This window comes from Peromyscus maniculatus, chromosome 11 (assembly GCF_049852395.1).
Source record: "Peromyscus maniculatus bairdii isolate BWxNUB_F1_BW_parent chromosome 11, HU_Pman_BW_mat_3.1, whole genome shotgun sequence".
Taxonomy (NCBI): Eukaryota; Metazoa; Chordata; class Mammalia; order Rodentia; family Cricetidae; genus Peromyscus; species Peromyscus maniculatus.
Genome location: NC_134862.1, coordinates 15,067,722 through 15,139,810, shown reverse-complemented (window position 1 = coordinate 15,139,810; position 72,089 = coordinate 15,067,722). Strand labels below are relative to the sequence as shown.

Sequence of the window (72,089 nt, the reverse complement as noted above, 5' to 3'; positions counted from 1 at the left end):
AATGATAATTTACTGTTTCTCATTAAGATTTTGGAAATAAATCTTGGCAATGTTTACCTACAGTAGACGAACTAGCTTAGAATAAATTAGATTATAAACAAATCATTGACCTATGAACACATGACAGTTTGCAGAGCAGGGCTCATTTTGTAGTGGACCCATGAGTGACTTGCCAGTGCACTGTTGACAGCCTTATCGTGGGAGAAGTGCCAGAGGGACTGCAGAACTGTTTTATGATCTGCAGTCCATGGTTTGCCTCCAAGATGTCCCCGTGGCTGCACAGCAATTAATTTGCTGTTCTACATAATAATTAAAGTATTTTAAATGTTCAACCATATGTAAGCACATCTGTGAAAAAGCCTTTTTATGGATGCCTGCTGTTTTTTCTCTACTAGTTTTCTTGTACCAGAGAAAATGATGCGCCACCTTGCTCGTTTGACCCAAGTTGAATGCCTTGTTCTCTGTCATTAGCTCAGACAATTAGGGACCATTGCTAACTCAGTTCATTTAGCATATAGGCATGAGAACCTGAGGCGTGAGAGGACTCTACCTGCCTGTGAAATAATACACTCCTTAGAGTGGGACATTTTCTACCATGTCTTCCTGGATTATACATTAATTCAAATTCACCTGGGGTTGATCATGCAGAGCACCAGAACTGATGGCATTTATAAAATTACCTCAAAATCACAATGTGTTGTTGTAGAATATTATTTTAAGATGTGTTACACTTGTTCATGCAGTGGAATATTTGTTTAATGATGCAACAATGTGTTGCATACTTTGATGTTTCATATATTTTTATAACTATGTGAAGCTGTGTTACTTTGCCTATCTAAAATACATGATTGGTCTAATGAAGAGCTGAATAGCCAATAATAGCAAGGCAGGAGAAAATGAGGTGGTGGGGCTAACAGGCAGAGAGAATAAATAAGAGGAGAAATCTGGGAGAAGGAGGTTGAGGAAGGAGAAAAGAAGGAGCCAGACACACAACCAGACACAGAATAAGAAGAAAAGAAAAGATATACAGAAATAGCAAAAGGTAAAAGCCCAGAGGCAAAAGATAGGATAATTTAAGTTAAGAAAAGCTGACTAGAAACAAGCCAAGCAAAGGCCAAGCATTCATAAGAAAGAAAAAGGTCTCTGTGTGTAATTTATTTGGGAGCATAACCAACCAATTGCAAGAGATGGAACAAAGAATCTCTGACACTGAAGATACAATAGAGAAAATAGATTCGTGAGTCAAAGAAAACACTAAAGACAAAAAAGTTGTAACACAAAACGTCTAAGAAATTTGGGAAAGCATGAAAAGACCAAACCTAAGAATAATAGGGATAGAAGAAGGAGAAGAATACCAACTTAAAGGCACAGAAAAAAATATTCAACAAAATCATAGAAGAAAACTTTCCTAACCTAAAGAAAGAAATACCTATGAAGATACAAGAAGCTTACAGAACATCAAATAGGCTGGATCAAAAAAAAAACCAAAAAACAAAACAAAACAAAAAAACCACAAAACTCCCCTTGCCACATAATAATCAAAACACTAAACACAGAGAAGAAAGAAAAAATATTAAGGGCCACAAAGGAAAAAGACCAAGTAACATATAAAGGCAAACCCATCAGAATAACACCAGACTTCTCAATAGAGACTATGAAAGCTAGAAGATCATGGACAAATCTTATGCAGACACTAAGAGACCATGGATGCCAACCCAGACTATTATACCCAGAAAAACTCTCAATCACCATAGGCGGAGTAAACAAAATATTCCAGGATAAAACCAGATTTAATCAATACCTGTCTACAAACCCAGCCCTACAGAAAGCACTAGAAGGGAAAATCCAACCCAAAGAAGCTAAACACATCCATGAAAAATCAAGCAATAGATAATCCCACATCAACGTACACCAAAGAAGGAAAATACAACACAACCACAAAAAATAACAGGAATTAACAATCACTGGTCATTGATACCCATCAATATCAATGGTCTCAACTCACCTATAAAAAGACACAGGCTAACAGAATGGATAAGAAAACAGGACCCATCCATCTGCTGCATACAAGAAACACACCTTAAATTCAAAGAGAGACACTACCTCTGAGTAAAGGGCTGGGAAAAGGTTTTCCAAGCAAATGGACCTAAGAAACAAGCTTGTGTAGCTATCCTAAATCTAATAATAATAGACTTCAAACTAAAATTAATCAAAAGAGATCAGAATGGACATTACATATTTATCACAGTAATAATCCACCAAGATGAAGTCTCGATTCGATTCTAAACATTTATGCTCCAAATACAAAAGCACCCACATTTATAAAAGAAACACTACTACAGTTCAAAAAACACATCAAACCCCATACATTGGCAGTGGGAGATTTTAACACACCACTCTCACCAAAAGACAGATGTACCAGAATGAAACTTAGCAAAGAAATAAAGGACCTAACAGATGTTATGACTCAAATGTACTTAATAGATATCTACAGAACATTCCATCCTAACACAAAAGAATATACCTTCTTCTCAGCACCCCATGAAACCTTCTCAAAAATTGACCACATGCTTGGCCACAAAACAAATTTCAACAGATACAAAAAAATTGGAATAGCCTCCTATATCTTATCAGACCACCATGCCTTAAAGTTAGACCTCAACAACAACAAAAATTATAGAAAACCCACAAACTCATGGAAACTGAATAATGCCCACCTGAAACATTAATGGGTCAAGGAAGAAATAAAGAAAGAAATTAAAGATTTCCTAGAATTCAATGAAAATGAAAATACAACATACCCAAACTTATGGGACACTATGAAAGCAGTGCTAAGAGGATAATTCATAGCTCCAAATGCACACATAAAGAAGATGGAGCAATTCCATACCAATGAATTAACAGCACAACTGAAAGCTCTAGAACAAAAAGAAACAAAGTCACCCAGGGGAAATAGACACCAGGAAATGATCAAATTGAGGGCTGAAATCAATGAAATAGAAAACAAGAGAACAATACAAAAAATCAATGAAACAAAGAGTTGGTTCTTTGAAAAAATCAACAAGATAGACAATCCCCTAGCCAAATTAACCAAAAGGCAAAAAGGGAGCACCCAAATTGACAAAATCAGAAATGAAAAGGGAGACATAACAACAGACAACGAGTAAATCCAGAGAATCATCAGATCATACTTCAAAAACCTGTACTCCACAAAAATGGAAAACCAGGAAGAAATGGACAATTTTCTGGATAAATACCATATACCAAAATTAATCAAGACCAGATAAACCATTTAAATAGACCAATAACCCCTAAAGAAATAGAAACAGTCATCAAAAGTCTCCCAACCAAAAAAGCCCAGGACCACATGGTTTCAGTGCAGAATTCTACCAGACTTTCAAAGAAGAATTAATACCAATACTCTTCAAAGTGTTCCACACAATAGAAACAGAAGGAACACTACCAAACTCCTTTAATGAGGCTACAACTACCCTGACACCCAAACCAAAAAGATGCAACAAAGAAAGAGAATTACAGACCAAACTCCCTCATGAATATTGATGCAAAAATACTCAACAAAATATTGGCAAACTGAATCCAAGAATACATCAAAACAATTATGCTTCACAACCAAGTTGGATTCATCCCAGGGATTCGAGGATGGTTCAACATACGAAAATCAGTCAATGTAATACACCATATAAACAAACTGAAAGAAAAAAACCACATGATCATCTCATTAGAGGCTGAAAAATCCTTTGACAAAATCCAACACCCCTTCATGATAAAGGTATTAGAAAGATCAGGAATACAAGGAACATTTCTAAACATAATAAAAAGCAATCTATAGCAAACCAACAACCAATATCAAATTAAACGGAGAGAAACTCAAAGTGATACCACTAAATTCAGGAACAAGACAAGGCTGTCCACTGTCCCCATATTTATTCAATATAGTACTAGAAGTTCTAGCTAAAGCAATAAGACAACAAAAGAAGATCAAAAGGATACAAATTGGAAAGGAAGAAGTCAAACTTTCACTATTTGCAGATGATATGATAGTATATATAAGTGACCCCCAAAACTCTACCAGGGAACTCATACAGCTGATAAATTCCTTCAGTAAAGTGGCAGGATACAAGATCAACTCAAAAAAATCAGTAGCCCTCCTATACACAAATGATAAAAGGGCTGAGAAAGAAGTCAGAGAAACATCATCCTTTACAATAGCCACAAATAATATAAAATACCTTGGGATAACACTAACTAAACAAGCGAAGGACCTTTTTGATAAGAACTTTAAATCTCTAAAGAAAGAAATTGAAGAAGATATCAGAAAATGGAAAGATCTCCCATGCTCTTGGATAGGTAGGATTAACATAGTAAAAATGGCAATCTTACCAAAAGCAGTCTACAGATTCAATGCAACTCCTATCAAAATCCCAACACAATTCTTCACAGATTTGGAAAGAAAAATACTCAACTTCATAAGGAAAAACAAAAGACCCAGGATAGCTAAAAGAATCCTATATGATAAAGCAACCTTTGGAGGCATCACCATCCCTTAACTTCAAACTCTACTATAGAGCTATAGTAATAAAAACAGCTTGGTACTGGTATAAAAACCGACATACAGACCAATGGAATCGAATTGAAGACCCTGACATTAATCCATGCACATATGAACACCTGGTTTTTGACAAAGGAGCCAAAACTATACAATGGAAAAAAAAAAGTATCTTCAACAAATGGTGCTGGCATAACTGGATGTCAATATGTAAAAGATTACAAATAGATCCATATCTGTCACCATGCACAAAACTCAAGTCCAAGTGGATCAAAGAAATCAGAGAAACATCATCCTTTACAACAGCCACAAATAATATAAAATACCTTGGGGTAACTCTAACCAAACAAGTGAGAGACTTGTATGACAAGAACTTCAAGTCCTTAAGGAAAGAAATTGAAGAAGGTATCAGAAAATGGAAAGATCTGCCTTGTTCATGGACAGGTAGAACCAAAATAATAAAATGGCAATCTTACCAAAAGCAATCTACAGATTCAATACAATCCCCATCAAAATCCCAACACAATTCTTCATAGACCTTGAAAGAATGATACTCAACTTTATATGGAAAAACAAAAACCCTAGGATATCAAAAACAATCCTTTACAATAAAGCAACTTTTGGAGGCATCATGTCCCTGACTTTAAGCTCTACTATAGAGCTATAGTAATAAAAAAAGCTTGGTACTGGTATAAAAACCGACATATGGACCAATGGAATCGAATTGAAGACCGTGACATTAATCCATGCACATATGAACACCTGGTTTTTGACAAAGGAGCCAAACTATACAATGGAAAAAAAAGTATCTTCAACAAATTGCGCTGGCATAACTGGATATCAATATGTAAAAGATTACAAATAGATCCATATCTGTCACCATGCACAAGACTCAAGTCCAAGTGGATCAAAGACCTGAACATAAATCCGGTTACACTAAACTTAATAGAAAAGAAAGTAGGAAGCACTCTTGAATGCATTGGCACCGGAGACCATTTCCTAAATAAAACACCAACAGCACAGACCCTGAGCACAACAATTAATAAATGGGACCTCTCAAAACTGAGAAGCTTTTGCAGGGCAAAAGACACAGTCAATAAGACAAAAAGACAGCCAAGAGAATGGGAAAAGATCTTCACCAACCCCACATCTGACAGAGGATTGATCTCCACAGTATATAAAGGACTCAAGAAACTAGACATCAAAATACTGAACAGTCCAATTAAAACATGGGCTAAAGAGCTAAACAGAGAATTCACAAAACAAGAAATACAAATGGCTGAAAGACATTTAAAGAAATGTTCAACATCCTTAGTCATCAGAGAAATGCAAATCAAAACGACTCTGAGATACCACCTTACACATGTCAGAATGGCTACGATCAAAAACACCAATGACAGTCGATGTTAGAGAGGATGTGGAGCAAAGGGAACACTCCTCCACTGTTGGTGGGAATGTAAACTTGTACAACCACTGTGGAAATCTGCATGGTGGTTTCTCAGAAAATTAGGAATCGAACTACCTCAAGACCCAGCCATCCCACTCTTGGGCATATACCCAAGGAATGCTGATTCATACCATAAAGATATATGCTCAGCTATGTTCATAGCAGCACTATTTGTAATAGCCAGAACCTGGAAACAACCTAGATGCCCATCAATGGAAGAATGGTTGAAAAAAATGTGGTACAAATACACAATGGAGTACTACTCAGCAGAGAAAAACAATGAAAGCATGAAATTTGCAGGCAAATGGATGGAACTAGAAAAAATCATCCTGAGTGAGGTAACCCAAACCCAGAAAGATAGTCATGGTATGTACTCACTCATAAATGGATTCTAGATATAAAATAAAGAACAATCAGACCACAACCCATAGAACCATGGAGGCTATATATATAGCATGGAGGTCCCTAGGATGACTGTGGCTTATAATAAATTTCGGTTTTACTCAATTATTGAAAAAAATAGCCAAATGAATGGAAACACATGAACTATGAACCAAAGGCTGAGGGGCCCCTAGCTGGATCAGGCCCTCTGAATAGGTGAGACAGTTGATCGGCTTCATCAGTTTGGGAGGCAACTAGGCTGTGGGACCAAGTCCTGTGCTCATTGCATGAGTTGGCTGTTTGAAACCTGGAGCTTATGCAGGGACACTTGGCTCAGTCTGGGAAGAAGGGACTGGACCTGCCTGGACTGAGTCTACCAGGTTGATCGCAGTCCTCGGGGGAGGATTTGCCCTGGAGGAGGTGGGAATGGGGGGTCAGCTGGGGGTAAGAGGAGGTGGGGAGGGGGGAGAATAGGGGAACCCATGGCTGATATGTAGAACTGAATGGTATTGTAAAATAAAATAAATAAAATTTAAAAAAATCAATATAACACCAGCACTTAGAATAAAGCTGAATCTCTCTGGCTCCTTTCTGCCTCTGATTCAGTCAACAATATCCATGTTGACCTTTTTTTTTCAAGTCAGATTCATCAAGTTTGTGCTTGTAAAGGACTTTGAAGTTCTTCTCTCCATCTGGAATTGTTCCCTATACATGTGGTAAGACACACCTGGGCTTTACTGTCATCCTTCTATAGTTTATCCCTATATTAGTTACTTTACAGGTTGGTGGATTAAATACCCGACAACAGCAAGTTAAGGGAGGCTTTGTTTAGGTTCACAGTTTGGGAAAACACGATGCCCTTATTCAATCCTGATTTTTTATTTGAATTCATCTTTGTCTAACATAGCACAGCAACAGTAACTTTCTTTTCATTACTTTGGATGTATATGCCTTTCTCCACCTCATGAACTACAACTTCTCTGTGGCTCACCCTTAAAGAGATTTCTTGGGCTACAGGGTGGTAACACAGTCTGTCAAGGGTTTTCCATGCAAGCATGAGTACATGAGTTTGGATTCTTTGAACACATCCCTTCCCCTGTTTCTAGACTCCATTTCTTCATAATTGTCATATATTACAGCTATTAAAGCAATTTTCTTGAATCAAGTGGTCACCATTGAATTCTTGCTTCAGGTAAGTATAATCTGTTAGGGTTACTAACTCTGAATGAAGTATAACTACCTATTTAATTGCTGACTTTTCATTTTGTAAGCATTCTGGTTGGTTCATTTTTCATTTACCTTATTTATGATGTAATCCTATTCTTCATTACTGATGCTATTATCTTCATATGTTTAACAGCTAAAGACCTTATAGCCTTGTGATGGTTAGCTTTAATTAATACAACCTAAAATCAAATGGAAAGAATATCTCAAGGAAAGACTGTCTAGATCAGGCTGGCCTGTGGGCATGTCTGTGGTGCATTGTCTTAAGCTTAGTCAATTGGTTTAAGAAGACTGGGCCCACTCTACCTGGCAAAATTCCCCCAGCAGGAGTCCTAAAGCATTAAAAAAAAACTTTGTGTATCAATAATTTTGTCTTCATATGGCTGTTCGGGGTCCAGTTTGTCAGAGGCTGGACCTTCCTGCTGCCGCACAGGCCTTAAAATTTCAAAAAAAAAAAATGGAGAAATCAAGCTTACTACAATCATAAATCAAGTGAGCATGCATGCATTCTTTTCTCTATGCCTTTTATTATGGACAAGATGTGACTAGCTGTTTAAAGTTCCTGTCTTGACTTCACAATAAAACCTGGAGTTTTAAGCTAAAACAAACTTTTTTCTCCCCTAAGTTACTTTTGCCAGTGTATTTATCATAGCAACAGAAATGAAACTAGACCAAGCCTCGTGAAGATAGTTTCATTATTTCTCTCCTCAGTGTATTAATTGTGTTGTTCTCTGTGCAGGCAGATCTGTCAAATAGAAAAGTATTTTTATTCATGATTATATCTTTATTGTGAACTTCCAAAGAATTCACCTGGCTGGTAATTCTTTGGAGTCTTGCATCGCCTGGAGTATGAAGTGTTTAATATAAAGCGGTTTGAAGTTTGGTTGCAGCTCAAGCTGAAAGAGGTTTAATAAGGCAAGATCAGAATTTACTTAATTTTGGGGTTTGGAATTTCATGCATAATAAGTTCATTCTAAACCCAAACTTCAAGTATTTGTAAAGAAAGGTTTGGGGTTTCAATACTTCACTGGCAACATTTTAAAGATTTATTTGTTTTTATTGTTTGTATGCAAGTGTTTTGTCTGCCTGTATATATGTGTACCACTTATGTGCCTGGTACCCACAGAGTCCAGAAGGGGGTATGGGATGATACACTGGAGCTGGTGTTATATGTAGTTGTGAGCCAGCCACTGTGGATGCTGGGAACAGAGCCCCCTTCCTCTGCAAGAGCAGCAAGAGTGCTTGATCACTGAGTCTACTATCCAGCCTCATCACTGGTAATGTTCTATTAGGCAAAGCTTTCAAATACTTATGGGTTTTGTTATGAGTGCTTTATGTTTCAGTGGATATGCTTCTGTCTTAGGATAATGGACCAGGCTTTTTAGAGTAGTTGAGAATCTCACTGGATCATAGCTTCCCATGACTAGGTAGGTCTTTTTGGTCTCCTGTATTTTAAAGTTTCCCTCTGGTCCCACCTGGCCCCGTGGTCCCACAGCTGCTTATAAAATAATCACTCGGAAGCTTATTTAATAATAACTGCTTGGCTATTAGCTCAGGCTTACTACTGACTAGATCTTACCCTTAAATTAACCTTTAATTCTCATCTTTGTTTAGCCACGTGACTTGGTACCTTTGCTCAGTTCTGTCTTGTCATTTTGTTTTCTCTGTGTCTTGCTGGCGACTCCTGACTCTGCCCTTCCTCTTTCCAGCATTCTCCTAGTCTGCTCACGCTGCCTATACTTCCTGCCTGGCTCCTGGCCAATCAGTGTTTCATTAAATCAGTATAATAGAGCATTATCCCACAGCAATCTCCTGTACTTTCCCTGAACCAAGCCTAACCTGAGATGCCCTGGGCCTGAGCAGTGTGAGAGGCTGTGGTTGTTTAGCCTTTACTGTTTTCTTGGGCTCCATGGGAACTGGAGTTACAGGTGGTTGTGAAATATCTTGTGACAGCTATGGAAAGAACCTGCCTCTCTGCAGAAACATTAAGTGTTTTTAACTGCTGAGACATCTCTCATGGTGCCAGATTATTTTATTTTTTTTTTGTTTTTGTTTTTGTTTTTCGAGACAGGGTTTCTCTGTGTAGCTTTGCGCCTTTCCTGGAACTCACTTTGGAGACCAGGCTGGCCTCGAACTCACAGAGATCCGCCTGGCTCTGCCTCCCGAGTGCTGGGATTAAAGGCGTGCGCCACCACCGCCCGGCTAGTGCCAGATTATTTTTAATTTTATTTGTGTATGTTCTGTGGGGGTAGGGGAGAGAGAGAGAGAGAGAGAGAGAGAGAGAGAGAGAGAGAGAGAGAGAGAGAGAGAGAGAGAGAGAGAGATACAAGCACATGTGGAAGTCAGGACAACGTTATAGAGTATTTTCTCTTGGAAGCACCTTTACACACTGAGCCATCTCACCTCTCCAAGGCCATTGATATTTGTGTGTTAACTTTACATCTACCTACTTTGATGAAGGTATTGATCAATTCTAGTAATTTTTAGTGAAGTTCTTAGTATTTCCTGTATATAGAGCCAGGATTCTCCTCCATGATAAAAAGGAAAAGATTATGCTAGGAATGTAGCTCAGGGGGTAAGTATGCGTCGAGTTCATGCAAAGCCCTGGTTTTCATCCATAGCGCTATGGGGTAGGCAGTAAATAGTGCATGATACCCTACATGTAGAACTAGGCACATCCTTTGTGCATCCAATGCAGGAAGAAATGGGAATGGGGAACAACACCACTGTGTTCACAAGTGTTTACTTCCAGTGAGTCTCATGTGACTGTGAAAACAAACAGGGCTTGATCTTAGACTGCCTGTGTTTTCCCAGAAAGCATGAGGCTGTCCTGGTTCTGTTTCCTTTGCTCTGATAATGTGTCCTAGAAAAAAGCAACTTAGGGGAGAAAGGATTTATTTGACACATTTATTATCCATCACTGTGAGGAAGTTAAGAACCTTGACTTGACAACTCCATTTTGGCATTTTAAGATTTGTCTTTTGCTTGTGTTTGGCACTCTCCCCTAGGCAAGTGCCAAATGATGCTGTTCTGACTCTAGCATTCCTACCTTTACTATCCCTGTCATTTTCCTATCCTTTACCACCTCCATCTCTTCCCCCTTTCTGCCTTAATCATTAGAATTTGTGTAATCTTTCTTTCTTGAAGGCATCAATCACAACAGTAATTTTCCAAGTGAATGGAGTCAATCAAAGAAATCATGGGTGATGTTTACTAAGTTTCCTGAAGTTCAGATATTGTGTAAGAGCGCCTATACTTGTCATTATGGAAGAGAAATCATATGAATAAACTCATTGATATTATTGAAAACAGTGTTTTATTTCTAGTAGATGAGAAATGCAATATTTGGGGGAGGCAGTTGTGGTGGTTTGAATATTATTGCCCCCCATAATTTCAAGGAGTGGCACTATTAGGGGGTGTGGTCTTGTTGGACTAAGTGTGTCTCTGTGGGAGCTGGCTTTGAGGTTTCCTATGCTTGGGATATGAGTGTGTCAGATGACTTCTTGTTCCCTGCAACCCAAGACGTAGCCAGCATGATGTGTGCCTGCACACCACCATGCTCCCTGCCATCATGATAATAGATTGAACCTCTGAAACAATAAGGGAGCCACTTCAATTAAATTTTTTCTTTGTAAGAGTTGCCATGGTCATGGTGTCACTTCACAGCAATAAAAACTCTTGTCTAACTAAGACAACAGTAGAATAAGATAGAAAAAGTATCAATATAAACCTGTTATTTAATTACGTGGCAGGTATTTGGTCCAATGGACTTTTTTTTGACGTTTCCCCATTGATATTAGAAATTACACCCAGAGCCTTGTGTTTTCTCGCCAAACTCTCCAGAACTAAATCACTACCTCTGCCATTGTTTTAGGACATAATTTTTGTTTAAGTCATAGTGTTTTGAAAGAATGGACTTCACTTAGAATGTCCTGTTCAGTGAGAGAGACTCAAGATTGGGCAAGTATAAAACTTAAAAGTTTGATTTATAGTGTGTGGCATTACATAAAAGGCTTCATACATGCTGCTCAAATCCTCTCCTACCAAGTTGCAACCACAAGGAAATCTAAGAATAATTGCAAGAATAATATGGGGCTGGGCGGTGGTGGCACATGCCTTTAATCCCAGCACTCAGGAGGCAGAGGCAGGCACATCTCTGTGAGTTTGAGGCCAACATGGGCTACAGAGTGAGTTCCAGGAAAGGCGAAAAGTTACACAGAGAAACCCTGTCTCAAACCCACGCCAAAAAAGAATAATATGGATTAATAATCAATTGCTATTGTGATTGATGAACTGAAAAAATGAATCCACAAACCCATATTGATTTGAGCAGAAAGGGGGAAATTGTGGTGGGATAGAGTGTGGAAAGAAGAGGGAAAAGCAAAGGCAGTGGGTGAAGGGAAAGCATACTGCCAGTGGTAGGAATACTACAATTAAAGGATCATCATTTGGCACTTGCCTGGACAATAGTGCCAAACATAAGCAAAAATAAATCCTAAAATGTCAAAACAGGATTGATACCATCTAAACGTGTTTGTCCACCCTTAGCCTTACCAGACTTATTATAGGGAGAGAGTCCGGCAAGAGTGCAAGCTTTACAGTGGTTGCAGAATCACCTATGAAACAGTCCTATAAAAATGACTTCACAAATTGAATCTAAACATCCCCAAATCAACCAATTCAAACTGGAGCAGTCTACCCAAGAGTAACTTTTCCTCTTCAGGAATGTAGTTGTCAAATGCTCTCTGAGCCACTCTGGAAGAAGAGAAACTTTTGCATAAATGGAGATTTATGAAACCTCACAGAGGGAGCTGGAGCAATAGCTCAGCTGTTATGCTCTTACAGAGGACCGGGTTCCATTCCCAGAGCCCATATAAGGTGACTCACTTCTTCCTGTAACATAAGTTCCAAGGAAATTGGCAACTTCTGCTGGATTATGCAGATACCACACTTACATACACTGCTATACTATGAATATACTACACACAGAGATGCACATAAGATAAATACAAATAAAATCTTTTTAAAAATACATTAAAAGGGCCATTAAGACTGATCAGGAGAAGGAAACTCACTCTCATTCCTGGGGTGGCCTGCCCCTGGTGGCGAGGTGAAAACATGGGCTCAGTGTCACCTTGCAGTGGTAGATAGTTGGACACTATTATGGTGAGCAAACATATGATGGATTATGAGAGAGAGAGAGAAACCGAATGGTTCCTGTCTTGTGGAGAGAGGCAGAGCTGAAGAGGTGGAGGCATTGAGGAAGGAGCTGAGGTGGGTGGCTTGCTTGCTACCCCAGGCCATGGTGATGTCTGGGCCCCAGGTGCTGCCTAGGACCATGTCTGGGTCCATGGTCCTGCTACAGTAGTGATCTGTATTCAGAGTGGGAGAGCTGGTCCCTTTCGGCTGACCTGCTAGATGGTGGCTGGGTGAGGGTAAAATGCCCCCCCATCTTTCCCCTCTTCATCTGCGGCAAGCAGGGGAGCTGACCCAGCCCTTCACCAACCAAGTCCTGCACCTCACCTGGGCAGCATAGTATCGCTAACCCTGACAACCGGTGCAAAGTTACACTGCCCATGAGAAGATGAGCATGGAAGATGTGGTCTCACCCCTCATCTGCCATAAGATGGTGTGGATGAATAAGAGATGCATTCCCCCACCCCTCACCACTTATGACAGGTGGGAGAGCAGGAGAGCTCTCTCTGCCCCTCACCAGCTATGGCACTCAGGAGAGTGGCCTCTGTACCTTGCCTGGACAACACAGTAGAGCAGATCCTGGTGGTGTAGTTGTGGGTGAGCTGGCCTTGATGGTGCGAAAGCAGGAGAAATGGCCCCAACACCTTGCTCCTTGATACATAGGGTGAACTAGCTGGAGAGCTCACCCTGGCTCAACCAGGCCCAGAACCAGGGCTATGAATTAGCCCACCCCACCATCCACCCCATCTATGATCTGCTGGAGCACATGAGGGGCCATCCTGAAGATCCAAAGCTGCAGATAGCCATGACACAGGACAGTTCTAAGATATCCAAGAGGAGTCCCAGTGGGGGCCCCGTATTAATACTGTAGCAAAAACCATAGGCCTAAAACCACACCTATGACTTTGCAAGGAGTACTTGCCAGTAAAGATATATGGACTAAAGGGTTTACTGTGTGACTCACTGTGTCACACTGCAACTTCCACAGCGAGATTTTTCTTTTTCTTCCTTTATTTTCTCTTCTCTTAGATTATTTTATTTTATTTTATTTTATTTTGTATGGCAGAAGTTACAAGGACAGAGGGTGGATTGGATATGAAGAGACAGCGAGATGAATAGGATCCAGATGCATGATATGAAGGCACAAAGAATAAATAAAAGTTAAAACAAATGAAGTATGAGGAGAAGAACTGAAGAGCTGAAGCAAAGTAGAAATATTAGAATATTTAAACAGTAATTTAAAAGGTTTAAGATTAGATTAAGAATTCCATATTTTAAAATGTTCAATCTAAGTGACAATGTATTAAATGTTTTTTGTTTTGTTTTGTTTTCTTTCGTTCCTTTTGTTGTTGTTTTTTGAGACAGGGTTTCTGTGCTTTTCCTAGAACTTGCTTTGTAGACCAGGCTGGCCTGGAACTCACAGATATCAGCCTGCATCTGCCTCCCGAGTGCTGGGATTAAATGCATGCGCCACCACTGCCTGGTTATATTAAATGTTTTTATTTCATTTGCAAGCAATCTTTTACATAAATGAAATTAAGAGAAGTGCGGTATCTAAAGATGATCCTTAAAAACAATGAAATAGATATTTAGCTACCAAGAGTGACTACCTGAACATTAATATATTCAGACTGATCTTCAGTGCTGGATACATAGCCAACAGAAATAAAAAGGATATATCAAAGAAAAATATACACTAAAAGAAAAACAACAGAGTTTATTGTGATCCTAAATTAATGAATCAATCATAGAAAACAGTATTTGCAAATGAGAGAAAATAGAATTCCCACTATTATATATCATAATACTAATGTGTAAAGAAACACAAGAACCCAGACACTCCAATGTCCACCACCAGGCTCCTCCACCCCTGTGACATCCAGTGTTAAGTTGTTTTTTTTTTTTTTTTTTTTTTTTTTGATTTTTCGAGACAGGGTTTCTCTGTGTAGCTTTGCGCCTTTCCTGGAACTCACTTGGTAGCCCAGGCTGGCCTCGAACTCACAAAGATCCGCCTGGCTCTGCCTCCCGAGTGCTGGGATTAAAGGCGTGCGCCACCACCGCCCGGCCAGTGTTAAGTTTTATACATGAGGATCTCACCTAGAAGCCCAGGGGAGCAAGCCACACACACACATGTTCACATTGAGCTGTGGAACCTATTTCAGATGGCAGGCTGCCAGAACTAGAAGATCATATAGTCTGTTTAAGACACAGATTAGTGATACATACAGTTGTGTATTCTATTCCTTCTTATAAGTATCAAAACTCATACTGAACAATGAGTCCCGGGTCCCCAAAGAGGGTTTAGTTTTACACCTGTCTTTCGGGTCTTTGTCTCCCAGTTGATCACAAACTTTTCTATAATAGCCATCGGACACTAATACTACATCAAGAGACACCCAGGGGTGCTGTGAGAATTTTTTATCTAGGGAGTTATAAGGCCTACATACACCTTATGAAAAACCCAGTGTAAGTTCTACCAAAGTTCACTTCGGGGAACCAGTAAATATACTGGACTTACTTACATCCTTTCGGTGAGTGGATGCTGGCAGGAGCCTCAGTGACTCCAGCACAACCACACTGGAAAGAGATGAGGAATACAGCTATAAGAGAACAGTAGAATTGCTAGAGGAAACAGATGCCAATGTGAATAGAAAAAGGCAAGGAATGATAAAGCAAATACATAATTTAAACAGTAGTTTTTAAATATGGCACAAAAATAATGGATATAATTTGCATGGTATAAAAAAATAAACCCTGCTTCAGTTGTACCACAAAACAGATCCTGGTGTGTGTTGAGCCCTGAATTAGAATACTGTTAGTTCCCCCTCAAAAAAAATCTAATATTCTCTCTGTGTTTTTATAGTCATATAGCTAAATAAACAGAAAATGATTTCTCTGAGCAACGTGAGTCTGTTGTTATAAAAATGCCATTACATTCAAGTAAGACTGATGATAAAGCACACTCTAGATATTCCCTATAATAAGTCTGAGCTCTAAGGAAGAAGAAAATATTAGCAAACTTCCAGGCTACATTGAAAATATTTTCAATAAATAAAAGGAAATTGAACTGATCTGAGGGATCTCATTTTAACACTGTAAGAGGTGGTTGTAATAATATCTATAGACAGCAGGAGAAACCATTGATATCAGCACAGTCCTCTGAGATATTATTTCTTTATCAAAATAAAAGAAAATTTTGTGGTTACCAATAAGTATTTTAGAGAATTTGACCCAAATAATTTTCCTGAGGAAATTATTCAAGAAAGGACTGATAGATAAGTCTCAAATGGTTCAGAAGAACTAGGATGCTGATGGAAGACCATGCACTGTCTTGGGTGCCTAAGAGAGCCTCTGACGAGGAGAATTACAGAAAAAGGAACAATTTTGTGTGGAAAAATGAAGCACCTCATAATGCCATATAGTTTTCAATTATGTGTTTGCTTTTATAAAAAATAAATAGGTATTTTTATACATATATATTTTAGAAAAACATAATTGCTGAATTAACAAGTGGAAATTAGAATAAATGTAAAAGGCAGTGGCAAGAACAGCTACATTAAACTACAATGAAATGAAGTGCTAAATAAAATGTAGAAATAAGAAATAAAATCGAATATGTCAGGGAATTTCAATAAATATGAACAGACTTCATTGTCCTGCACATTGGGTTTTTATATAGCCATGAAGAAGGTTGAAATCATGTCAAAAACAAATATTGCATGCCATATATGGAATATACACATTTGAGAGTAGGTCAGATACTTACTATTCAGGAAAAAAAAAGGTGACTAGAGAGAATAGAAAAAAGGAAGGACAGGAAAGGGTAATGGAGAGAGAATATGGTCAAAATTCATGAAACACTTGAATGAAAATCATCTGTGTGTCATGATTAATTGCTCACACACACACACACACACACACACACACACACACACACACACACACACACACACACAGAGAGAAAGGAGAGAGAGAGAAGGAGAGAGAGAGAGAGAGAGAGAGACAGAGACAGAGACAGAGACAGAGACAGAGAGAAAGACAGAGAGATTGAGAAAAGGGAGTTCCAGGTAGATAGCTCACTGGGTAAAACCATGATGACCTAAGTTTGATCCCTGAAATCTACATACAACGTCCTATGCAGTATTTGCAGTCTCAGTACAGCAATGGAAAATGGAAGCAGAGGTAGGAGAATTATCTGGAAGCTTCCAGACTAGCAAGTGTGAAGTACGCAGCAGAAAAAAATGCAACAAAGAAAACATTTAACAAGAGAGACACTGCTTTGAAAACAAGTTACAAGGGAAAGGGCCAACTCCTGGAGGTTCTGTGATTTTACATAAGCTCAGTAGCATGTATACCAGAACTCCCATGTTCATCATACACATATACATATACCAGAAACATACATACACATTACACTTGAGTTCAAATGATAAACAAAAGACACTATCAAGTAGGTCAATGAACAAAATTCATCTATATGTTCTTTATAAGAAATATGGGCAAGAATATTGTTAAAGAAAAGTTAAAAACCAAAGATCATCTGAACAGACAGAAAGGCTAACAAAGTGAATATGAAAAATATAATTTAACATTCAAAGGATAGACAATAAAAAATATAATATGATTTAACATTAGCAGCCAACCGGTAAGTCAGTGGAAAAGAGTGAAAACCTAGAAACAATTTCTCATATGCATGGTAAATTTACTTTCATCAAAAATTTCATGGTAATGCAATCAAAAACATAAAAGTATTTTTAAGCCACTATACTGGAAGAACTTGATCTAACCATGTTATTTACAAATCTAGTATACAGTTAATGAAAATATATTTCAGAGACAAACCAATAATTAAATGTCAAAGACTGATACAAGAAAACCTCAACAAATTATTGGTTTTTTTGAGTTATTTGTTTTCTGTGTTTGTGCATGTGTGTGCCATTGTACACAGGTGTAGGTAAGAGGATCGCCCATGGGAGATGGTTTTCTCCTCCACCTATGGATTACAGAAAGAAAACACAGGACAGCATGCTTGGCCCCACTGTCTTTCTTGCTGTACCATATCAAAAACTCTGAGTAAATTACTTCTGAACTTATCTCATAATCTGTTTGGAGGTGGTTATAATTTCATAGCATGACTAGGAAAGAAATAGGGCCTAGGACATAGTGGTGGAGCATTTGCATGGCAAGTACAAAGCCATATGTTCTATCCCAGAGCTACAAAACAGCCACAACAAAAGAAACAACAACCAGCCTACATATTGGGCATACGTTCATATGAAGCAAGAGCCAATGGAAAAGCATTCAAAGCCAAAACTGTAACAACCCAAACCAGGCATATAAAGTGATGTTAAATTGAATTGGATATACAAATAAAAATCATACATATTAATTGGTATAAATAAGCAAAAAAGAGAAGACATAAAATTCTCATGTGATAGAATTCCAAATTTTTGATGTAGACACTCTCGTCCCAAAGAAATAGTGCACAAATGGCCACTGCTTGCAAGTGGTGTAAGCGTAACAGTCTCTATTTCCAGATTACAGTGTGAAAAAGCAGGTGATATATGTGGACTGCTCAGTTATTTTGTCAAGGTGACACAAGCTGGAATCATGTGGCAAGAAAGAACTTCAAGTAAGAATGCACCTCCATCAAATTTTCCATATGCATGTCTGTGCAGCATTTTCTTGATTAATGATAGGTGTGGAAGGGCCCACTGACAGTGATACCACCCCTGAGTGGGGTGTTCTGGGTAATATAAGAAAACAGCTGATCCAGCTATAGAGAGCAAGCTAATAAGCAGTATTCCCTCTTGTGATGTCAAATACGTTTGAGTTTTCTTTGTATTGCTGTGATGAAGGTCATGACCAAAAACAATTTGAGAAGACAAAGACTTATTTAATCTTACAGCTTGTAGTCCATCAAGAAGGGAAGTCAAGGCAGGAACCAGAAGAAAGAGAGGCCATGGATATTTATGCTAACAGCAAATGATTATAGAGAAAGTATAGATAAAAACATATATATTTGATGTAATGGGTTAATTCATTAGCTAGCACACAATATGTAAAACATGAAATATATAAATAATGCAATTTATTTCAAATTAAGATTTTTTTCAAATGGTGACCATGAACAATAATGAAAGTTTAGCAGAACAGATGCAGAAGGTCTTTACAACTCGTGGTCAGATGGGAACTGGAGTCCAGTAGAGTTCACGGCATTTACATGAGTGTCCAGGGCTAATGCACAAGCTAACATTGGTCTCTACAGTTGCATCCATTTTTCCTTATTCTTCTTTAGGACTAAGATAATTCCCATTCTATATATGCACCTATTCTTTGTCCAGCAAGTGTCTCAGTGATAAGATGACTTAGAATCCTTCTGTTACAGATCCAGGAGGGATAGAGCTAAATCCACTAATTCTCACAACCTATGAATCCCAATGTTAATTCTGTAGTTTTCTTTTGCTTGCCTTTATGTTCATGATTTTTGAAAAATAAAAAATGTGTTTGGGCATTTAGACAGAAAGACATTCACAATTATACTTCACTTCTATGGGTTTAATTGAAGGACATGTTACCTCGATTATATGATTGCATGTCACATGGTTTAAAATAGCCATGTGTCATTGAACTTGAGAAGACATAACCATGTCTGATTATTTCCCCCAAGAAAGCAGAAATCATCACCCGAACAAATTTGTTTTCTTCATCAGTGTCTGGAGAGATTTTGACAAAAGAAAGATTGACAATTTGATTTCTCTTTTGTGAGGTGTGTGATTATGCATACTTATATCTGTGTGATATATGTGTATCTGTGTGTGGTTTGTATGTCTCCCTGTAAGTATCTTGGGGTGTGCACACACTAATGCACTGTTTGTGGTGTATGTGTCTGTGTGTGATGTATGTCTACATGGATACCTGTGTACAGTATGTGTATTTGTGTGTTTATGTGTATGTGCCCCTGTGTATATTACTACATGCATGTGATGTGTGCCTGTGTCTGTGTCCCAGTATGTAATACATGTGTCTATATGTGTCTCTCTGTGTGGTATGTCTTTGTGTGGTTTGTGCGAGTCTCTGTGTAGTGTATCTGTGTGTACCCCTGTGTGTGGTGTGTAGCATATGTGCCCTTGTGTGACTGTATGTGTACACTTGTGTGGTATGTCTTTGTGTGGTGTGTGAGTTTCTGCATGAATGTATGTGGTGTGTCTGTGTGTACCCCTGTTTGTAGCATGTAGTGTATGTGCCTGTGTGTGTATGTGCCCATGTATGTCTGTATGTGCACACCTGTGTGTGTGGTGTGTATGGTGTCTGTGTCTGTGTCTGTTCAATATAAACTGAGTGAATTTTATGTATAGTTTTGATTCTGGGCTCTCTGTATTTCCAGTCAGTCAAATGTAGTCCATTTCAAGTCAAGATTCAAAACCACAATTAGAAATGGCACAAATGCAGGGAATAAGAACACCAAGAGTTCTACCAAGAAACTAGACAATGAGAAAAAAAAGAGACACATTCTGGGCAAGCATCGGCTCCAGCAAAGCAGTGGGTCCTGCTCTAGGCTGACAGAGCTATATGGTAATGCAGGGCTGTGAAACTAGGTGGCACATGTCTTCATTACAAGACCGTCAGGGATACTTGTGCAACAAAGAGTAATGCAGAAGACGGAACTATCTAAAGTGAACAATAACAGAGGGAAGACTGAAATTTCCTGCACTTATATCATTAAGCTGACAGAGTCCTCTTCAGAAATTCCCTTTTTCCTTCTTTATCTTGCAGGATGCTCCCTAGATATTCCTCTAAAAGTTTTAGTGTTTCGGGTTTCAAATTGAGGTCCTTGATCCACTTGGGTCTATTTTTTTTCAGGGTGCTACATATGGTCTAATTTTATTCAGCTCTATACGGATTGTCTTTTTCCCAATGGATGAAAATATTTTGCCTCTTTTTCAAATATCATGTAAGTGTAGTTAGTATTCATAGTGGGGTCTTCTATTTTATTTCACTGACCTACATGGCTTTTTTGTGCCAATACCACACTGATTTTATTACTGTAGCTCTATAATAATATATTTTAAATGTATATAGTTCTGTAGTGTGTCTGGAATAGCAATTCTTACAGTATTCTTTTTGCTTATAATTTCTTTGGCTATCTGGTGCCTTTTCTGGTTCCATATGAATTTTACGATTTGTTTTTCTATTTCTGTGAAGAATGGTGTGAGTATGTTAATTGATATTGCACTATGTAATTGCCTTTGGTGGGGTGGTCAATTTCATATTAATTATACCAATCCATGAACACAAGGTATAGTACACTTTCTAATATCTTTCTCAATCCCTTTCTTCAGTGGTTTGAAGTTTTCATTGTATAGGTCTTTCACCTCCTTGGTTAGTTCATTCCAAGACATTTTATTATCTTTGATGCTATTGTTAATGTGAGTTTGTCCATGGTCTCTTTCTTAGTGTGTTTATGGTTAGTGTATAGAAAGGTTATTGATTTTTCTGAGTTGATTTTTTTTTTTTAATTTTCCCACTTTGCCAAATTGTTCATTATTTCTAAAACTTTTCTTGTAGAATTTTGGGCATCTCTTAATGTACAACATTATATAATCTGAAAATGGAGATAATATGACTTCTTTTCCTATTTGTAGCTCCTAAATTTTCTCCTCTTGCATTATTGCCCCAGCTAGTGATTTGAGTACAATATTAAAAAGGAATAAGTATAGTGTTTAGCCTTGTCTTGTTCCTGATTTTAATACTTAAAGTTTTTTTTTTTTTCATTTTTGGATAAGGTTGGCTGTGGATTTGTAACAGAGAGCCTTAATTATCTTGAGATATGTTCCTGCCAATCTTATGCTCTCTAAGACTTTTATCATGAAAGCATGTTGGAATTTGTCAAAGGCTTTTTCTATGTCTTACCAAGATGGACATGCAACCTTTGTTTTTAAGTCCATTTATATGGTTTACTATATTTATTGACTTACATATATTGGACCAACACTGCATTTCTAGGTTAAGACACTTGATGTGGTGGATGCTCTTTGTGATATGTACTTATATTTGGTTTCCTAGCACTTTGGTGAGAATTTTTGCATCTACGCTTATCAGGGATATTGTTCTGTAGTGCTGGGCTTTGTTTCTGTTGCTGTTTTCATGTAGTAGAGTGATACTGGCATCATAGGACAAGTTTGGTAATATTCTTCCTATTTCTATTTTTTTTAAGAGTTTAAGATGTATTAGTTGTATTTTTTTCTTTGAAACTATAGTAGAATTTTGCAGGGAAACCATCTAGGCCTGTTTTGGTTTTTGTTTCTTTTTAGCTTGGAGACTTATTATTATTTCAATATCCTCACTTGCTATGAGTCTGTTTATGTGGTTGGTCACTTCTTGGTTTAACTTTAGTAGGTCAGATGAATGAAGAAACTCATCCATTTCTTTTAGAGTTTTATAACTCAATGTAGTACAGGTTTTTAAAATATTCCCTCATAACGTTCTATCTTTCATTGGTGTCCATTATAATGTTTCCCTGCTCATTTCTGGTTCTGCTGATTTTGGTCATTTCCTTCTTTTGTTTTATTGAGCTAATGATTGATTGTTCTTATTTATGTTCTTAAAGAATAAATCTTAGATTCATTGATTATTTTATTTTTTGTTCATTTTTTGGTTTCTAATTTTTTTCTGCTTAGAATTTATTATCTCTTTCTATCAACTAGGTTTGGATTTAACTTGTTTTCATTTTTTTTTCAGATTTTTGAATTATGTCACTAAATCCTTCATTTATGCTCTTTCTAAATGTTTTAAATGTAGGCACTTAGTGCTATAAACTTCTCTCTTAACTCTTAATGTGTCCCAGATGGGTTATTGTGATGTCTTTTTATTTTCACTTGACTTCAGGAAAGTGTTCCTATTTTGACTTCTTCATTGACCCAATAATGGGTTGTTTAATCTCCACGCATCTATATACTTAGTGTATATTTGTTTGGTCTTTTTTCTTTTTCTTTCCTTTCTCTTTTTTCCCTTCCCCCTCCTCCACCCTCCTCCCTCCTCCTTCTCCTTTTCCTCCTCCTCCTCCTCTTCTTCTTTAATGTCTTATCACATGATGGTCATATAGGATACATGGGATTATTTCATTTTTTCCCCTGTGTTTGTTAAAGTATGCTTTGTGTGCCAGGGTAAAGTTTGCTTTGAAAAGGTTCCACATGCTGCTTTCTGAAATACATATTCTCTATTGTTGGGGTAGAATAGTCTGTAGATATCTATTATGTCCATTTAATCCATGATTTCACTTAACCCTAGTGTTTTTCTGCTTATTTTTTTTTCCAGATGCTCTATCTGGTGCAGAAAGTATGGTACTGAAATCAACTGCTGTTATTGGATTTGTGTTAATCTGAGTCTTTAATTTCACTAGTGTGTTTTTTATGAAATTATGTGCCCCCAAATTTGGTGTATTCATATTTAGTGCTATTGTAATTTCCTGGTTAATTAATAATTTGATTAGAATTAAGTGATCTTCTTTGTATCTTATAATTATTTCTACTTTGATGTTTGTTTAGTCAGATACTATAATTGTTGTATTTTCTTGCTTCTTGTTCTAATTTGCTTTGAATATTTTTTCATCTTTTCACTTTAATGTTGTGTGTATCTTTAAAAATAAAATGAGTTTCTTGTAGGCAGCAGATAGACAGATTTTTTTAACCCATTAAGCTAGCCTGTGTCATTTAATTTGAGAGCTCAGGTCAATGATATTTAGAGTTAATATTGAAAGGTGAGTATATATGGCAGTCACTTTGATATTTTTCATTTTTCTGGTTTATGTTCTTGGTTGTGTTTTGTTTTTCACTAAATTATAGCTTCATTTATTTTCTTTCTAGGATCTTTTGGCTCTGCTGTTCTTCTCTTCAGTTTGTAGTACTTCTTCCGGTATTCTGTTTGGCACTATTTTTGTTGGATATTATTTTTTGGCTCTTTGAAGGTTTGAAAGTATGTCTCATGGAAGCTTTCCTTTCTTTTCAAACTGTGGCAGATAGTTTTCCTGTGCTCAGTTGTCTAAGTTGACAGTCATGCTCTTTTAGAACTCATTGTGTATTGCTCCAGATCTCCTGGCTTTCAAAATTCTCACAGAGAAATCACATGTTATTCTGTTAGGTTTTAGTTTATCTATGTCCTATGAATTTTCTCTTGCAGTGTAGGGAGCCGCCATTCTAAGATGGCACTGACTTCCTGGTAGCCTAGCTGTAAACAACTCCATATTTGGCTATGCTCCTAGGACTACATGTCCCGAGGCCCACGCATGCGCATATATGGTAATTGGCTCTATGTCCTCAGCCTATCCTGTGGCTCCCCGTGCTCGCATTCTGGCGGGATCCAATCACAGACTGACCCGTTTGCTTGAATCCTCATATAAGCAGCTGCAATTTAGTTCTCGGGGCCCCTCACCTCCAGCTCTCCCTTAATCAAGAGGCGCTCCAATAAAGTGTGATCTGAGAAGAATCTTCGAGTGGTGGTCGTTCTTCCTCGCTGGACGAGGAGCTTGCCGCATTGCAGGATTCAATATTTTTTCTTTTTTCTTTTCTGTATATTTAGTGTTTTGACTATGACATTCCATGATGTTTCTCTTTTGATTTTTGTCTAGATGAGGCTCTGTGTGCTTCTTGTATCTGTATAGGTATGTTTTTTCTTTGTTTCGAGACATTTTCTTCTATGACATTGTTAAAAAATTGATGAATGCAATTAATTTGGGATTCTCCTCCCTCTTTCATGTCCACAACTTGAAGATTTTGTCCTCTGATTATGTCACATATTTCTTGTATTTTTCTATCCTGTGGATTAAATTAAAAGCAATTTTTTTTTTTTTTTTTTTGCTTATTTTGTCTGGGTCCTCCACTTTATCTTTGAGCCCTGATATTCTATCTTTTGTTTGATTCATTGGGCTTGTAAGGTCTTTTCCTGAGTTTTCTGATGAGAATGTTGAGGTTTTCACAATTCGATCTTCTTTTCACCTTGTGCATTGTTTTTATCTCTTTATTGAGCTCAGTTTTCATATCTTGAATTATCCTATTATTTTATGGAGATATCTATTTCTTGGACAACACTCATGTGCTTATTGTTATCCTCTTAGACTTTAATTAAGTATTTCTTTTGTCTTCTTTAAATTATTTGATACTGTTCTTGACTATTCTTTTAAATTTCCTCTACTGGGTGGGGTCCATCTGAGTAGTTCTCATTAGAGAAGGCATCTATATGACTCATGGGATTGGAGGGAAACATGCTGCTTTTTCATTCATGTTGTTTTTGTTTATGCAACCTAACCTAAGCATGCAGAGATGCAGAGCTCTTTTTTTTTTTTTTGGTTGTATGTCTGATGTAATAATCTGACTTTCCATAGATTAGGCCAGTGCAGGAGCTACATTATAAGCACCCACCCTTACTTACCAAACCACAGTTACCTGATATGGCTGTTAGGAATGAAATCAGGCCAGGTTAGAGGGGTCACAACAAACCCGAGGCTGTGGCAATTTTATTAATAGGAATCAAACTTTTTTTTTTCCATCACAGGCAAATTATTTTGTTCTATTCATTCACAGTTAATACAGAAAATACTTGGAAACATTTCCATATAATATTTGACACAGAAATCATCACATAGAAGTATACAATGTTGACAGGAGGCAGTACATTTATAATTTATAACCCCAAATGTATTTATAAATTAGAAATGGAAAGATCTACAAATGAAATTATGAAGGTTCACCAAAGTCATTTAATCTGTCAGTTTCTCATTCATTTTTATGTCTTAATAATATTCTATTATATGAATAAGCCACATTTTATTTCTCTCCAGTATTTGATAGCTATTTGAGTTGTTTTAACTTTTTTACTATTAGCAACACACTGCTGTAAACCTTCATGTACATGTTTCATAGGTGCACATTTTCAGTAGTTTGAGGTTATATTCCTAAGGGTAGAATTGTTGAGTAACAGAGTAACAATGTTTTGCATTTTGACCAACCACCAGACTGTTTTGCCAAAGTGGCACACCATTTTACAATCTCACCAAATCCTTGTTTTTAAGGCTCTAATTTTTGTACAAAAGCATTCAATCATTCTGTCAGTCCAAACCAGGAAAAGTAAGCTATAGTTCAGAGCTGTTCTATTCCATTTAATATGCAAAGCCAATCTTGGCGTTTGCAACTCTCAGCCCTTTTGAGTCTTCTTGCAGTGTTCACCTTTTCCTCCACCACTTTTTTTTTCTTCTTTTTTTCTGGTTTATTCCTATCTATTACAAATGTATAAAAAATCCTCCATCAACACTGCTGATAGCAGCAGAACCTTGAGAAATATACCTTTGGTTTGCCTCAGAAAAGGAACACATATTGTACTGTAAGTTTATAAAATTGGCGCAAAACATTGTAATAATGTTACAATACCAGTTTTAAGAGTTCAGTGACTAATAGGGAGCCGATGGGATACATGCAGAACTGTGAAAGCGATCTCACTTAGCCAGCTGTACACGTAGACTGTAAATCTACATTCAGATCATTTCTGAACTAAGACTATCATCTCAGTTTATCTGTTGAGGTCAACCAGGAAACCCTAGAATATACCTTGATTTTTGCAAAAAAAACAAAATAGGGGGAGGGGTTTCTTCAGCATTTCAGTCCACGAGTAACAGTATCCTAATAGGCAAAGTGTTCTCTCACTGTCAACATAGAATGAACTGCTGCTGGAGGTCAACTTGGGCTTTAATTTGCATTAGCACTTACATGCATAGTAGTCCAAGTTGTTGACCTCATGACTTTTAAAAGTAACTCTAAAAAAGTAAAATGGCCCTTCTTGGAAGACTAAAGAAAGACATCCAGCCACAGTTGTAAAAATTCTCATCAAAACAATATACCTTTTTATGAATTACGCCTCAATTAAAAAAAAAAAAAGTAGCCCCAAATAAGAAGCAGCGCTGAAAAAGAAAATATAACTTAAGATATTTGAAAAAAACAAGGTGAATACAGGTTCAAAAGTAATTAAGATATATTTTCTTAAGGCTAACTAGAATTAGGCTTTAAAGAATTCTACCATTTCAAGTTTACCACTAGTTACTAGATACCTATTTACAAACAAGATGTTCACCTTTTTTGTTCCTTTATCAAGAGAAAAATCTACCTTCAGACTATGAGGGTGGTGATGGGGAGGGACTAGAAAACAAGATTCAAACAATCCCATGCAAATATCACATTTTTCAAGTGGAAGAACTCCAAACTGCACTAGAAGTTCCAATCACTAAGACACTTTCCATTGAAATGATTTAAGTACAACTACATGGCACCAAGGTTTAGGCCTAATATAGGCCTGACAACCAAGTCCTTGTTTTCTGGAAGAAAGGCCTCAAAAGTCCCACTCAATTCCATATAACAATACTTCAAAGATCAATTAGGTTTTCCTTTCCTTAATATTTTTGTTTTTGACTTCTAATCCTAAAGACTAGATTAAAACTTAGCTCATTTCCCAGAAGGCATTGCTTCCCTTTGCTCTATGAAAGAGTCCACCAAGACCTCTTCCTCAAAACCATCTAGCCCCCAGCCTCCAGCCTTTGCTTGTGATGCATCTTTCTCAATATCCTGAAAAGGTAATGTAGGTAAAATATGCTCATAAACATTAAAACTAGTTGTTAGAAAGACGTAACTAGCTTTATAATTTAAGTTTTAAAGCATAGAATACTTGCAGCTTAATCTGCACTAACAATGATTGTCAAAGCCTAGAATTCAACATTTACAAATTCTCATTCACACACACACAACACACTATTATCACACAACTTGTGCCTTGAGAGAATCTTCTGCTTTTTAAATCTTTGGCCTCCCAGTCAATCCCAAATTCAACCAACTTTTCCGAGTTCTGGTAGTTACCTGGACCACTGAGGCATTGCCACAAGACTTCTTCTCTTTTGAAACATCCTTTTTCTCTAGATATTAGGATAGCTACACCAGCTTGTTTCTTCTGTGGTGTATGTTGGTGTGGGATTATCTATTGCTTGATTTTTCATGGATGTGTTTAGCTTCTTTGGGTTGAATTTTCCCTTCTAGTGCTTTCTGTAGGCCTGGGTTTGTAGACAGGTATTGATTAAATCTGGTTTTATCCTGGAATATTTTGTTTACTCCGCCTATGGTGATTAAGAGTTTTGCTGGGTATAATAGTCTGGGTTGGCATCCGTGGTCTCTTAGTGTCTGCATGAGATTTGTCCATGATCTTCTAGCTTTCATAGTCTCTATTGAGTAGTCTGGTGTTATTCTGATGGGTTTACCTTTATATGTTACTTGGTCTTTTTCCTTTGCGGCTCTTAATATTTTTTCTTTGTTCTGTGTGTTTAGTGTTTTGATTATTATGTGGCGAGGGGACTTTTTTTTTGGATCCAGCCTACTCGGTGTTCTGTAAGCTTCTTGTATCTTCATATGTATTTCTTTCTTTAGATTAGGAAAGTTTTCTTCTATAATTTTGTTGAATGTATTTTCTGTGCCTTTGAGTTGGTATTCTTCTCCTTCTTCTATCCCTATTATTCTTAGGTTTGGTCTTTTCATGGTGTCCCAAATTTCCTGGACGTTTTGTGTTATGACTTTTTTGTCTTTAGTGTTTTCTTTGACTGACGAATCTATTTTCTCTATCATGTCTTCAGTGTCAGAGATTCTCTGTTCCATCTCTTGCAATCGGTTGGTTATGCTCGTTTCTGTAGTTCCTGTTCGTTTTGTCAGGATTTCTATTTCCAGCATTCCCTCAGCATGTGTTTTCTTTATTGTCTCAAATTCATTTTTCAGATCTTGGAATGTTTCTTTCATCTGTTTAATTGCTTTTTCTTGGCTTGATTTGATTTCTTCCCATTTTTTGTTCGTTTTTTCTTCCATTTCTTTAAGGGAGTTTTTAATTTCCTCTCTAATGGAGTTTTTCATTTCCTCTTTAAGGGAAGTTTTTATTTCCTCTTTAAGAGAGTTTTTCATTTCCTCTTTAAGGAAAGTTTTTATTTCCTCTTTAAGGTAGTTTTTCATTTCCTCTTTAAGGAAAGTTTTTATTTCCTCATTGAGGGAATGTTTTATTTCTTCTTTAAGGGCCTCTATCATCTTCTTAAAGTCATTTTTAGGGTTGATCTCTTCTGTTTTTTCTGTCATGGTATACTTAGGTCTTGCAGGTGTAGAATCACTAGGTTCTGATGTTGCCATATAGGTCTTTATGTTGTTGCCTGTATTTTTGCACTGGCGTCTACTCATCTTTTCCTCTGTGCGGTGCAGGTGGTGTCTGTGTCTGAAAGTGCCTCTCTTGTTCTAATTTTTAGTCTTGGTTTAGTAGGGGTTCTTGGTTAAATTGGTGCTATTGGGCTGTTTCTTCAGGGACAGCTGATTTCAGTCGGTGAATTATATACTTATGATTCTTGTGATCTGGTTTGATGACTGGGTAGTGCCTTCTTCTGTGTTCCCAGGTCACATTTTGTTCATTTGTCAACTCCTCAGCTGATCTTGTTTCTTCAGACTTCAAACTGTAGGCATCTGAATCCTCTCCCAGATGGGTTTCAGCTGAGCAGGGTAGTCTCACCAACACCTCCAAGTTGTTGGGTTTCACAGGATCAGCAGTTGGGCCCTGGGTTGTCTCCAGACGGAGTGTCCAGACTCGCCCTGGTTCCGACCCACGGAGATAGCCTCTTCCCCAGGTGTTGGGGCTAGGGGCGTCCCCGTTCCAAGCTTTGTACACCCCTCTCCTTCCCCGGGCCTGGCCTGTCCACCCCTGTGGCCCACCGCCACAGGCCCACCTGCGCCTACTTGTCTCCACCGCTGGGCCTGTATGTCCCTGTCAACCACCACTGGGTCTGTCTACCTCTGTGGGCGGCCAATGGGCCTGTATGTCTCTGCCGGCTGCCACCGCGGGCCTACCTACCTCTGCTTGTCACTGCTGCCGGGCCCATCCACCTCTGCGAACTGCCACGGGGCCTGTATGTCTCTGCCGGTTGCCGCTGGGCCTGTATGTCCCTGTCGGCCGCTGCCACCGGGCCCTTCCACCTCCGCAAGTCGCCGACCTGCGTCCGCCTGTCTTTGCTGCGTGGCCTGTCCACCTTTGTGGGCTGCCGCCAGGCCTGAATGTCTCTGTTGGCCGCCACCGCAGATCCTGTCCACCTCCGTCTGCTTATCTCTGCTGCAGGGCCTGTACACCTCTGTGGGCCGCCGCTGGGCCTGAATGTCTCTGCCAGCTGCCGCTGGGCCTAAATGTCCCTGTCAGCCACTGCCGCCGGACCCGTCTACCTCCGCGGGCCGCTGCCACAGGCCTACCTGCGTCTGCTTGTCTCCGCCATCTTGAATCCTACACCGATTCTTCTCTTTCTTTGGAATCAAACTTTTATAACTTTATCAGAAATAGAATATAATGGCAATTGCCAGGATCAATACAGTTGTAGTTGCTTGGAAACAGTGAAGTTTGCAAGTCATATAGGGTACCCAAGGTTAATGTCTCAGATAATTCTCCTGTCAAGCCTTCATGCTTTCTTAACTATTATGGGAATGTACAGAGAAACACAAAGTGGTCTAAACATTTCACTTCCAGTCTCTCAGGAACTGGAAGGCACATTGTGCCCCAGAAGCCTTGGACTCCATCCTGAAAAACCTATGATGCATACCTCTCAAGGCAGGTAGGCCAAGCTAACTCCATGATTCCCTGCAATACATGACCTCACATAGGCCAAGAGAATCTTGGGGATGAGTTGTTTACTTGGCTAGAAAAATGGGGCTTACAAATAAAGTAGGTTCACAGTTACCAGTTTGAAACTAGGACTGTGGGTTTATACATGGCACAGGGTTGGGATGAAAGCAAAGAAAGGCAAGAAGGGACTTACTCAGGAAAGATGGCTCATACACAAAGATGATTCATGAGCTTAGGGTATAGAATGACTAGATTTGTAGGTTTTCAAATCCATCACACAAATTTTAATGCATTGTGTTTTCATATCAATCATCTAAAAGTACTATGTAATTTCATCTGTATTTCCTTCTTAACACATAAGGGCTTTGAAGTAAATCAATTAATTCTTAAATATTTTAATGATTTCTGGGTACTACTATTTGAATTATTTCTATTTAGTTTGTTTAGATCCTTCTAAGTTTATTAAGATTTGTTTTAAAACTTAAGCATACAGTATATTATGATGAATATACAAACACATGTGCAACGAATATCTACTTTATTATTGGGTAATATGTTTTATAAGTGATGATTGGTTAACATTTGTTAATAAATATTTAATGATTCCCAGTCTTCTTTTTATATCCAGATTGTTGGAATTTCCAATTATTTTTGAAAATTTGTCATCATCTCATACCAGTAGTATTTTCTGCTCCAAGAATTTTGAAATTCTGTTTAAAACATATATTAACTATTTCTGTGTCATTTGGGAGAATACATTTTTTTATCAATGTGATGGCTACCTTTAGTTGACAACCTGACACAATCTAGAATCTAGGAAGGATGCATTTCTGAGGAACTTTCTAGGTTGGGTTGGCCTATATGTAAGGCTGTAAGCAATATTCGTCATATAGTTAATTGAGGTAGAAAGACCCACCCTGAATAACTGAATGCTGGGAGCATCATTTCACAGCCTGGGCTCTGGATTTAATGAGAAAGAGAAGGTGATCTAAGCATGACGTACAGACACACTGATTTACTATTCTCTACTTTTGACTGTGGCTGTCATGTGGCCAGGTCTCCCAAGGTCCTACTATAGTGAGTTTCCTGAAGTGACGAGCTGTAATCTGAATTGTTAACTAAAATAAACCCTTTCTCCTCTAAGTCAGCTTTGACAGCGTATTTTATCACAGCAAAGGGAAACAAAATTAACAGATCATTGATTAACTCCTCTATCTATTCCTCATAACAGCTATTGATCTGGAATATGCTCTGTCTAATGTCAATGTAATCATACTACCGTTCTTTAATTAGAGTTGTCATCATACCTTATCTGTCTGCTTTATGTATGCTTTACATTCTTAAAGCTTTCATTCAGGGTTGATTTTTTCAATTACAATATGAATCTTTATTTTAATTCCAGGGATTTAAATTCTGTTCAGTACAATGGTTAGTCTATTTTCCACAATACTATGTTATGTGTTCTTAGTAACTCAGCCCTCGTTTATTTCTCTTTGGCATCTATTTTACTTTAAATTAAATATATAGATTTAGTACTGTTTACCATATCCTTTTAAACATTAATCAATTGAATTTTGTTTTATTTATATGTAATCCAAAGGTTATAAAATTTGAAAAATTGTCAGTCATCTACTCATCAAATCCATTTATTTTGTGTGTGTTTATGTACATATTGTGCTATGGGGAACATATGAGGACAACCTGCAGGACACAATTTTCTCCTTGTACTATGTGATATCCATGAATAAGATGTGTAGAGTTGGTGACATTCACACTCAGTACTCATGCCAGCTGCTTAGAACCCCTTCCAAGTCTTTCAATAGATTTACTCTCTTTCTCTCTAGGAATTCAGTTAAAGTCATGGAACATTTATTTTTTGTTTTTCTGAGACTAGATATCACTCTGTAGCTAAAGCTAGTGTAAGGCTTAAGACAGTCCTGCCTCAGTGTCCTCAGAAAATATGTTTATACAATATATACATAGTATATATAATTAATATATATACAATATATACATAAATATATTTACTGAGATATCCTAGCCCACACTTATAAGTCAATTTGTTCAGATACTGAATGATCTCATTTAAACATGCCATGTTCATATATAAAATATAATATGTCTCATATAATGACATATTTATATATGACATAAGTATTCATGTATATACATTTCTGTAATTGCATAATTTTTTTTTGTTTGTTTGTTTTTTGTTTTTCGAGACAGGGTTTCTCTGTGTAGCTTTGCGCCTTTTCCTGGAACTCACTTGGTAGTCCAGGCTGGCCTCGAACTCACAGAGATCCACCTGGCTCTGCCTCCCGAGTGCTGGGATTAAAGGCGTGCGTCACCTCTGCCCGGCTTGTAATTGCGTAAATTTAAGGTTTCTAATCCAATCATTTGGTTCTACTCAATCTTCCATCGTGGCTCATTAAATATCAATGAGTATATCAAATAACTCATATATCTATTTATTTATATTTAAATTGAAGCTAATAAATTCTATCTAATGACCTCAGATGTCTGCATGCCAATTGACCACACACATAGACATACACACACACACACACACACACACACATCATATTATATATGTATATATATTTCAAAATACATATGTGTTGTATAATACATATATGATATATATCTATATCTATATATAGCTTTTGAAAGAGACCCTTTCCTTGGAGGTACCTGTAAATCTCCTCCCTGGGGTTCTCATTGTTATTTTACAAAGTGTACGACCTTGACACTTGAGCAAAATCATTTAGAAGGATTGCTAAAAGTACAAATTCTTCATTATGTTTAAGTATTCTTACAAACAGAATAATATGACTAGGCTGGTAAGGTGACTCAGAGGGGAAAGTTGCCTTCTGGCAAACATGGTCAAAGGAGAGAATAAATTCTTGCAAGCTGTCCTCTGACCCCCACATACATGGGCGTCGTCTTCATGAATGCATAAGTAAATGTAGTAAAAATTTAAAAATATATAACAATAATGCAGATGAGGCTGCCAACTACAAAGCCACATATGGCTCAAATGTGTACTTTTTGTGGACTTAGAATTGTTTATTCTGCCAATTTTCTTTCTCATGTACCATTTCCCTATGTTTCTTGTCAGCTTTTGACTGTAACTTTTAGTTTATTTTTAATAATTTCCTGGTTTTCATAGATTTTTCATTTTTAGTCATCCAGTCTCAAGATCATAGAATTTTAATTTTATTTCAGAGCTTGCATTAGTTTTCTTACATTGCTTTCTGCTATAAAAACTTTATAGGTAGGCACAGGTTGGTGGAACAAGCCCTGAAAGTCTCTAATGCATAAATATTTTCAGCCAGCAGTCTTTTATTTTCTCTAGAATTATATTTAAACCTCATAAAAATCCCATTTCAGATGGGCAATCAATATTTCAACATGGATAAGTGAAATGAAGAGAAATATCCAATGTTATACAGCTAGGATTTATCAGAACAGAATTTGTATTTTGGGACTACTTGTGTCCAATGTACAGATTTTGAAATTTCCCAATATCAAAATTGGCTTGTGGACACTCATATGTACTATGTATGGCTTTATATGCAATAGCTAAATTGTTGTCCAGTGTCAAACGATCTAATATGATCTGGATGTAAAAGAGGCATTCCTTTGATCTTGACAGCAGTAGGAATTGAAAATATAACCCAGTTGTTAAAATATTTCCACATAGAAAAATAATGTGTGAGTAGCAGCAGCGCCGGGTCTTGTGTGTGACAGGTGTTCCCAGTGGCGAGTTTCTCTAGCAGTGGCTGCACTCACCATGGTGTCAGGACATGTCCTGTGCATGTGCATCTGTGGAGATTTTTCTTCTCTCATTGGAGGTGGTAAACAGTTCTGCAGCGATTGAGTCTGTGATGGGGAAAACCTTTAGAAACTGCTTCTTTGGAAAGGAAAAATAAGAAAAGGAACAGTTTGTAAACTCTTTATTGGTGGCTTAAGATTTGAAACCACAGAAATGAGTTTGAGAAACTACTGCTAGCAATGAGGAAACCCCACAGGTTATGAGGGATCCTGCAAGCAAGAGATGAGGAGGATTTGGTTTTGTAACTTTCTCATCCATGACTGAGGTTGATGCTGACATGGCTGCAAGGCCTCATTTTTTTTTGATGGGAGGGTAGTTGAGCCAAAATGTGCTGTAGCAAGAGAAGAGTCAGAAGAAAGGAGGCCATGTGACAGTGAAGAAGCTATTTGTTGTTGGAATTAAAGAAGATGCTGAGGAACACTACCTTAGAGATTACTTGGAGGAATATGGAAAAACTGATCCTAATGACGTAATTATTGATAGGCAGTCTGAGTAGGGGGGAGAATAGCTTAGTTACATTTGATGACCATGATCCAGTGGATAAAATTGTGCTGCAAAAGCATCACACCCTCAATGGTCACAATGCAGAAGTTAGAAAGGCCTTGTCTAGACAAGGAATGTGGGAAGTCCAAAGTTCTAGCAGTGGAAGAGGAGAAAGCTGTAGATTCTCATAGTGGTCAGTACAAAGAAGTAACTTTAGCATGGGGACCTGATGAATGTGGAAGTGGATGTGGATTTTGGGATGGCTATAATGGATATGGAGGAGGATCTAGAGGTGAGAATTTTAGAGGTAGAACTAGTTATGGAGGAGGATATGATTGTAGAGGACGTAGATATGTCACCAGGGTAGGGGCTAGGGAGTTAGTTATGACAACTACGGAGGAGGAAATTATGGAAGTGAAAATGACGATGATTTTGGAAATTATAACCAGCAACCTTCTAACTATGGTTGAATGAAGAGGGGAAACTTTAGTGGTAACAGAAATATGGGAGTACTATATGTTCCTTACCAAGTTTTATTTTATTCTGCTTACTATAAAGTAGCAATTTTCAAAATTTTATTTTTGTTTTTCTTCCTAAAATCCCATCCTTCCAGGACCTTTTCTACAGGTTTTTGTCCACTTTTGTAAGTTCCCCTAAAGTGATTCATCTCTTTGTGTGAAAGATAGGGACAAAAAGAGTCAGTAAGGTTAAGTAAAGTATCTACAACTTTTTTTTTCTTTTTTTTTTTTTTTTTTTGGTTTTTCGAGACAGGGTTTCTCTGGGTAGCTTTGCGCCTTTTCCTGGAACTCACTTGGTAGCCCAGGCTGGCTTCGAACTCACAGAGATCCGCCTGGCTCTGCCTCCCGAGTGCTGGGATTAAAGGCGTGCGCCACCACCGCCCGGCTGTATCTACAACTTTTAAACACAGATCAAGTTGCAGACATAGATAAATACAAAGTAACATTAATTAAATGAATGAGTCAGAAGAATATAGTATGAGGACTGCACATATGTGTTCAAGTGTATTGTTTTAGTATCTGGTCATCCAATCAAATGATCCAGGATGATCTACTGGAATAGATGGTAGCTGTGAGTCAAAATAAATCTTTGTTTCTTTAAATCATTTCTTTCATGTATTTCATCATAGTAATGAAAATAGTAGCATGAACACAGACTGGTAAGATTAAATCTCCCCAGTGTGTGTGTGTGTGTGTGTGTGTGTGTGTGTGTGTGTGTGTGTATGTGTGAAGATAATGCTATGCTGTGGGATAATGCTTTTGTACACTGGATTGATAAAACACTAATTGGCCAGTTGCTAGACAGGAAGTATAGGTGGGGCAAGCAGATGAGTAGAATTTTGGGAAGAGGAAGGTAGAGTGAGGATTTATCAGCCAGACACAGAAGAAGCAAGATGTGAAGGCAGAACTGAAAAAAGGTACCAAGCCATGTGGCTAAACATAGATAAGAATTATGTGTTAATTTAAGTGTAAGAGTTAGTCAGTAATAAGCCTGAGCTAATGTCCATACAGTTCATAATTAATATAAGCCTCTGTGTGTTTATTTGAGTCTGAGCAGCCGCAGGACATGGGACCAGAAGACTTCAACTACAATGCTACATGTGATAAAGACCTATAATATCATCTCTACACACACACACACACACACACACACACACACACACACAGCTGGTGAGGTGGATCATGTAATAAAGTACTTATTGTGTAAGCATGAGCACCTAAATTTGATACTTAGAAATCATGTTAAAAAACAAAACAAAATTTAAAAAAAAACCTTAGTTTACCCTTTGCTTATGTTTTGGAAAACAATAAAGCTGTTCTGAGATTAAAACTTAATCTTCACTTGTGCACAAGAAATAAGACCCTCAGAAGAAAGGGTATGAACTATGATATTGTGTAGAAGTTTCCTCTACAAAGAACCACTACATTTTAGATGGGCTTATTTTTGCTCAGGAAGTAAGGAAATTTATAAGACACAGTAAGTAAACAACTCACAACTTTCAAGAAGTTCCTGAATTTTCAAGATTTGTAAGACTCACCTCCAAGTAAGGACTTGTGAAGAGAGGGGGAGATTCTCCAACTAGCTATACTGTTTGGAAGTAATTCTGAGGCCTCATGAGTCATCACTCAGTTGAGGTGGACTTCTTGATAATGCAGCTGTTTTCCTGTTAATGACTTCCCTGAATTCACTGATTCACTAAGATACACTTGGGTGGGAACATTTCTTTGATCTGTCTCTGGTGTCCTATCTGGGGAGTATAAATATTTGTTCATATTTCTCCCAGAAAAAGTCACATATTGTGCAAAGTTAATTAAATTGAGTCAAGCTTTCCTCAGGAAACCTTAAAGCAGTTCACTTAGCAGGGCACTTACATTACATTCTGTCATGAAGAAAAAAAAATGAGTCAATGAAGGAAGAATTAAAGCAGACATGAGTGCGGGAAACAGGAGACCAAGGAACCCTGATGATTGTTTCCTGAAAGACCATTTCTACTGTGGAACTTAGAGTAAAAGAATTCACACAGCAATGATAATCAAAGTATTCACTGCTTTGGCCCCAACATATGATATGTGATATTCTTCCAGAATTCATTTGAACCTGGCATATCAGAATTTTTACCTCATACTAGATTGGTCTCAAAGTGTTTCTTCTGATAAATAAATATCTCATGGCCAAATGAATTCCTTTCTAGCTCTTTTCTGAATCTTATATGCCCAAAAGAAGTACTTTCTCAAATTTTCATTAATCTACAGATAATTCTTCTTTGAGAGGTTTGTGTTGTCAACTCATAACTTCCATTTTTCAGTAAATTCATAGAAGTTAGAGTTACAACATGCTAGATAATTCTGTTGAAAATAGGATAAGAATGTGTGTGTCATTTTTTTCAAAGTCCAATGTATCCAAACGTAGCTATAAGAGGCAATGTATTTTACCAATGTGATATTGTCAAATTGTGTCTACATTCAAAAGGAGTAACTGGAAATAAGTGTTTGTGACTAGAATTAGGAATTAGTTATCTACAGAAGGAGGTATTTTAGTCAATAACTATGAATTTCTCAGGGTACAGGACTTCAAAGCATACAATGGGAGCTCTTAAAACACCCAAACTTAATATAAAAAAAGCCAAATTGTATTAACTACATTCTTGAATAGAGAGATTTTTCTGATGAACAAAGATGTCAGCTTCAATGGCGATGCTACCAGAAAAATGGAGAATGAAAAACATGAAGAAAATTGGTTTTTAGTAGGCTACAGCAGATATAAACAAGAGAGGAAATATTTTGATCAGGCAGTTCATCAACTGTTAAGAAAGAATAGGATGTCAGATGAAGAAACAACAAAGTCACACAACTAAACTATAGGGCAGGCACCTTGGAATTGAAATAACCATGTTTAATAACCATGTCAAAGTAGAAAAAATGTTATAATGAAGTGTTTATTATGCATGCTCCACTCAGTTCTATACAAGGGTCTCAATATTCCCTGTATCCATTATATAAGGTAAACTCCATGAGTTGTGGTTAGATCTGACATCTATCTTTTATATAACTGAATCATATTTACCCAAAGTGAGTGAAATCTGTATATCCTTTTTCTTTATACACAAAATAATTCCAGCTAATTTCTTAACTAAGTTGCTAGAGCTATTATAACTTCCAGAAGTTAAGTGTCTTTTATCATTATATGACTTTTTGGGTAAAAGAGATCAAACATCTATACTCCAGATAAGGCACAAATGACAAACACCACACACACACACACACACACATACACAAAATGATTCTACCTAAGTCTAACTTGGTTAACAAGTAAGTTTGTTGTGATTTACTTATAGGAACATGGGTGGTGTGTTACCTATAGAAACATATAAGTAAATACCTCCCTGAAAACCTAAAAGCCCACCACCACATGAGTGAGAATTCACAGAAGCTGCATCCATGCAGCTCCCTGCCCAACATGCAGGTAACTCAATCACATATTTTATAACCATGGAGAGAGGCCTTGTGAATCTTGTAACTTGCTGGCATCCCTAAGGCTAGGGTTCTGTTACCTTCCCAGCCTTGAAGGTCTTCCTCCTCACCTCACATCTCAGGGGAATGTTTCAATTCATAGGAGATAACTAGACAATATTTATATGAACTAAATAAATGTTTTCCAAGAAGACAACTGTTTACAAAGGTTCAGACAACTAGTTCTTTAATGCATTGATTTCATGACTCTCTATATATCATAGTCTAACTCATAGCCTATAATGTGACATTATTCCATCAGAAACATGAACAAATGTCTAGTCACCTCAAATAGGAAAGCAGCAAAACACCAAAGTAAGAATACACCAAAGTCCAACTTGGTGAACCACTCTGTCTTATTGGGGCTGCTTACAGAATAAGGGTGAGGTGTTAATGATAAGAGCAAAAACTGACAGCTGCATCACCAAAGCCCATCCCAGCATGGGACATAGATCATAAATGGTGGAACCTTGAGATACACTGCACAACTTTCATGCAGAGTAATGGGTTAGCAAGTGTCTTTTTTTTTTTTCAGTCATCTCAGCTGGTGTGAGCAATTTGGGGAAAGTACAGTTTATCTGTCTCTCAGCTGCCTTTTCTGCTAATATATGTTTGAGGAAGAGAAACTAGTGACAACTTCAATTTTCTGAGCTTAACTAGCTTCCTTGTAGTATATAATGTTTTGTATCTTTTTAGAAAACTGTGTGTGTTAGTGAGCTTCCCTCTGAAATGGAAGGTTTTTTATTTATTTGGGGTTCTGCCAGAGTCCAGCTCTGACCTGTCAAAGGGTTCTTGGGGGGAGGAGAGAGGAATGAGAATATGATAGATAGATAGAAAGAGACAATAAGAACAATAAGAAGAATAACTTTGAGAGCGCCCTGGGCCAATACCCAGTCACCTTGAGATTTATTCCAAAGGGTTTTTTATACAGTGCCAAGGGGTGAGACAAAAGATCTCCCTCTATCAAGATCAAAGCACAACATATAGCCAAGTTTAGACCCTTCAAAATACCTGGTACCCAGGCCCATGGCCAAAACATCCTATTATGCAGCCCTGCTGGGTAAAGCAAGCTCAGATTCAATGACCTAGTCAATTCTCACTAGGAAGCCTTTGTGGGCAACCACAGTTCACCCTTTTTAATAACATAAAGGGTCCCCCAGACTGTGCTTGTCTTAGGTCACCTTCTTCAACTCATCTTGCTTGTCTTTGAGATACACTTTCTGGCTAGTATAGTCTATCTTAGGGTTGACAGCTAGCAAGAAGGACTTACCCATCTCTGACTACCAGCCTCAGGCAAGGGAAAGTGCAGAACCTAACTCCATGCAACTCTGAAGCTGCCTTTCCATTAAGAGCTTACAAATAGCTGGAATAATTATAGCAATATTCCTGGTCCTTATTGCTGCTATACCTCCTAGTAAAGTAGTAGAGGATGACAAAGATGGAATGGCCTTTTTGAATGGGTCTAAGATAACTACAGCAGTCTTACCTGTACCAAACCTTTTTTTAAAATCAATAAACTCCTGATACAACTTCATCAAATAAATCAGTAAACTCCTGATGCAACCACATCAAATCTAAAGACTTCTTAGCATCATCATTAACATTAATAGGTTAACATCATAATTATAGCACAAATATTACTATACATAATTAGAATTCTCACAAGTTTTCATTCAAAAGCAAACTCTTAATAGTACTCTTTACACTACAAACTTTTGCAAACTTCCAAAAGAAATCTCTTAATAGAATTATTTACACATTTTGCTAACAAAATATAGGGTACATTAATACAAGTTAACATTAATCCACTCTAAGGACTTATTTTTTGAAAAGAAATTAAAGAGACTGAGGAATATTATCTCCTTTTCTTTATAATTTTTTAAGCTGAATCTTGAGCCTTTGGTAGAAAAAACAAACTTCTTCATTTATACACAAAACATGTCCACTTTTTATACAAAACAGTTTGTGAGTCACCACAGTTAAAATTGTAGGTGAAATCAAAACTGTCCCATTGCAATTGAATCACTCCTGTCCATCTCATTTCTCAAGTCTAAAAGTTCAAAAAGCCAGTTCTGATACCAGTCTTAACATTCCATTGAGCAGACAAAATCAGGGCCTGGCTCACCAGCTGCTCTGAAGTCTTTGTATACCTGTCCAAGTCATAATGATTCTGAAGCAGAAGCTCCAAATTCAAAGAGTCCCATTACCAAAATTTGTTGCAGTTCCCTTGCATGCAACATCCCAGTTCAAACAAGTGTTTCTGAAAACTCGCTTTGTAGTCAATAGTCTTACCCTAGGCAATCTTCTCCAGGGTGAAAGCTGCATGCATCCCAATAGCTGGCTGGTGCAGACCTCTTCAAAAAAAAGCAGCCAGCATGAACCAGTGAACTGTCACTTAAAGGAGACACACCTTTATTCCAAGCCAGCAAATAGAAACTGTATGGCTTTTGGTTCCTGACTCCTGTTTGGCATTTTTACAGTCTCAGTCTGTCTGCACCTCTCATCACCCTTTATCACAAAAAAGACTCCTTCATGGCAGAAATCATGGAGAACTGCACTGCTTGCACTGTCTCTTGGTGCTGCCTGTGATTTAATGAAGCCCTGCATGCCTCAGCTGTCAATGCCTGGCAGGGCAGCTGCTTACACTGCTTCTGCTGCTGCTTCTGCTGCATTCTGAAGCTGGCGGTCTCTGAAGCAGCTTCTCTCTCTTGGACTACTAAGTCTGCAGTGCCTGCTCAGTGCCAGATGCTGCTTTGCTCATCCTAGGTCCCCCTCAGAAAAACCTGTTCTTACAGTAAGTTACTTTACATTAAACCTGTACCATATTCCTAGACCTAAAGCCAATCTTCTCCAAACTTCACCAAAACTTTAAACCTGACTTAGTAAATACATAAAGAGAGAAACAGACAGAAAGCGATACTTGCTGGAGGCTAACTTTAACTACTCTGCTTTATAGTTACAATTTTTCTCCCGAAGAATGAGAGATCACTGCCTCACTTAATTATCAGGCACAACCCCTTAATCTACAAGTGTTCCTTCTCTGTATCCTCCACACCCAAGCTCCATGTTGGGCACCATATGTGGGGCTCTGCCAGAGTCCAGCTCTGACCTGTCAAAGGGTTCTTGGGGAGAGGAAAGAGGAACAAGGAAATGATAGATATAAAAATAAAAAGAGATGATAAGAAATACAGAGACACAGGATAGCTTTGGGATGGCCCTGGGTCATTACCCAGTCACCTCAAGTTTTGTTTATACAGTGCCAAGGGACGAGGCATAAGATCTCCCCCATCAAGATCAAAGCACAATATACAGTGAAGTATAGACCCTTCAAAACACCTGGTACCCAGGCCCATGGTCAAATTATCCCATTATGCAGCCCAGCTGGGTAAAGAAAGCTCAGATTCTCTGACTTTGAGTAAGGTCTCACTAAGAAGCCTCAGTGCACTAAAACATATCTAAGAGGAAATTGTTACATGGCACAGCCCAAATTCTTCTTTTGTCTTGAGTCCTTCACAAGACACTGAATTCTTAATAAAATTCTCAGAGAATTCCAAGTTTTTTCTTCAAAATTTTACTACATTTAGAATAAACTTTAGTCCACATTTACTGTGTGACTTCTACAATTGCAGTGTGAGGGCCTGAATGACAATCCTTTATTTACAACTATCCTCATCATCATTCAAAGTATCTGAAATGATTGTAAATATATCTTACATAGATAATCTACATTGTTTCTGGAGTCACTGGGACTACACTGAACAATTTAAAAAGAGGTATGTCATGGCCTGTATTTTTGTTGTTGTTGTTATTGTTTTTGTTTTTTGTTTTTTGTTTGTTTGTTAGCCTATAGTTATTGTGGGGAGCATTGTCAGCAAAAATGGCATATGCTAAAAAGACATCCTACTCTACAAAATACTTGCTTGACAATGTTTATAACCACTCTATTCTCACACATAGTAGTCAAGAAATTAGAAACACCTAAATGTTCTTCAGCTGAGGGATGGTTAAAATTGTGATACATATGCTGAATAGAATACTATTCAGCTGTAAGGAAAGATGAAGTTTGGTGGTAAATGATGGAACTTAATGTAGCTAGAGTTTTCCTGCCTTACCCACAGTCAGGACAAATCTCTGTCACCCGCCAGTCCCACAGCCGCTCAGGCCCAACCAAGTAAACACAGAGACTTATATTGCTTACAAACTGTATGGCCGTGGCAGGCTTCTTGCTAACTCTTCTTTTATCTTAAATTAACCATTTCCATAAATCTATACCTTGCCACATGGCTGGTGGCTTACCGGCGTCTTCACATGCTGCTGGTCATGGTGGCGGCTGCAGTGTCTCTCTGCCTCAGCCTTCCGCTTCCCAGAATTCTCCTCTCTCCTTGTCCCACCTACTTCCTGCCTGGCCACTGGCCAATCAGTGTTTTATTTATTGACCAATCAGAGCAATTTGACATACAGACCGTCCCACAGCAACTTAAGATGATTATGTTGAGTGTGGTAACCCAGATGCAGAAAGACAAAGACTACATCTTCTCTCTCATCTGAAGTTACTAGCTCTAAATCCTCAGATTTGAGAATACAACATGGAGTAACTGGGAAACCTGGAAAGTATTAAGGCTTTGTTCTTATAGTTTTGGTTTTTATTGTTAAAGGGGAGAAAGAACGTGAAATTGGGTGGGTAAAGAGGGGCAAAGATCAGGAAGAGTTGGTGTAGTAGCTTTGACCTGGAACTACTACCCCTAGTAAGGCTTCTGGTAACTGCCACGCCTACCTATGGCCCGCCTCTGGGTCGAGGCTGAGATGGGAGTCCTTAAGACCCAAGATCCAGACATGCTGTGCTCTTGGTTATTGGTGATCCTGGATGCTGGATGGCAGACCAAGTCAGAGTTCTCCAGAGAACCCAGCTGGACTGCACCTCACCTCTCCTGGATCCTATAACCAACCATTTACTAGTTGTAAGTTACCCCTAAAAGTTACTTCCTTTTAAACTACTTGGAGTTGCCTTGTTAAAACCCCACATTAAGTTGGGGGGTGGGAAAGAATACAATAAAAATATATTGTATGAAATTTTCAGAGTAGTCTTATTTTTTGTTTTTCAAATCACAATGGAAACAAGGCAGGCAAGGAAGGAAAACTGCCTCTTCTTTGCATCTTCTTATATATAAGGCACCTCTGGACTCTGAACATGCATCTAACTCTGGGGGAGAGTGCTTCCCACCCAGTTAATCCTTCCCGAAAATGTCTTCACAGATCTCACCAAAGGCCTCCACCTTAACCGATTTCAGGATCGATTGACTCGACAATCAATAGCAGCCACCACAGAGACCAAACATTTCACAATGGGAGGACCAAGTCATGAAAATGAAGGGCTGCTCTCCCTATTCAATATCTCCCTTAAAGAGTTTAATGTGTCCATGTGTTAGAAGAACAATGTGTAAACATAGGTACAGGTCCATCTCTGGAACTCACTCTCATGGACTGGTTTCATTTTAACCAGATATGGAAAGCTTTTGCCTGTGATATGTGTTTGCAGTAAGCAAATAAGAGGGGACAAGTACTTCTATGATGGTGGTAGTACCAAGTAAAATGTCACTGTTAGAGTCTGAGAACCCAGGAATGATCCACCACAAAAGTTAGCATTTGCCAGGCAGTGGTGGCAAACACATTTAATCTCAGCACTCAGGAGGCAGAGACAGGTGGATCTCTGTGAGTTCAAGGCCAGGATGGGCTACAGAGTGAGTTCCAGGAAAGGCACAAAGCTACATAGTGAAACCTTGTCTGGAAAAACAAACAAACAATCAAAAAGACAGCATTTAAGCAAGTCAAAAGTACATTTAGAGAAACTGATACATCAGGGAAGCAGCAGGTTTCTGGCTAGTTCCAAAGGAGAAAACCACAAAGAGATATACTGATCCATTCCAATCACAACATAATACAAGGAGAAGCCATTGGGGACTTTCCATGGTTGTACACTTTCACTGTATCAGAGAGTTGTGTGATTTGGTGGCCTGGACTTGGCTCTGGGCTGAGCAATCAAAAGAGAATTGTATATTTGTGGTTCGGCCTCTTTCTCGACACCTGTGTGTAACATGAATCTTAAAGGGTCTTATTAATAAAAAAAACAAGGGAGCCAGATATTGGGGTGAATGCTGAAAGCTCAGAGAAATAGAACAAGCCACAGCTAACCTCACCTCGCCAACTCCTCAGCTGATCTTGTTTCCTCAAACTGGAAGCCTCTGTGTCCTCAATCCAAATGTATCTCAGCTGAACTGCTGTTAAAAACCTAAAACATTAACAAGCTTAGTTTCTGGTCCTCACGCCTTATATATCTTTCTGCTTCCTGCCATCACTTCCTGAGATTAAAGGTGTGTGTCACTATGCCTGGCCATTTCCAGTGTGGCCTTGAACTCACAGAGATTCAGATGGATCTCTGCCTCACAAGTGATAGGATTAAAGGCATGTGTGCCATCATTTTCTGGTCTCTATGTCTGTCTACTATCTGTTCTATTCTCTGACCCCACATAAGTTTATTAGTGTGCACAATATATTAACCACACCTGTGCAAGGGGGTTGGGGGACTAAGCTCAGCCTCAGTAAATTGTAGCTAACAGCTCAGGATAGAACAACTTTGGACAAAATGCAGTACCTGTTGCTAACTAGAATCTGACACCACAACTCAGTAAAATATAAGCAAAGATGGGCCAGGGAAAATAGCTCAGTAGGTAAGGGTTTTTTCTTCTAAACATTATGACGTGAGTTGGATCCCTGGACCCCACATGGTAGAAGGGGAGAACAAACTTCTGCAAATTGTTGTCTAATCTCCACACCTATGCCTGGAATGCTCTCCCAAACACAAAAATGTGGTGGGGGAGGAGTGTGTGGGCACATGTGTACACTAACACACAATACAATAAAAAAAAAAGTTAAGCAAAGAGAACTAAAGAAAAGGATATCTGGAACATGCCTTCTAAACGTGGAGCCTCAGAGAAAGAGATGCGCAACACATTACTCATACAAAGCTACCTATCCCCAATTGGATTAGACTTTGAAGCAATGCCAGCTCAGTGTGCTGTCAAGAAAAACAATTGACTAAAGTAAGCATCTGCCAGTGGGTAGACATAAACAGCTGGATGGGATACCAAACAAGATGCACCAGATTGAGGCTTAATAAGAGTTCAATAAGCAATGATCATAGAAGCTGACTGAGATCAGGGTCAGTTCTGATTGCTGCACAGACCGTGAGGATACCTGAGCCTTGTCTTCTGAGGAGGACAGTGGAAGCCACACATTGTAGTCTCTTCACTGATTAGAACAGAATCATCATGAACAGTAAGAGCATTTTGTTTAAGATTGTGGGAAATAGGAGAATGTGGTTTTACAGGCTAGTTACAATCTAGTATTTCTAAGTTCCAATTTGCAATTAAAAAATAGAGATATGCAATGGGAAAGCATGACCCATACAGAAGAAGACAAATGTATGCACTAGAAATATTTTTTGAAACAGAATGACCTTGAACTTCTGTGTAGATGAGAATGACCTTGAACTGCTATCCTCTTACATCCATCTTCTGAGTGAGGCCTGTGCAAATGTGTCTGCTTTCTGTAATGCAGAAGATAAAAAGCTAACCCTGTGTGCATCCTAAGCACATACTCAACCAACTGAACTATATCACCTCCTCCTTGAATCTTCTTTTGATTGTTCCTAAGTACATGACTGTTTCTAAATAGAACATTGCAGAAGCTACTGTAACTACATTCAAAGAACTCTTGGAAGCCTTATTTGAAGAATCAACTGATATTGACATAAAGGTTTCATAAAAGAGACAATAAAAACATTAATTCAGTGACACACAGCCAGTCAAAGTGCTGCTGAACCTACAGCTATATATAGACATTTAACTGCATTTATTCTTGAATTAATGTGGAAAATTGAAGATGGTTCTAACATATTTATGATATCAGATAGTGAATATTAAAACTCGAGTAGCATGTGCTCACATAGAGAGCATCACTGTGTGGGTATTCTTCGCATGGAGAGAAGCCCATTAGAGGTCTCAAGCTCCTATGAAGATAGGAGAGAATAACAAGCAATGTATAACCCCAGGAATGTGAAATTTTATAGGATCATCAGCCCACAGATCAAAATTTAAACAAAGTTTTGAGGCAAAAGTATTAGCTCTTTAATGTGCTGGGCTGTAGGTAATAAAAATCTGATCCATGGTACATAAACCATACTATACTATAGCTATTGCAATCCCAGGTGTTTTTAGTTTAATTTCTGTTGTGAGAAAACATCCTGACAAAAAGTAACTTCGAGAAGAAAGAGTTTATCTTAGCTCACAATCTCTAGTTATGATCTGTTTCCACAGGAAGGTCAAGGTTGAAGGAACTCAAAACAGCATGTCACCTCACATCCAGTCCAGAACAAATAGAAAGAATGCATGCATACTTAATACTCAGCTAGCTTTCTGTACTCATATACAGTCCAGGATCCCAAATCAGAAGATGGTTTCACACACTTTCAAGCAGAGGCCTCCCACATCACCTAATATGATCAAGACAAATCCCCACAGAAATGACCAGAGGCCAACTGATCTAGGCAGTCCCTCACTAAGACTGAGATTTGACCATTAGGGTTGGTGAGATGGCTCAAGAGCTCATAACACCCAGCCTGAAGACCTCTGTGAAAGGAGATTCCACATAGTGAAAGGGGAGAACAAACTCCCCAAAATTTTCATCCCCCCTTACCTCCACATGTCCCTGTGATAATCATGTGCATACACATACACACACACATACAAATAAATAAATAAATAAATAAATAAATAAATAAATAAATAAATAAATAAATAAATGGCAAACAAACAAACAAACAAATAAATAAATATAAAATCACATTTAAAAAATTTTAGCATCATACTAGGTCATAGCCATCCTCTTTCTTCCAATTCTAAGATCTGTATATTCTTCTCCTAACATAACACAAAACTCTACACCATAATATTTGCAAACCATAGGCATGCTTCTGGTCCCTTGCATTACAATATTAATGAGTACAAGAGGTTCAGCTTGCATGGGCAGGAAGTCACTGAATTGGAAATAATAACATAAAGAACAAAAGACTCTTCAAAACAGTAGAGAGAAAATAGTGCAAAATTAAGGGTTCACCATATATGTAAGATATTGAATTCTATATTGACAGTGCTATATAATGTTTTATAAGATGCTGTAATAATATATGCCGAGTACATGCCTACACAGTTTACAGGCCTACATTGTCTTAGTGTTGTGAAATATTACTTTAACTAGGCAAAGATGTGTTATATTTGTTTATGCTGCATTTGTTTAATTGTGTAAAGACGTGTTGCTGTTTTACTTTGCCTGATGAAAGCACCCAATTGGTCTAATAAAAAGTTGAGTGACCAATAGCTAGTTCAGAGGTTTAGTCCATTGTCATCATGGCAGGAGGCATGGCAGCATGCAGGCAGCCATGGTGCTGGAGAAGGAGCTGAAAGTTCTACATGTGGATTGGCAGGCCTTGCTTGAGGTTCTGAGATGTCAAAGCCTGCCCCCAATGACACAGTTCCTCCAACAAGATCAAGCCTACAAAAACAAGGCCACACTTCATAATAGTGCCACTCCCTGTGAGCCTATGGGGACCATTTTCATTCAAACCACCACAAATATCCATCACACATACCCAGCCTCTTGACACTGCAACACAATATTATTATTTACAAAGTTTATAATTGAGAATGAAGAAATCAAGTTGCAAAAATAATCCCATAGTATTTTATGTAAGTTTGTGATTTTTGTGGTAGCTCATTTGTGGGCTATGTGCTAGGGTTCAGATATGGCTGGAAGGAACAAGAATTGTCAAAATAATAGCTAAGCAGAAACTAAAGGAACATAGATTGTTGTGAACATAGTTAATGAACAGATTAATTTTTTCATATTTCAGGAAAGAAAAAAATATGAGAGATATAGAAGTGTAGCAATCAGAGGTAATATTGGAAGAATGTTATGATAGAGAACCCAGAGAAGACAGAAGCAAAAAATTATCCTGTGGTATTAATAATTCATAAGTGGCTGACTGTCCTATATCACAGGTGACAAGAAGTGGTGAGTGACTGCTTCCCAACTGGAAGAAAACAGGAACTTTCAGGCTGAAAGAACGATTAATGTTGGCATTTTTTTCTAAAACGTGTATAAATCAGATATATTATAAGAAAAAATAACATAGTCAAATGATATCTTAACAAGAAAAACAGAAATTAATTTGTTATAATGTAACACCAATAACACAGAATGCTAAAGTTTGTAGGAATCAAAATTCACAGTTCACTCCTAAAATTCATGTTAAAGAGTGGAATACTGCAGTAATTGAAGATAACTATAAACTTGTAACTTTAGAAACCTTTCCTATAGAGATTTAAACAGATGTCCACCCATAGGGCACCAATACCTGGGAAAGGAAAGATTTTACCTGTATCTTACCTTGTAAACCAATGAGTTTGGGGATGTACTTACAAAGTGTGAACCAGAAGTTACTCCAGATATGTGGGGGACCTCAAGAGAGCCAGACTACTGAAAATTCTCACCCCGTTATGGATGATGGTTCCCCCATAGCTGAACATATGGATATGCCTTTCTCCTGACTCCCCACACTGTGTGTACTCCAGCATCTCTTGAGACATGCAGCTGGGGCAGAATTACACACACCTGGTACAGAGCACAAGGATTGGGTGGAATATAGATTAATGTCTAATTGCCTCCCATGCTTTCCTTCTGTAGGAACTCCAACAGACCCAAACTTCATACTCTTGTGAAAAGTCACAGATCCAGCGAAGATTAATAAGGGCTGTTGAGCTCAGAGAACAGGGTTCTACCTCGAATGGTAATCTCCAAACACACTAGGAATTATCACAATGTGAAAAGGGAGTTGAAATTTATAATTTTTAAAGAAATATTTTGTTCTATTTCCATACAAAAACAGCAGCAGTCAGTCAAAAGCTGGGGCTAGTGACGCTTGTGGGTTTCTGTCTAGGCACAGCATCTCATGCTATTCTCACCTGGAGGATATATGAACACTTCAAAGGCACATCTTTTATTATTCTCCATGATTATTAACACTTCAGAAAGATTGTGTGTGAACTCAAGGCAATCATTTCCCGTTGGTTTGTATCATGAGATAAAGCAGCAGCACCCGCAGTGGTTTGGGATGGCATCACCCTGTTCTCAAGGAATATAGTTAACCATGGAACCCCTTCTACAATCAGAATGCTTCACAACTTGTTGGATGAAATAAAACAAAATGTTCCTTTGCTGTCAGCTGGCTTCTGGCCTTGTGGGTTTTGCATATTTGTATCAAATGTTCACTGTGTGGGAGACTCGGTGGGACTCAGTCTAATGAACACCAGTTACAAAAGCCGTTGAAAGCACTGTTTCTAAATCTGACAAAAAAGGGATAGTTCAAAGACACAGTAACCAGTATAAGAAAGAAATGTTGGAGTTAGGGAGGTGGCTTGATCCACAGCACATGTGTAAAAACCATTATAAATCCCAAACTGGGGAGACAGAGACAGGAAGAACTCCTGGGCTCACTAGCCAGTCAACCTTAACTGATTGGTGAGTTCAAAGTCAGTGAGACAATCTGTCACAAACAAAATATAACAAAACCCCCAAAACCAAAAACTGCAACAAAAACAAAGTGGAGAGAAACTGAGGAACGCAACTGACATTAACCTCTGGCCTCCACGCCACACACACTAACTCTTTGATGAGAAATCATAATCATAAAATATGTAAATTGAACAATGTTGAAATGCACTCTTCAGGCCCATTCTAATCCATCTTTTCAACCTCTTCCCATTTTATGCACTCAGTTAAAAAATGCCTCTATTCCAAGAGTTATTGTGTTATATACACATGCAACATGAATAATGTTAATTCTTCGGGGTGATTTTTTTCCCCTGAGGCCTTTAATTTGATTTTTGAAATGAATGAGGTGGATGGCAGCCTTTCAATATCAAAATCCCCCTAGGAGGGTACTTTGATTTGCCTAGTAAATTGTGAATGTCTTGTTGATTTTCTCTTTATGACTCCACTGAAGGATGTATTGACTTCCTTGTGACAACTGAGAACGGAGAAAGCATAAACTCCCAAGCATCTATCATCCAACTTTTCCTCCGTACTCAGCAGCAAGGGAAACAGCCACCTTCACCCAGTGCTTATAGCCTGAGTTGCTTCCACTATACCCAGTGATTCAGAGTCCACTCACCAATATGGATGAACAATAAGTAAAACTGGGGTTATTCATACCAAACTATTTAAAATACCTTTGTGTCAGACTATATTTGTTCATTCTTATATTTCATAAACTGTACTACATTAAAAAGTTTACATTTTAAAATTTATTAACATGTTAATTATATACAATGATGTTTTTTTCTCAAAGTTTTACATATATTTATTTTATTATGAATGGCATACACATGTTCTGGTACTCATGTGGAGGTGAGGGGACAACTTTTAGGAGACAGTATTCTCCTTCCACCATGTGGGTCAGGAAGATTGAGCTCGGGTTGTCAGGGTTAGAGGCAAGAACTTCACTCACTAAGACATCTCACCAGCCTTAATACTGAGTTTATTATGCTATTTTCATACATGTAACACAATTTTTTTTTAACATAGTAACTCCTAGTACCATCTGTTGATCTTCCCCTCGCACTGACCCCCATTTTTACCCACTTGGTCCCTCTTCCATTTCCTGTCTTTTTGTTTTGTTTTTTGGCTTTTTTTTTTTTTTTTTTTTTTTTTTTTGGTAAACCAGTGAGTTTAATTAGGATTGCCTATAAGAGCATGAGTGAGGTATTATTTAAAGGAGAACAGGTGATTTAGGAGCATTACTGAAGAAAAAGTCTCCTTCCTCAGAGACTTTAACTGTCTGTAGATGATCAAGAAGAGCTGCAGGATCAGCAGGAATGTGCTTTAATTGCAAGTGTGATGACCTTAGTTTGATCCCGAGCCCACATAAAAGCCTGATATAGCGACACATACTTTTAATACTAGAGATGGAGAGGTGGGAGGTGGAGACAGGTTGATTACTGGAAGCTTGTGGGCCAGTTAGTCTAGCATACTAAGCAAAGCTCCAGGCTGATGAAAGACTCTGTCTCAAACAGAAAGTAGAAGGTATCTGAGGAATATCACCCCAGGTTGTCCTCTGGCTTCCACATGCATGTGCACATGTGTGTGCATTCATACCCACATGCATATATCCTACATGAACATAAACACATATGTACATAAATTCATCCTATAGATGGTTATTACTGAAATATTTGTTTATTGTCTCATTTCTCAGGATTATAGCACTCAAGGTCAGTGCTATAATATGGAACTACATGCAAATATTTCCACAGACATAAATACAAAATACAAAACCATTTTGTAAACAGTGGCAAGTTTATACTTCTATTCTAAACGGTAATCATTTTAAAAGTCATTATTATGATAAATGTTAGAATACAGGTAGACATATTTGTGGACATTGATAAAAATCTATGAGGTCTAATCTATCTCTTGTTGTTTACAATGTTTCTCATAATATTTTACTAGTGATAGAGAGAAAGATTCCTTATGGACACTGCTCCATCACAGTGCTATGAGCATCAGGAAAACATTTGATCAGTAAGAAATACTCACTAAAAGAAGTTAACTTGCACTTCAATCCTCTGAAGTAGTGTTTTTCTCATCTAAACAATAATTTGTAGAGATGGTCTTGATCCAGAGTTAGGATAAATTAAATCAGTTACAGTTTAAAGTATGCATAGTGCCCAATCTATAGCATTCTAATATATAAGTATACATTCAAAGAGGTAGTGGATTCTAATTCCTCACATCCATAAGAGAAAGTAAAAGACAAGGATGGGATACTCCCTGGGATATATAGAGATCAGCGACCAAACTGCAGGTGTTAGCTATACTGTATTGAAGGAAGAATGAAAATCATCATCTTCAACAGTAGACTGGGAATTAAAGAATATTCCAGAATATTATCATCTATGCCCATCCTTTACAAACCATAAGCAAAATTCTTCTCTGTTCACATCAAATTCCCTGCTTACTTTCTCTGCTCCCCTGTCCAATGTAGGAATTCTTGCCCTTGGTTTATTGACTCAGGTAATCGTTGGTGTTCATGCCTGTGACTCTAACTTCATCAGATGAACAAAGCATAGACCCTTTTCTAGATTAAAGTTACACTATGATCTCCAGAATTCAGCTTGCTTTCGCACTACCTGTATTTGGTGAGGGGGAATAATTTAAACCATTATATACTCTTTTATCCTTGAATGAACACAAACAAGATATATGATATAATCAGGAGAGTCACAAATATCTGCTGTAATATTCGCTTTCTTATAATATTTACTTTAAGGCCAAGAGAATTAAAGAATGCATTATTAACTTGTATGCTATTGAGTAGAATTACCTCTGATCTGTTTGGTTCTCTGTGCACTACCTGCATTTCAGCACCTTAGGAATATATTTTATTAAATCATAATTGCATTATTTTGTCAGTTTACTTTTTCCCAAAGGTACACAGAAATTGCTAGCAATAAGGTTTCCAATAAAACCCTTTATTAGTTTATTGACTCATTTGATCCTTCATTAATGCAGCATACATTAGTAACTACTTGACTGCTAGGCTACATAGGAGAAGCTGGATTGCCAGAGATAAAAAGGTACTATCTCTAGCTCTGTAGAATCCAAATTATGAGAAATTATGTATGAAGTCAATTATATGATAGAATTTGTTAACATGGTGGAAGCTATGAGGCACAGTGGCAAAAACCAATTAAAGAAACCTTAGAATACACCAGGGAGGAATCGAGGGGTGGTCAATGGAAAGGTCATCATCTAACTCATGAAGACTTTAAACTGAGGTATATCTTAACAAAGCAGGACAAGAAGAGTGGTTCTTGTATAAGAAAGAGTGGCTGCCATACCTAACAGGCATGAGTCCACTTTCAGGAGCCCCAGGCAGGTTTATTCTGTCTTAAATCATGCACATAACGGTCTGTGTCCATTCATGTTTTCAAGGGCCAGAATAGGGAGGACATTGATGCCCTGCAGCAGGCTTTCCAGACAGTTGTGAACTACCCTCTGAAAGAGCAGCAAATAAGGTTAACCTCTGAGCCATTTCTCAAGGCCAACATTTTTAAGCTATGTGAAAATTCAGGATTACCAGATGCTTCATGGAACAAGAAGCACCAGGTAAATTGGATGGAGGCAGCCTGTTTGGTAAGGGTATAAACACACCCTTCCTCATTTCTCCTTTGGCTAAAGATTGGTGAGTCCATGGTAGTTAGTTTTAATTGCCAAAGATACAATGTAGAATCACATTAAGAAAGGAGTCTCAATTAGGGATTATCTAGTTTCCTTGGGTCCCTAACAATGATGCCCCAATGTCAGCAGGAAGCAGCCAGAAAGAACAGAATAAGGCCCATTTACTCAACACACAGCAACACAAACATGGAAGAGGACTTAAGTATTGTCTGTATTTGAGACAAAGCTGTGCATCTCCATCAGTTAAAATTATCCATAGGGATCATCTTCAGAGACCATTTTTACTTTCCATTGAGATGTAAAGTTGTGTACACATACACATACACACACACACACTCACACACACTCTTCCACTGATTACTACAATAATGGAAGAAATGATAATATCCAGAATTATGAAGCCTTTAGCAATTCAAGAGCCCCTTGCGATTGTTTTGCCATGCAGTCTTGGAAATTTAACTTTTAAGAAAGTAATATACAGAGTTGGGAAAGTGGCTCAGAGGGTAACACATTCCCTATTGAAATGTGAAGACCTGAGTTTGAATGCCAAAAACCTGTAAACATCCAGTGGACATGGTGGCCAATGTGCAATTACAGGGAGGTGGCGATGGGGATTCCCTAAGCACACAGGCTCTGGGTGTGAGTAAGAGACCCTGCCTCATTATGTGAGGTAGAGAGTGGTCAAGGAAGGAAGCAGACACCAATATTTGGTCTCCACATCCATGAGCACACATGTGCACAAGTACCAGAACACACATGTGGGCCTGCACACATGGACACAGCACACAGATGTACACATGGGAAGCATAAGATTTATGCTTTTATGAAACATTAGAAAACATTAGAAAAGATTTCAGTGCACATTTTCGTAATTACACAAAAAAGGACTTGAAAGTTATAGAAACTTGTAATTTTAAATAGAAATTTTAGAAGTTCAATGTAACATCCCTTGTGTCACAGAGCTACCTACAAATAGAAGTTTTAAATTACAAATCTTAATTTTAATTAAAGCTAGGGAGTGTTTAAAAGACATTTTAAAATAATGGTGCTGAGAAGTCCCTGCAGGGTAATATCCTTAGGTTCTGTCACACTGAGGAAACAAAAAGGGAAATTAAATAATACTTCCTCAAAATCTGTTTCAATTTATTTACAGAGAAACTGCTTTGTCACCTCCTCTCAAGAACGCAAAGGATGAATGCTCATTAGCTGAGAAAATATATTGAAAGGCCAGAAATAGCTCTGTATGAATTCAGGATGAGAGCAGGTGACAGGGAATTGCTTATGAATGGAAATATAAAACACTCCATTGGCTTCATAGCCCTAGCACTCTGGTCTTGGCCAGGTTTCCAGGCCATTGGTTAGGCAAATTATCATTCTACCCCTTCTTCTTTTTATACCTCTCTGAAGACACAGGTCAAGAGCCTGTAATTATGGAACATCAGGATAGTGCTAAAAATGGTACGAAATGTTCAGTGTGATTGCAGAACAAACATCAAGACTTACTAGTTTTAAAAAGCACTACATAGCTCATTAAAATATTTATTTTTATTATTTTTAATTATGTGTGTATATACGTATCTGTTTGGGGGATATGCATAAGAATATAGGTACCTACAGATTCCAGGACAGGGCTTTGGATTCCTTGGAACTGGAGTTTAAATGCTCTGAACTAAATCTTATTTTTCTACAAGAAAGGTACCAATTCATAGTCAATGAGTCATCTCTCCAGTCCCTGGCCAGTTCATTGTAGCAGTGCAGCTTGGGTAGTTTCTTCCCTTTCTTCTTTCAAACCCTTTCAGTTGTTATTTCTAAACCGTGAAAGCATGTCGGGGGCAAACACTAAATTTCACAATAAAAACGTTCTCACCTTTGCCTTGCTTTTAGCCTTTGGTTTGATAGTCTGGATTCATTTCCTGCCTCTCTTGGTTCATATCAGTTAATGCAGGCATGGGGACTTAGGCTCAAGCCCTAGAACACATGTAAAAATGTTGAGTGTGGTGGGGTATTGTTGTAACCCTAGCACAAGGGGGTTGGAGACAGGAAGATCCCAGGGGTTTACTAGCCAATCCATGATCTACACAATAAGATACCCTGTTTCAATAAGAGAGGTAGAGAACTTTAAGGAAGACACCGCACATCAGCCTTTGACCTATTCAGTGACTTGATCACCACTATTTATGAGTAGATCACAACTGCTAAGAACTGGAATGCAGTCACTGCCAGCCACAGGCACCAGCTGCTCTCATGTTGTTCTGATTTGGATCAGGCTGGGTCTGTTCAATGAACCAGCCCTGACTCCATTCATCTCTCACTCTTTTGTCTGGGTCAGAGTTCAGGAGGCTTGCAGAGCTTCTCAGGGGAGAATGTAAGTTCCCCTGGGGTGTCTCAAGAGCAGCAACTCAGAAGGATTAACTCCTCAGCAACAATGACAAACAATCACTTACCACTGACAGGAAAGGTTCAGCTGAAGGTCTGACCCTGCAGCTGGTCCCTGACTCCCCACATTCACAGGGGTCCTTTAGGACTAATACATCAGGAAGGAGTGTGTAGACAGGACAGTATGAAAAGCAGCCGTGGGGGTGCTGCCAGGGGTCCTTTATACAATACAAAGCTCCATGTCTGCTTTACCTCTGACAGTTACAACAGGCAAAGAATTTAAAGCAGGGCATTCTAATATGAAACACAATCTATTGTTTGTAGTTCTTATTTATTATAAATATTATAATTTGTTATAAAATTCTAGTGATTTCAAACCATTGGCAATGACTTCATTACCAGAAATTACTTTTATAGGCCCATACTTAGTAACAACTAAATTTCTGTGAAATAGTATAGATTTGTTAAATCACAGCACAAAATGTGTATCTGAAAGCCAACTAGGAGTCAAGAACTACAGCGAATACCTGAAAATGCTTATATCTGTAATGTTGGAACCAGGAAGAGATCTGCCATCTCCTTCAGCATGTGGGTCTACATACCTCTTGCCTTCAATGCTGTAGTACAATATGAGTGAGTTATGTTCAAGGTTTTCTGAAGATGTCTTCACTTTACGTACAGTACACAAATGTACACACATGTTGTACAATAAGATTGTGTGTGGGTCTTAGGAGAGTAGAGATCAGCATGTGGCCAACCCCCACAGAGCTTTTACTGCACATAAACAAGGAGTAAAAGGCTAGGCACACAACCCTCCCCCCCACCCCGACCTTCAACCCAGCAACCATAGCATACAGAATTGAGGCAGCATAGGATGGTTAGGTTTTTGGAAGGAGTGGGGTTTGATAGAGAGACAGAGAGGGATCATCTTTTAGGCAAGAGCTTTATTATGCCAGCAAGTAGCACCAGCAGAGAGATCTGAAGGAAAGCTTCCAATAGCCCAAGGAGAATATATTTTGTACTTCAAAAGGTCCATTGTAAAAAAAAAAGAAAAAAAAAAAAAAAAAAAAAAGGCCGGGCGGTGGTGGCGCACGCCTTTAATCCCAGCACTCAGGAGGCAGAGCCAGGCGGATCTCTGTGAGTTCGAGGCCAGCCTGGGCTACCAAGTGAGCTCCAGGAAAGGCGCAAAGCTACACAGAGAAACCCTGTCTCGAAAAACCAAAAAAAAAAAAAAAAAAAAAAAAAAAAGGTCCATTGTGAGAGATCAGGGAACAGAGAGTTTTGTGACACCATGAGGAAATGGTTTAAGGTCACCTGACATCACCTAATGAGACTCAGAGACACTCATTTCCTTTGTTTCTGATGGAGGCAGATGTTTAAGAAGCCCCAGCGGTAATCCTGGGAAAGTGGCATCAGAAAAATCAAAGGGTTCACTTAGTATGTGATGTGGCAACCATGGTCAATTTCTCTGCCTATAGCTGTTCTCCATTTAAGACTTTGATTTCTAAAAAAGCCTGTTCACAGTAAGTGGTAAGAGAGGAATTGGTTCCAGTGAGAGTTGGCATAAAGATGATGCAGCTGAGTGTGGCCTGTAAGCCCTCCATAGATGTTCTGTATAGTAGGTAGCCTTTCCAGCTTTGACCTGGAAGTAACACCCTCTTCGAAGCTTTGGTAACTATCATGCCTGCAAGGCGGAGTCAAGAGAGGACCCCTGAAGACCCGGGATCCAGATGGGCCAGCTCTCTTGGTTCCTGGATCCTGGACGCTGGAGGTAGACTGAGCAAAGTTCTCCAGATAACACAGATGGACTGCACTACACCTTTCCCAGACCCTGTAACCTATCCCTTCACTTGAAAGTTACCCCACAAAACAAACCTCCCTTTTAACTACATGTAGTTGCTTTAATATTAAAACCAATGGTTCTGAGAGAAAGAGATTGTATAGGCCAGCCTGGGTTCTAACAAGAATGAGTAGCCGCTCTTGGCACTTCTAATGCATGCCGTGATCAGCAGCTGAGCACTAAGTCCACACAGCTGAGGACAGTGTGGAGCTGAGCTGAGCCTTCCTTCCCAGAGAGGAGGTCAATCAACACTCATAAAAACAGATCATTAAAAAAGGAAATTGGCTGATAAAGATAAAAGTTGATCAGAGAGCAAATTAAAGGCGATAGCCCTAGACATTTAAATTGAGCCCAATACAGAAGTCATTACAGAAGAGATGGACAGGAAAACAGGGCTGTTATACATCTTTAAATAGTAAAAGGAGGAACATGCTTGTGGTGGAATGGACAAAGATTTCTTAAAGAAAGGGTGGCTATAGAACATTTGCCCTGAGCAAATCATACCTAAAAACAATAAAAAGAGCTGGAGAGATGGCTCAGTGCTTAAGAGCACTTGCTACTCTTCCACAGAGTCTAAATGTGGTTCCTAGAAGCCAGTTGGTAGAACAAAAAGTCTTCCCTCTGATGTAGTAGAAATTATTCCACTTGAAAATTTTTTTCAAATTAGTGGATATAATCAAATGTACATAAAGTTAACTATAAATAACAATAATATGATTAACACTACTGCCTGTTTAGAGTTATCCTGCTATGCTGGGCTGTTCAGAATTATAGTAGGAACAGTTTATAGCTTTCTATAAAGCATACATTGTAAGTAACTAGTAAAAGAATAAACTAAATTCAAATGCAGCAGCTGGAAAAATGATAAAAAACAAATAATAAAACTGAACATAGAAAACTAAGAGGATACCAATAAAACCAAGGGTGATTTCTATGAAAACAATGACAAAATTGTTAATTATTATATTGACTGAAGTAATTAAAATAAAAACTGAAGGCAAAACATTAAAGCCGATTTTTAGAATTAAGACATCCTCAGTTAGTTAGGAGGAGCACCTGCCATCTCTTTGAATGAGCTGAAAAGTGGAGCAACACCTAAGACAGCATGACCTGCCAAGACTAAATCACACAAAACAGAAAACATGCCACACTGATAACTGACAACACAAAGCTAGTAATCTGAAGCCTTCCTCAAAACCAACATGAGTTGCACTTGAAGATTAACACCTGAGATTGATCTCTGACCTCCACATACACATGCACATATGAGCACACACACACACACACACACACACACACACACACAAATACTCACTCATGCATATTCACAAACATAAAGTTAAAAGATAAATAATAAAATATGAGTTGAAATTAATGCTTATGGGACGTCAGGGAACACACAAAACCATTGTTCATTCCACAGTTGTCATTATTGGTGCAGATTTCCAGTACACGTCATAAGCATTCTCCCATGGCTTACTAACGTCTGACCTCTGTGATCTCTTGGCAATCTTTTCTGCTTCTAATTTCATCAATTAAACAATCAGTGACAGAATTTTATACAAGCAGCCCATGATTCCTTTTTTGTTTGTTTGTTTTTACAATTATTTCCTGGTATTTATAATGGTGCTCATAAGACTTTTTCCTTTTACTCTCCAAATTACTCATCACTCATTTCCCAACAGTCTCAAAACTGACACACAGGGTCATATTGACATCTTTTCCCCTACAATAAATGCTTCTTTACAAACTGTGTTTGCTAAGGTTCAGAGAAAGCAATACCAACCTCAACTACAAGGGGAAATATTTTTAGAGCTTACACCACAAAAGTTCCATTCAGCTATTCACAGCAGGAAACTTGGTAAAAAAAAAATATTTAAAGTATATTAATTCCAATTAGCCCAGCCTGCCTCCATGCAAAAGTTTCTACATAAAAGGAACAATTCTCCTAATTAAACCCCAAAACTCTACATATGTGAAACTATAAATTTTTACCTGTACTATCAGTAGCTCTAAAAATGATTCTAAATTTAAATATTAACTCTCTCCAGACACGCATCATACAATAAAAGACTAGAAATTTCCATGAGGTGAATCAGACTGTATTGATGTCTCTGAGTCAAAGCTGACTTTTGCAGACCTTTCTTATGTCAGAAGTTTTGTTTTGTTCTGTTTTCCTATTCTGTGTCATGCTCAATGTCTTGTTCTTGTGTCTTTAGTCTGTATGTGTGTGTATGTGTTTGTGTTGTGTGTGTGTGTGTGTGTGTGTGTGTAGGGCTTAGTGGATGAGGGTTCTGGTTATGGGTAGGGTCACAATTAGGTTTAGACAGAAGATTGTATATGAAGACAGGGTCTCTCATTGGCCGGAAGCTCACCAGGCAGACTAAGCTGACTGGCCAGTGATTCCCAGAGACACAGTGGTTTCTGCCTTCCCATTGCTGGAATCCCAAGTGTGCACTGCAGCATATGGAGTTTGGAGTTTGAACTCAGGTTTGCAAGGGAAGAGATTTTACCGACTGAGCCCTCTCCCCATCCCCCACGCCCAGTGCTTATTACGTACATATTCACAGTGTGAAGCCATTGCTAGTTTTCTCATTCTTTTCTTTAGTTTTAAAAAGTCATTTGTTCCTGGTCTGCCAGTTTCAGCAAACACCATCTGGTCTCTTACTGGACAGGTAGTTAAATCTCTTCCCTCCAGAATTGGAAAATCTGTTTTTCAGTCCTAAGGTATGAATTTTACACATGTTCAAATATGCATGTCCAATGTCTTGGCTGCTATTTCTACTTAAATGCCTGCCAAATGTTTGCTTTCCAAAAAGTCATTTCTGAGAATTCTTGCAGTCAGAACTAAAGCCTGAGAAACTGGTATGTGATTAGAAGTTCTCAGTCGCTTAGCTGATACCTTTCTTATTGTTCCAGGTTGCTTGGCAAGGTACTCCCTTTTTATGAAGCTTGTTTAACAGAAAACCAGCCATCTTTGCAGGATTTGGCTATCCTTGTTTAAATGAGCCTGCTTGTGTGCTGTCTGAGGCCAATTCCAAGGGTTGTATTATCTGTGCATTAAGATGGATGCCCTGCTGATCCTGTTTAGGGTGTGTTGGGGAGGAGCATACAAATGTGTCCCAAGTTCTGTTCCTCCTTAAATCCAGTCCCTATAGCACACACCATCACTGAACACTGTCAACCTAGCTTTAGCCAGAGAGATACTGCATAGCTTTCTATGGATTCACTAACTTGCTTGAAAACAAGCAGGGAAATTGAAAACTTTTCTATTCCTTGTACATACAATGCTGCCCACAAAGAGAAAGATTAGGAGGAAAACACAAACACATCAGATGGTGACAGCTGGATTAATTATGATATTAAACTGGTTTTTGCAGCATCTAGTCACACCACCTTCATCAAATTCTACACTAGTGACAATTTGACTTTGATAAGGCATCCCACTATAATCTTGCCTCTTCACAAGATTGCTGTGTTTTCTTTCTTCAGAATTACAGAAAACATATTTTAGTCCATTGATTATTTTTAATCAAAGTCCACAATTTATTATATGTTTAGCAATACAATTTAAATGTTAAATAACAGCATAATAGAATGATTTGGTACAGTTTTAAACAATAGAAAAATTGAAGATTACAAATTCCTCCCCCTAGAACATTTTTATCATCTTTTGAAAACAAGCAAAGGTAACAAATATATTCAATGATGAGTAATTACTACTGCATTAAAGATCCATAAAATTAGAACAACTTTGAATCCAGATTCTTCAATGTTTTTTATTTCTAGTTGATATTTCTATGTCATCTTCTGTTTTTATATGTGTGTTGCACATGTGTATACAAATACATATGTCATCATGTGGAGGCCAGAAATCATCCGCAGGTGAATTATCCATAAGAGTCATTCCACATAGCATATTTCATTCATTTACTTATTTTGAGAAAAGGTCATTTTTATGGGGCCTGAGATTTGGGAATCTGGCTAGGTCAGCCAGTGAGACCCAGAGATCCAACTGACTCCATCTTCTCAGTGTAGGGACTGTGAATATGCACTACCATGTCTAACACTGTACATGAATACTGGGGGATTGAACCTGGGTCCTCATGTTTGTTAGGCAAGTACTTTACTGACTGAACTATCACCCTAGCTCCTAATTCATCACTTTGGTGCAGCGAATCTCAGAAGATTTATCTGGTGACAGGTATTGAAATCAGACATAGCTTTGATCTCATACAGACTCTGAGTCTTTGGATACTTGTCATTGATTCTCATGAGAAGTGCAAATGTTCATTAATGCACAAGCAATCAATAAATTGGATTTTCCTTTTGTTCTCCTCAAAGACAAACCAAACATTCACATAAGTGCAGAGAATGGTTTCAACACAAGCCTTAACGGAAATGTTGTAGATCCCTAGCAGTGATATTTTCTGTTCTATGATAAGCCAAAGTATTTAGTAGTTGCTTAAGTCTCAATCAGATGTTAAAATCCTACAAGTAACAATAGAAAAATACAAGTGGGATTTGAGAAGCTAAGCAAGGCATAATCAGTTCACTTGCCAGCATGAGCCCACATCATTAGTATTTGCTCCTACTTACTTAAGACACAGCACTAACAAAGCCCTACTATTTTGTTACACATTTTAAAACACCATGTGGTGGATATTTGAGTAACACAGGGAAAGCTTATATCTAAGTGAATTTAAAAAGTATTGGCTGTCACTCAAAAAGGAAAGAAAAGGAAAATGCTTTGTTCTTCATTTCTATTTGATATAGAATTTTGAAAAGCCTGATATGGAGTCGCTGGGTATTGGGATGTGCGAGCCTATCTAGCTTAGGTACTCAAAGCTAATCCTCCGTGAAAGTCCAGAGCAAAAGTGAGATGCCTATGGTCTCTGATTATCAAGGTGAAATTATCCGGGGTCCCATGTACTCATTCAAGAGTCAGGAAGACCTGAAATGTTCAGTGAAAAGAACTCTTAAACAAATTGGTGGCATTTCTTGTTTCAGTCATCTGGAAAATTCTTCTATGTAGAGCAGTGAATTCTTTGGTAAAGTCATATGATCAAAGTGCTATTTGGGTTATCTGTTGAGGAAAAAAATATGTTAGCTGCTTTTGAAAATTACCCTGACCAGAGGGGCATGAAAGAACTTATTAGAGCAGCATTTGGATATAGTAGAATAGTTACAGTTTGTATTTCTTTCAACTAGACAGCCATGGTTGAAGTTGCCTGCTAATCTATACAATGGGAGCAGTGAAATGACTCACAGCCAGGTTTCTATGGAGATAAAGAGTAAACGACAGCCTTAGCAAAATTTAAACCCACCAGATTTATCGGATTTGGTGATTATGTTGTAGGTACAAAAAACTACTAATTTTGAAAGATGTATTTTCATTCATATTATCCTCTTCCTGATACGATTTCTAATGAGCATATGGAACATTTTGCCCTCAGTAGTTATATTCTAAAGATGAAATTTTCAGAACTTAACTGGTCAGAATGTCTCTTGATTCAACCCCATTACATTTGGTCATCCCTAAAAGAAAAAATCAAGGGTGGATGGATAGCAGATGATGTGTGAGGAAAGTTACATCAAGCTTCATTTCAGGGCAATATTCCCTAAATAAACTCAGCAACTGGATACTTTCTTCCTAATTCTGGATTATATTTTTGAGGTGCCAAACTTCAAATATGGTTTGTTACAATATTGTTATAAATGACGCATATCAAAATATACTACAATCTTGAAATTTGATGGTACTCACTGAAAAGACCAGGACCAGTTGTTTTGAAGGGGCCAATTTGCTGAGACTTCTGCCACATATTACCTCACCATCCTATGTTGCCTCATGTCTGGCCTCAACCCAGACTCTCAGGAAATACACCTAGTCCAGAGGCCTACCAGGATCCTTTCTAACCACAAGAAGGGACTTCCCTTCCCATCTTCAGTCAAATAGACCCCTCACACAGCAAATAGACTCCTGACCTAGCAACCACAGTTGCTGACCAGATGTCATGAGTCAATCACTAAATGACTCCTGTACCAGTCAGGGTCTACACCCAATCACTTCAAGGAAAGCCTAACCATAGCTGGAATTCCCCCGAGCAAGCTGAAAAGTGACTGCCTCACACTTCCCTGGGGTCTGTGCCAATTTATGGGTAAACCACAGCATGCCATTTTTTTTTTCTGTCTCGAGAATAAAGCTGCCTTCTGCAATTGCATATCGTGGGTCTTCTGGTCATTTGGAGTGACCTGGGACCCTACATTTGGGAGGTCCCACCAAGATAGCATCCCCAGACCCAAGACTCCTGATTGAGCTGGAAGTGGAATGCCACCCAAACCTGTGACCTGTCAGTACTCTTTTCTATCTGGTGTCTAGGCAAACTGGGACTCTACTGAGATTGGTCTCTGAGATGGAGAAGGAAGAGGGATGCCTTGATCCCTCCATTGGCCTTTGTTGGAGTGTGGTTCTACACCCTATTGGCACTGGGGTAGACTACCAGGCACCAACTGCTAGTCCAAGGTGCAGTGCAGGTTTTTCATCTTGTTACTTTTGTTTACTTGTTGGAGTGTTTGCTGTTGGTCTTTGAGTGGCTGTAACTGTAGAAACTTTCTCCAACCTGGGCCAGTCTTCCTCTAGCACCCAAGCACCCCTTGACCTTGTCCTTTTCCATTTTCAGGAATTCCAGAATGTCACCGCTGTTTCCGCAGCCCAAGTTAAGCAGGGGCTCCAGACTTTATGTGCACTGGAATGGTCCACCTTCCAAGTTGGCTGTCCCCCAGAGGGACCTTTTAACCTCAGTCTTGTTCTCAAGGTCCAGAGTGTTGTTTTCAGCTATCCTGGACATCCAGATTAAATTCCCTACTTCGTGGCCTGGCGTTACCTCCTAATCAACGCCCCCTACATGGCAGAAGCCTCTCATTTCCCTGCCCAAAGCCAAGGCTGTTCTCCTGGCTCGCCCACGAGCGGTGGACAGAAAAAAAAAAAAAGCAGTCTTCTGTTCTCTTCCTTTCCTCCAGCCCTCAAATGGACTGCCATTGACACAGGGGCAACAGTGTATGAGCACAGAGGCATAAAATAGAAAAATGTCTTTGTTTTCTGAAAACATGAACAACAGGAGCAAAATGGCAAATGAAAGTATCAACAGCTTTTGTCTACATCAGGGGGTTACCGTATAAAACTTAACTATATCATATATGCCCTTTATAACTATAAAATAGTTAAAATAAAACATATAATTATCATAGAAAATATTAGGTATTTAAAATTTTCAAAAACTTCTTAATAATTTCATTACAAAAATATGAAAAATCTAAAAGACATTTAAGGGGGAAAGAAACAAAGAAAAAATATGATGAGTGTTTTAGGCTCATTTCTGTTGCTGTGATAAAATATTATGGCAAAAGCAAGTTAGAGGAAAATTTGTTTTTTCTGTCTCATGGTTTCAGGTGAGTGTCCATCACAAGCTCGAGACAGCTGATCATGTTGCATGCACAGTCAAGAAGCAAAGAGGAAGAAATCAATGCTTGTATGGTAGTGCACAGCTCACTTTCTCCAGTCTTACACAGTTTAGGATGTAGGGAATGGTGCCACACACAGTGGGCTGGTATTCCAACCTCAATTAACATGGTCAAGACCATCCTCTACATACACACCCATAGGCCAATCTGATCTGGATAATCTTTTATTGAGACTCTCTAACCATATTTTAGATTACGTCAAATTGAGAATTAAAGCCACTTTGCTTCACAATCTTACCATGATGGACCATCTTGGAATAGGGTAAAAATTGTGAGTTATGGAATAGAACCTCCAAAACTAAGAGTCCAAATCAACTTTTTCCTTCTTTTTAAAAAATTCTTTTTTTGAATCTCTCTCTCTCTCTCTCTCTCTCTCTCTCTCTCTCTCTCTCTCTCTCTCTCTCTCTCTCTCTCTCTGTGTGTGTGTGTGTGTGTATGTGTGTGTGTGTGTGTGTATCTGTGAGATGTATATGTTGGAGGCTTACAGAGGCTGGAGGAATGCACCAGATCACAAAGAGCTGGGTTTAGAGGCTGCTGTTAGCTTTCTAATGTGGGTGTTGGCAACCAAACTCTGGTCCTCGGCAAGAGCAACAAGAGCACTTAACCACTGAGCACTTCTCCAACCCCACTTCCTCTCTAAAGATAGTTTCATTGATATGGCCAGGATGCTACCTTACACAGTCATTTTAAATTGCTGCTGCTGCATTGTATAACTTCCAGAAAATTGTACATAGTTTCTTTAGCTAAGTACAGTGTCTCTGAATTTCACTCATGCCTTTGTACATCTTGTTCATTCTTTCCTCTGGATTACTTGGGATTGTCGTGCACTGGTGATGTAACAATATGTGCTTCCACTCACATGTTTATGGATATTGGGAAGCTTCCAATGTGAAGCTAAAGAAAATGAGCTGCTCTGAACATTCAGGCAGAAGCACTTCAGGATCTTTTCATTTGTATTTGGTGTAAGCCTAAAACCAATGTTGCTGGGCACATGGTTTAATGGTTGGCATATAATTTCTAAACACCTTCCCACTGGAGAGATGTCTCAATGGTTAAGAGCACATGTTGCTCCTGCTGTGGACTAGGGTTCACTTCCTAGTAACTACACTGTGGTTCACCAGTATCAATGACTCCAGTTCCAGTGTATCCAATGCACTCTGACCTCTGCGGGCACAAAGCATGTGCTTGGTGCACATGCATCATGCAGGCAAAACATTCACACATATAAATAAATAATAAAAATAAATAAAGGTACCCCCGACTTCCCTTCTGGACCAGAGGTGAGTCCCCGGGTCCAGCCCGGACCCCATCCCTGGGCACCAGCCACCCCGGGGAGGCCTGCACAGCTTGGCGCCGGGTTCTGGCCACCGGGCAGCTCCCCTTCTAGCCCCACCGGGAGGGATCCCCTTTTCCAAGCCCCCAGCAGCCCCTGCAGTCTCCGCGCCCTGCCCCCACGCCCATCTGCCGGAAACTCCAGCCACTTCCTGAGACTTAGAGACCGGCCTCCAGCTTCCAGCCTGCCCCCGACTTCCCTTCTGGACCAGAGGTGAGTCCCCGGGTCCACCCGGACCCCATCCCTGGGCACCAGCCACTCCGGGGAGGCCTGCACAGCTTGGCGCCGGGTTCTGGCCACCGGGCAGCTCCCCTTCTAGCCCCACCGGGAGGGATCCCCTTTTCCAAGCCCCCAGCAGCCCCTGCAGTCTCCGCGCCCTGCCCCCACGCCCATCTGCCCGAGACCCCAGCCACTTCCTGAGACTTAGAGACCGGCCCCCAACTCCCAGCCTGCCCCCGACTTCCCTTCTGGACCAGAGGTGAGTACCCGGGTCCAGCCCGGACCCCATCCCTGGGCACCAGCCACTCCGGGGAGGCCTGCACAGCTTGGCGCCGGGTTCTGGCCACTGGGCAGCTCCCCTTCTAGCCCCACCGGGAGGGATCCCCTTTTCCAGCCCCCCCGGAAGCCCCTGCAATCTCCGCGCCCTGCTCCCACGCCCATCTGCCCAAGACCCCAGCCACTTCCTGAGACTTAGAGACCGGCCCCCAGCTCCCAGCCTGTCCCCGACTGCCATTCTGGACCAGAGCTTGCCCCTGACTTCCCTTCTGGACCAAAGAGTTGGACAAGAGAACTCCCTTTTGGACAAGAGAGTCTTCCTGAGTCTGTCAGCTCTCTGTGAAACAAGTACACTGATAAGACCAAGAAGGAACCACAAGGAGATGGGCAGACGTCAAGGCAGAAGTACATACAGCAAAATGAAGAGCAATACAGCATCACCAGAACCTAGCTCGCCTCCAACATCTAGACCTGAACACCAAAAATTGGAAGAAGCAGAAGAAAGTAGCCTTATGAGTAACTTCATGAAGAAGGTAGAGGCTTGTGTAGAGGAAAAGACAAGAAAATTGGAAGAACGATGTAAACAACTAGAGGAAAGGGCAAACAAATTAGAAGAAAACAATAAAGCCCTCCAAGAAAACAATAAAGTCCTGGAAGAAAACATTAAAGTCCTGGAAGAAAACAATAAAGCACTGAAAGAAAATCATGAAAAAGCAATGAAACAAACAAAGGAAACAGTCCAAGAACTGAAAAGGGAAATTGAAAAAATAAAAAAGACACAAACAGAGGGAATGCTGGAAATAGAAAACCTGAGTAAAAGATCAGGAACTTCGGATGCAAGTATAACCAACAGAATGCAAGAGATGGAAGAGAGGATTTCTGGCATTGAAGATACAGTAGAAGAAATAGTTCCATCAGTCGAAGGAAACACTAAAGCCAACAAAGTCATGAACCAAAATGTCCAAGAAATCTGGGACACCATTAAAAGACCAAACTTACGAATTATAGGGATAGAAGAAGGTGAAGAATACCAACTCAAAGGCACAGAAAATATATTCAACAAAATTATAGAAGAAAACTTTCCCAACTTAAAGAAGGAAATGCCTATGAAGATACAAGAAGCCTATAGAACACCAAACAGACAAGACCCCCAAAAAAAGTCACCTCGACACATAATAATTAAACAACTAAATGTACAGAATAAAGAAAGAATATTAAGAGCAGCCAAGGAAAAAGGCCAAGTGACCTATAAAGGTAAACCCATCAGAATAATACCCGATTTCTCAATGGAGACTTTGAAAGCCAGAAGGACCTGGACAGATGTAATGCAGACACTAAGAGACCATGGATGTCAGCCCAGACTAATATACCCAGCAAAACTTTCAATCATCATAGACGGAAGGAACAAGACATTCGAAGACAAAGCCAGATTTAAACAATACCTATCCACAAACCCAGCCCTACAGAAAGCACTAGAAGGAAAATTCCAACCGAGGGAAGTCAGATACACACTTGAAAACACAGGCAATAGATAAAGCCACAACAGTAAACCCCAACGAAGAGAAGTACACACACTCTACCACCAAAAATAACAGGGATGAAGAATCACTGGTCATTAATATCCCTTAATATCAACGGACTTAATTCACCTATAAAAAGACATAGACTTACAGAATGGATACGAAAGCAGGACCCATCTTTCTGCTGCATACAAGAAACACATCTCAAATTCAAAGATAGACACTACCTAAGAATAAAAGGCTGGGAAAAGACCTTTCAATCAAATGGTCTTAAGAAACAAGCAGGGGTAGCCATCCTGATATCCAACAAAATAGACTTCAAACTAAAATCAATCAAAAGAGATCAAGAAGGACATTACATCCTCGTCACAGGAAAGATCGACCAAGATGAAGTTTCAATTCTGAACATATATGCCCAAACACAAGGGCACCCACATATGTAAAAGAAACATTACTAAAGCTTAAACCACATATAAAACCCCACACATTAATAGTGGGAGATCTCAACACCCCACTTTCACCACTGGACAGATCTCCCAAATCGAAACTTAACAGAGAAATAAAGGACTTAACTGATGTCATGACCCAATTGGACCTAATAGATATCTACAGAACATTCCATCCTAACAAGAAAGAATATACTTTCTTCTCAGCACCCCATGGAACTTTCTCTAAAATCGACCATATACTTGGCCACAAAGCAAATCTCAACAGATACAAAACAATCAGAATAACCTCCTGTGTTCTATCAGATCACCATGGTTTAAAGCTAGATTTCAACAACAACAAAAACTACAGAAAACCTACAACCTCATGGAAACTGAATAATGCTCAACTGAATCACCAATGGGTTAAGGAAGAAATAAAGAAAGAAATTAAAGACTTCCTAGAGATCAATGAAAATGAAGACACCACATACCCAAACTTATGGGACACTATGAAAGCAGTGTTAAGAGGGAAATTCATAGCACTAAATGCCCACATAAAGAAGTTGGAGAAATCGCACACTAGTGAATTAACAGCACATCTGAAAGCTCTAGAACAAGAAGAAGCAAAGTCTCCCAGGAAGAATAGACGCCAGGAAATTATCAAAGTGAGAGGTGAAATTAATAAATTAGAAACTAAGAGAATAATACAAAAAATTAATGAAACAAAGAGTTGGTTCTTTGAGAAAATCAACAAGATAGACAAGCCCTTATCCAAACTAACCAAAAGACAGAGAGAGAGAATCCAAATCAACAAAATCAGAAATGAAAAGGGGGACATAACAACAGACATTGAGGAAATCCAGAGAATTATAAGGTCATATTTCAAAAACCTCTACTCCACAAAACTGGAAAACCTAAAAGAAATGGACATTTTTCTGGATAGATACCACATACCTAAGTTCAATCAAGACCAGATAAACTATTTAAATAGTCCAATAACCCCTAAGGAAATAGAAACAGTCATTAAAGGTCTCCCAACCAAAAAAAGCCCAGGACCAGATGGTTTCAGCACAGAATTCTACCAGATCTTCAAAGAAGAGTTAATACCAATACTCTCTAAATTGTTCCACATAATAGAAACAGAAGGAACATTACCAAACTCCTTCTATGAGGCTACAATTACCCTGATTCCTAAACCAAACAAGGATGCAACAAAGAAAGAGAACTACAGACCGATCTCCCTCATAAACATTGATGCAAAAATACTCAATAAAATACTGGCAAACAGACTCCAAGAACACATCAGAACAATTATCCACCATGATCAAGTAGGCTTCATCCCAGGGATGCAAGGGTGGTTCAACATATGAAAGTCCATCAATGTAATACACCATATAAACAAACTCAAAGAAAAAAACCACATGATCATCTCACTAGATGCAGAAAAGGCATTTGACAAAATCCAACACCCCTTCATGATAAAAGTCTTGGAGCGATCAGGAATACAGGGAACATACCTAAACATAATAAAGGCAATATATAGCAAACCAACAGCCAACATCAAATTAAATGGAGAGAAACTCAAAGCAATTCCACAAAAATCAGGAACGAGACAAGGCTGTCCACTCTCCCCATACTTATTCAATATAGTACTTGAAGTTCTAGCCAGAGCAATAAGACAACATAAGGAGATTAAGGGGATTCAAATTGGAAAGGAAGAAGTCAAGCTTTCCCTATTTGCAGACGACATGATAGTATACTTGAGTGACCCCAAAGATTCCACCCAGGAATTGATAAAGCTTATAAACACCTTTAGCAACATAGCAGGATACAAGATCAACTCAAAAAAATCAGTAGCCCTCCTATATACAATGGACAAAGAAGCTGAGAAGGCAATTAGAGATACATCACCCTTTACAATAGCCAAAAATGACATAAAATACCTTGGGGTAACACTAACCAAGCAAGTGAAGGACCTATATGACAAGAACTTTAAGTCCCTGAAAAAAGAAATTGAAGAAGATCTCAGAAAATGGAAAGATCTCCCATGCTCATGGATAGGCAGGGTTAACATAGTAAAAATGGCAATCTTACCAAAAGCAATTTACAGATTCAATGCAATCCCCATCAAAATACCAACACAATTCTTCACAGATCTGGAAAGAACAATACTCAACTTCATATGGAAAAAAAAAAAAACCCAGGATAGCTAAAAGAAACCTGTACAATAAAACAACTTCTGGAGGCATCACAATCCCCGACTTCAAGCTCTACTATAGAGCTACAGTAATAAAAACAGCCTGGTATTGGCATAAAAACCGACATGTGGACCAATGGAATCGAATTGAAGACCCTGACATTAACCCACACACCTATGGACATATAATTTTTGACAAAGAA

General features: G+C 38.6%; 1 non-coding gene and 1 pseudogene across 1 annotated transcript; one reads left to right on the top strand and one right to left on the bottom strand.

The window, feature by feature from the left end:
• Positions 1–15,051: 15,051 nt before the first annotated feature.
• LOC121821443 (small nucleolar RNA SNORA40) lies at positions 15,052–15,183 on the bottom strand. Its single transcript, XR_006062275.1, has one exon. It is a non-coding gene; the product is annotated as a small nucleolar RNA SNORA40 (small nucleolar RNA).
• Positions 15,184–24,109: 8,926 nt separating this feature from the next.
• LOC107399632 (heterogeneous nuclear ribonucleoproteins A2/B1-like) lies at positions 24,110–65,249 on the top strand (annotated as a pseudogene).
• The last annotated feature ends 6,840 nt before the right edge of the window (positions 65,250–72,089 follow it).